Source organism: Lactuca serriola, chromosome 8 (genome assembly GCF_051521515.1).
Source record: "Lactuca serriola cultivar US96UC23 chromosome 8, Lser_US96UC23_V15, whole genome shotgun sequence".
NCBI lineage: Eukaryota > Viridiplantae > Streptophyta > Magnoliopsida > Asterales > Asteraceae > Lactuca > Lactuca serriola.
In genome coordinates, this window is record NC_136415.1 from 136,489,815 (window position 1) to 136,560,431 (window position 70,617).

At 36.4% G+C, this 70,617-nt stretch overlaps 7 protein-coding genes, 2 non-coding genes and 1 pseudogene across 19 annotated transcripts in view; 5 read left to right on the forward strand and 5 right to left on the reverse strand.

Moving 5' to 3' along the window:
* The window catches only part of LOC145069004 (uncharacterized), a 3,909-nt gene extending 3,579 nt beyond the window's left edge, over nt 1–330 (forward strand). Inside the window, exon 5 of the mRNA XM_079015975.1 lies at nt 1–330. This exon is cut by the window's left edge and continues 453 nt beyond it. The gene's annotated coding sequence lies outside the window, so the exon portion shown is untranslated.
* A 3,888-nt stretch (nt 331–4,218) lies between these two features.
* EMB1974 (NHL domain-containing protein) lies at nt 4,219–8,764 on the reverse strand. 5 transcript variants are annotated; one of them, XM_079016629.1, is made up of 18 exons: nt 8,615–8,764; nt 8,425–8,543; nt 8,196–8,337; nt 7,955–8,046; nt 7,721–7,868; nt 7,480–7,618; nt 7,287–7,380; nt 7,042–7,182; nt 6,623–6,723; nt 6,420–6,533; nt 6,109–6,335; nt 5,974–6,032; nt 5,712–5,888; nt 5,509–5,632; nt 5,352–5,410; nt 5,112–5,257; nt 4,885–5,046; nt 4,219–4,669 (listed from the first exon to the last, which is right to left on the reverse strand). In XM_079016629.1, exons 2-18 carry the CDS (start codon nt 8,441–8,443, stop codon nt 4,433–4,435), a joined length of 2,181 nt encoding a protein of 726 aa, XP_078872755.1. In that variant the 5' UTR covers nt 8,444–8,543; nt 8,615–8,764; the 3' UTR covers nt 4,219–4,432. The 5 variants fall into 5 exon arrangements, with proteins under 5 accessions (XP_078872755.1, XP_078872757.1, XP_078872756.1 ...); XM_079016631.1 differs by having other exon boundaries at nt 8,196–8,316; nt 8,615–8,763; XM_079016630.1 differs by having other exon boundaries at nt 8,425–8,546; nt 8,615–8,726.
* Nucleotides 8,765–10,213: 1,449 nt separating this feature from the next.
* Nucleotides 10,214–13,277, reverse strand: LOC145066082 (phosphoglycolate phosphatase). Of its 7 annotated transcripts, none has more exons than XM_079013262.1 (9): nt 13,138–13,277; nt 12,534–12,676; nt 12,151–12,456; nt 11,829–12,054; nt 11,606–11,752; nt 11,261–11,385; nt 10,957–11,161; nt 10,615–10,877; nt 10,214–10,509 (listed from the first exon to the last, which is right to left on the reverse strand). In XM_079013262.1, the coding sequence occupies exons 2-9, from the start codon at nt 12,638–12,640 to the stop codon at nt 10,341–10,343; spliced, it is 1,548 nt and encodes a 515-aa protein (XP_078869388.1). In that variant the 5' UTR covers nt 12,641–12,676; nt 13,138–13,277; the 3' UTR covers nt 10,214–10,340. The 7 variants fall into 7 exon arrangements, with proteins under 7 accessions (XP_078869388.1, XP_078869384.1, XP_078869386.1 ...); XM_079013258.1 differs by having other exon boundaries at nt 12,534–12,996; nt 13,138–13,260; XM_079013260.1 differs by having other exon boundaries at nt 13,031–13,251.
* Nucleotides 13,278–28,971: 15,694 nt separating this feature from the next.
* On the forward strand, nt 28,972–29,055 carry TRNAM-CAU (transfer RNA methionine (anticodon CAU)). Its single transcript is given in 2 exon segments — nt 28,972–29,009; nt 29,020–29,055. It is a non-coding gene; the product is annotated as a tRNA-Met (tRNA).
* A 93-nt stretch (nt 29,056–29,148) lies between these two features.
* On the forward strand, nt 29,149–29,234 carry TRNAM-CAU (transfer RNA methionine (anticodon CAU)). Its single transcript is given in 2 exon segments — nt 29,149–29,186; nt 29,199–29,234. It is a non-coding gene; the product is annotated as a tRNA-Met (tRNA).
* A 31-nt stretch (nt 29,235–29,265) lies between these two features.
* Nucleotides 29,266–32,792, forward strand: LOC145068630 (guanine nucleotide-binding protein-like NSN1). The gene is made up of 9 exons (XM_079015622.1): nt 29,266–29,403; nt 30,066–30,313; nt 30,390–30,498; nt 30,670–30,843; nt 30,939–31,156; nt 31,313–31,589; nt 31,689–31,868; nt 31,972–32,186; nt 32,275–32,792. Exons 1-9 carry the CDS (start codon nt 29,385–29,387, stop codon nt 32,641–32,643), a joined length of 1,809 nt encoding a protein of 602 aa, XP_078871748.1. The 5' UTR covers nt 29,266–29,384; the 3' UTR covers nt 32,644–32,792.
* Nucleotides 32,793–33,972: 1,180 nt separating this feature from the next.
* LOC145071085 (vesicle-associated membrane protein 722-like) lies at nt 33,973–35,935 on the forward strand. The gene is made up of 5 exons (XM_079018007.1): nt 33,973–34,360; nt 35,077–35,218; nt 35,305–35,425; nt 35,490–35,552; nt 35,668–35,935. The coding sequence occupies exons 1-5, from the start codon at nt 34,171–34,173 to the stop codon at nt 35,815–35,817; spliced, it is 666 nt and encodes a 221-aa protein (XP_078874133.1). The 5' UTR covers nt 33,973–34,170; the 3' UTR covers nt 35,818–35,935.
* Nucleotides 35,936–35,984: 49 nt separating this feature from the next.
* Nucleotides 35,985–38,461, reverse strand: PANC (pantoate-beta-alanine ligase). The gene is made up of 4 exons (XM_079018006.1): nt 37,621–38,461; nt 36,940–37,053; nt 36,309–36,428; nt 35,985–36,213 (listed from the first exon to the last, which is right to left on the reverse strand). Exons 1-4 carry the CDS (start codon nt 38,203–38,205, stop codon nt 36,082–36,084), a joined length of 951 nt encoding a protein of 316 aa, XP_078874132.1. The 5' UTR covers nt 38,206–38,461; the 3' UTR covers nt 35,985–36,081.
* A 4,187-nt stretch (nt 38,462–42,648) lies between these two features.
* LOC145067438 (putative disease resistance RPP13-like protein 1) lies at nt 42,649–44,882 on the reverse strand (annotated as a pseudogene).
* A 2,176-nt stretch (nt 44,883–47,058) lies between these two features.
* Nucleotides 47,059–49,959, reverse strand: LOC145071021 (Alba DNA/RNA-binding protein). The gene is made up of 8 exons (XM_079017967.1): nt 49,732–49,959; nt 48,842–48,922; nt 48,658–48,746; nt 48,501–48,575; nt 48,318–48,430; nt 47,924–48,238; nt 47,788–47,850; nt 47,059–47,464 (listed from the first exon to the last, which is right to left on the reverse strand). The coding sequence occupies exons 1-8, from the start codon at nt 49,852–49,854 to the stop codon at nt 47,358–47,360; spliced, it is 966 nt and encodes a 321-aa protein (XP_078874093.1). The 5' UTR covers nt 49,855–49,959; the 3' UTR covers nt 47,059–47,357.
* Nucleotides 49,960–70,617: the final 20,658 nt, after the last annotated feature.

Consider the following 70,617-nt stretch of genomic DNA (forward strand, 5'->3'; position numbering starts at 1 on the left):
TTGTTTTGTTTTGTAGCACGGCTTTTAAGAAATATCTATATGGACCATTTTGTCAAATAATGCCCTCCTTTCACTTGAAAATTGTAACAGTTTTTTGAACTATTTTCAATTGTCTGTTTAGTTGTTATTTTTTGGTGAATTGATTTGGAATGGATTGGATTGGCTGGGCTTGGCAAGATTTCTAATGTTGTTCTTGTGGGGTTTATATTTCACACTTTTAGTGAAAATAGTTTGTTAAATTAAATGTTGTAATTTGAATATAAGAGGACAAAACAAAAGAAGACCTTATGGGCCAACTAGTTCCAACAATGTAACTTTATCCGACGAAGTTAAATACCATATTGTGCTCTAAAGTGTTACTAAATAGAAACAAAAATGTATAATTTATTTGTTACTGTTAGAAAATTGGGGTATGGAAAGACTTGGAAATTCTGAGAATCATGTTAAACACTTTCAGATTAAAGTATTTGGGTGTTACTCCCAACCTTTAATCGGATAAGACTCAGAAGACTTTCTAGAATAGAGAATATGAAGTTATGATTTCGTGATTGTTCTTGTACCAGGAAAATAATGACCAAAGAATGATTATGTATATCATTTGTCTGAAAACTGTCAAGGCAGTTTTCTTTGTCCAAAAACTACTCCAACTGTCAAAACGGTTTATAACAGTCACAAACTATCACTAAAAGCGGATCATTAAAAAGGGTTAAAACGAAGTCAAAAAACCGGGTTCATTTATAGAAAATTCAGATTTCTAAGACATTTTTTATATAGCAATATAACTCATATAAAAAAAAATTCGCGCTGACCTGGCAGCTCGATCCCAGCCAGGGGCTCTGCCCTTCGACCCGCACCTTCCTTACTTGTTTAATATTCATCAAGATTGATTTTTGGTCAACAAGTCAATCTATTACACTTAAATACACATTGATGATGCAAAATCACCAACAGTTACTAACAAATGGTGTCATGTATGTTGCAATATCATCTTAGTTCACGGATACGTCAATAATAACAAAATGAGGAACAAGATCAATGGTGAATGGTGTACTGACCCATGCAAGATCAAGCTCGAGACTTTGAGTTTTTTTAAAACAAAATTCACTGAAACTTGACCTTCTAGACCGAAGCTAATAAGCCCCCTGTTTAAAAAACTTCCTGATTCTGAACTTCATAATCTTAAGGCCCTAATTTCCCTTGATGAAATTAAGGCATCGGTTTGGGCATGTGGCAATGAGAAGGCTCCGGGGCCCAATGGGTTTTCCTTCAAATTCATAAAAACATATTGGGGGGTTCTTTTTGGTGACATCGCAGCGGTGGTAAAATACTTCGAAAGATATGGTCGGCTAGATAAGTCTTGTAACTCGTCCTTCATATCCCTAATCTCAAAGATCAAAGATCCTCAAATGCTAAGTGACTTCAGATCAATCAGCCTTATTGGGTGCATTTATAAAATCATCGCTAAAATCTTGGCTACTAGATTAAAAAAAATTAATGGGGCATTGTATCGATGAAGTGCAGTCAGCTTATGTTGAGGGTAGAAATATCCTAGATGGGCCATTAATTGTTAATGAGATTTGCTCCTGGGCAAAAAAGAGCAAAAAGAAAATACTTCTCTTTAAAGCTGACTTTGACAAGGCATTTGATTCTATTAACTAGGGATTTTTGGACGTTAACCTCATGCAGACGGGTTTCGGAGGCAAATGGAGAATGTGGATCAAAGGGTGCCTTCATTCATCTCATACATCGGTCCTTATTAACGGAAATCCCACAGATGAGTTCAAAATCTCAAAAGGAGTGCGACAGGGAGACCCTCTCTCCCCCTTCCTCTTCATCACGACCATGGAAGGTCACAGTGTCACAATGAGAACAACCTGTCAAGCTGGTGTTTTCCAAGGCATCCAACTGCCTCATAGGGGGCTGCTAATCTCACACCTCCTATATACATACGACGCACTGTTTGTAGGTGAATGGTCCAAACACAACATAAAAAACCTTGCAAGAATCCTACGTTGTTTTCATGTGGCTTCGAGACTTAAAGTCGACTTCAACAAGTCAAAGGTGTTTGGAGTGGGAGCTTGTCCGCAATATGTGTCTCGTTGGGCAACACCCTTAGGGTGTGAACCATCGATATTGGCATTCACATATCTTGGAGTCCCCGTGGGTGCTAACATGAGGCTCACAAAACATTGGTATCCAATTGTTGATAAGTTTCAAAAAAAAATTGTCTTCATGGAAGGCGAAAACTCTCTCATTTGGTGGGCACTTGACACTAATTAAATTTATCCTTGGAAATCTTCCAAATTATTTTCTGTCTCTCTTTGTCGCACATGTTGGTGTACTAGTGAAACTTGAAAAACTTAGAAGGAGGTTTTTATGGGGTGGATCTGGGTGCAACATGATTCATTGGGTCTCATAGGAGAAAGTGATAGCTAACAAGGATGTTGGTGGTCTGGGTGTGGGATCTATAAACTCTCTCAACACATCCTTAATTGTTAAATGGTGGTGTCGGCTTCGAATTAAGCCCTGCTTATTATGGGCCAAAGTCATCTCAAGCATACATAACCTCGCTAATAAACCTGATAATCAATACTCCATGAAATCAATTGCAGGGGCCTGGAACAATATTGCAAGTATCGAAAAGGAACTAGTCAAAATAGGCATCCCTCCCACCAATGTCATAAAGAAGCATGAGGTGTCAAACGGATACTCATGGATCTACAGCCTTACGGATGATGGGAATTACCATGTGCGCGCGTTTAGGAAGGTGCTGGAAGTTAACAATAGTGTAGATGCAAGCAAATTATGGTGGATTAAAGAAGTACCAATCAAAGTGACATGCTTTGTGTAGAGGGCGAAGTTAGGACGAATCCCCACTGCCTCAGCTCTATCCACTCGAGGCATCAGTCTTCCCTCTACATCTTGCTACCAATGTGGACATAATGACGAAACAAACATCCATGCATTGATACAATGCCCATTCGCAAAAACTATTCTGAAATGGGTCTTTCACTGGTGTCAAATTGCATTGGTAGACTTTCAGTAGGTAAATGAGGTTCTAGATTAAGCTTCAAATTGGGGAAATCGCCCAAAAAAGAAGAGGAGACTAATGGCCATCTGCTTTGGGACTTTATGGTCTATATGGAAGGCAATGAATGAAAGAGTATTCAACAACAAAAAGGTGAGTGCTACGAAAGTTATTGATATCATTATATCATCGACTTTCTTATGGTTTAAGCATAGAAATGAAAAAAATGGTGTCATTTAGAAAGGGTGTGTTACCATGTTGAAAAGAATATATATATATATATATATATATATATATATATATATATATATATATATATAAATTCAAAAAATTTACTGTGTGAGAGAGAGAGAGAGAGAGAGAGAGAGAGATGACGATTAATTATATAGTGTCCAAGAGCAAAGAAAAAAGTCACTTGAAGCTCTGCCCTTTGCTTGTGTGTCGTGGAAGATGCCTTTGCTCGGCTCAAACCAAGGCTCGGGTTTTATCCCATTTGTTATCCCTAGAATTATAACATTTTGCCGAGTACTAGATTGAATAAAGCATATGACCATTTGACAATTACATAGTGTTTTTTTTAAGTATTTATATAAAAAACAAAAATGATAATTTCACGCTTCGTCCATTATTTACAATAGTGTAAATCTGATTATTTTTCCAAATTTGTGTCTTAATGGTTAATTTGATGATACTAGTCATAACATTCATACTGTATTAAATATTTATCTTGAAACTGAATAAACAACTGAAATGAGAGTGCACCAAATAGAAGAAATCATAAACATAAAACCATCAAAGCACAACTTCAGCACCAATTTATTATTTGGGTTAATTTCACAAAACCCATTACATTTTTTCGATCTTTTAATCGAAAAAAAAAAAAAAAAAAAAAAAAAAAAAAAAAAAAAAAAAGTCATTACTTTATATTTATTTATTTATTGGAAAAAACATCGACAATTTGAAAATTTTGCAGTTTTGCCATTGACATTTTTTTTGGCAATTCACCCTCCGTAGCTAAACTCTGGAGGGTTAATTTCTAACTAATAATTAAATATCTTTTACATCTTTCAACAACAACAAAATATATATGCTTTCTAATTCCAAAAAAAAAAAGTTACAAAATGGGATTTAAAATGTATAACATAATTATCGACCAATTGCTTTGTAACAAAAATAAAAGAAAAAGGTAATGAGTCAGAATAAATGTAACTAATTTCACTTTTCAAATAACGATTATTAAAGTACAAAATCAATAGCCAAAATTTTCTTTTGATTGCCCGGAACAAGTGATTTGAAAAACATTTCTTACCAGAAGATGAGGTGGCAAGCAAGAAGCATCGATATTAGGCACCACCAGCCTCCCCAAGGGACAAAAAAGTAATTATACAAGAGAAAGAAGTGTAGTTACTTGAGAGAAACATTAACTTGTATAGCAGATTCTGTCAAAATTATGTCTTTTGAGTTGTCTGCTTTTGGGTGGTCAAGTGAATTGATCTTTAACTTGACATGTAATGGCCTCAAAAAGACATTGTTACCCTTCCCACTCGGGTTTAAAGCATCTATCAATCTACCCACCTCCTGCTTTTTCTTAGAATCATCACCGCTTTTATGTCTCAAGTACAATGCAGCATTGATAATAACCTGGAAGAAAATCAAACATTTATTTTTTGAATGCTGGAAATCACAACCTACTTTACTCTTTTTTACCACAATGGACATACTAATAACAATGTACTTATATTTCTTTACCGATAATAGCAACATACATACGTTGCTATTATGGGAAGACAATATAAGTAGGAAGCAAAAAATTGGATATGCTTGAAGAAGAAGAAGAAGAAGAAGAAGAAGAATACCTCACTTGTTCCTGGGCTAGTATTCACAGCACAATCAATGAATACGTTTCCATCTTGCACTCTGGAATCAGACATGTTTTTATCCTCTTCAGCATCCACTTGTTTTTGTGTTAAAGACGCAAGTTCATCTAACTCATCATACCATTGTTGGGCCACACCAACCTGCATTCATTTCAGGGTAATATTTTGAGAAAACGGAAGGGCAAATTTGTAAACTGTAATTCAACCTTTTCTGTGGATTCAGCTTTGTTCTCAGCTCCTAAAGTTTCAGTGGCAGTGCCTCTTGTTTGGCGCCATATACAAGCTTCATCTAGCGGCTCCACAAGCTCTGTCTCTTGAGGGATTTCTACTTTCATCCGTATGTCTATCCTGCCTGTTTGTTTCATAACCTTTTTTTTACTAAACAAAAATAGAAACCATGATCAAGTGAAAGAGCATGTAGATAGAGACGGTTAATTATTAATTACCTGGTAACAAGCTGAAATGTTGAATATGATCCAGGGGAAGTCCCGAGACACCAAAACCACTATCACATTGGTAGAAAAAGGTATACATACATACATGAGTGTCCTAAATGGGTCAGGTCATGGGTTATAGAAATAGAGATAGAATAAGATTACTCACGCAGCATAAGCTGATTCCATAGGGGGGACCAACCAGTATGGCAATCCAAGCATTCCAAAATTTGAGAACTCGAAGCTTGTCATTGAGTCACAAGTTTTGTTGTATTTCAGCACCACCTGACCATCTAATAACCACTCTTGTTTCTTAAGAGGATACTATAGTTCATCAATTAAAAAAAAAAGGAAGAAAACATTTGATTTTACCTGTGTCACAAATTACGATATTGTCCTGAAAAGTTGCCACGGAAGAGAGCAGACCCGCATGTGAAATACCCTCCACCGAGAAATTATTTTGTGGAAGCTGACTAGGCGGTATTTCTTTTACAAGGGATGATTTCTCCTTTATCAACTGTCCGCAGATGTCTATAATATTTGCAGATCCTTCACACCACAAAAACTATTATTGACTAACATGATTAATAAACCTAGAAACATCAAAAGAACATGTAGACATTAAAAGTCAAACCTTTGACCACTTCTTTAATGATACCAGATGACAGATCCATGATCCATAAAGTTTCAAAACTGCATGAAAACCATTATATAGGAGATCAACAGTATATCATGTTGATTAAAATATGACATGTGAAATGTGGATTACCTGCGGTTGAGAATAAAGAGGTCGTTTTCCAATGACTTGAGAAGATGCCAGGGGTAAAAAAGTAATCTAGGATCAACTTCCTCAGAATTTGAAGGAATGTCTTTCGTACTCCAAAGTTTATCAATGATCCAACTCACTAAACCGCTTTTTGTCTCACTGACATTAGGTTTTGGATATAATGTCTCAACTGTCCTGCTCTCCATATCAGCTCTCCTTATAGCATGATTCTTTCATCACATGAAAAGTAAAAACCATAATATGACTATATCGCCTATCAATATATTTGTAATTAATCATTTAAAAAAGAATACCTCTGAGTCAACAAAATAGAGGTAATCATCCTCATTGTGATAAAACAAAGCAGCAGGGCGGATTATTTTAGAAGATTCAAACTCTCCATCTTCAAATCCAGGTGAAGATCCAATCTGAAAAATATATTTATATTATTAGCATAAGCTTTTAGCTGCTCAAAATTGAAATGCTATGTGAGTTACAAATGGAACTCCTTACATACACAATCTAAGATCTTTCCATTGCCATCAAACACAATTATACGGTGGTGATTTGTGTCAGAAAGAAACAACCGTTCATTAACTTCATCAACCTCAATGCAACCTGCAAATTATATTTACCACAACATTAGCTAAGATGTTGGTTCTTTTTTAAGCAAATTGTGGAAAATAGCAATGTACTTTGTAACTATGTTGCTATTATGACTAAAAAGTAAAGTACAATGCAATTACCCACTATTTGCTCTTTCTTTTTGACTGAATGGAGACATGACTTAATCTGGTAAGTTATATATGGGTGTCTCTTTTTGACTTGATGTGGAAACAACGAATTAATACAGAAAGTCAGGGAAAAAAAGGCTTTTTTTTATTTTTAATAAATTTTGCCCTCATTTACTTTTCCTTCTAGTGTTGACTACTGTACCTGGAAAATAAAGAAGTAAATTCTGCAATGGGGAACAGAGATATGGTTCCTTTAAAGCATCAAGTGGCTTTACCCAACTGCCTCTCAGATTATGCAACAATCCTGGTTTTTCTTTCTGTTGCACGATTAACTCCTTAATGGCTGTAGGTTTTTCATCACAACAAAATAAATAAATAAATAAATAAATAGAAAAATAATATGATACAACACAAAAGATAAACAAATGAAAGTGAAAAATAGGGCACCTGTCTCAAGAATTTCAAAATCCACATCCTTGTCATGCAAGAGTAGAGGACCTTCCATACCTTTAAATATCATGTAGCCCATTTTATCAGACATCTACAAACAACAAACAAGGATATAATCATATAAACAATACAACAAAAAACGATTCTTACAAACACTGAAGATTCATCTGGCAATATCTATAAATATTACCTCAGAAAGAGATTTGGTCGAGACTAAAATAGGAAATGTGATGTATTCACTCACGATAGTCTTTGCTAAATGAGAACGAACAACATCACTGCTAACTGATTTGCAGACCTGAAATCCCATAACATTCAGGGAAGGATGCCTGGAATGATAAACATATAGGAAAATGAATATCAATGAGTTTTAAAATTCGATGCAAGTAAAGTAAAGAAGCTAATGATAACTATATAAACTATTTTTAGACCTTTGTTGAAGTGATTTTACTTTTTCAAACATAAAGGTTGAATTGTGGCCTGATTCAAGAAAAGCGCCAGCAACAACTAAGAAGACTCCATTTTTCCCGGTTAAATCCTTGGTAGCAGTGCTTCTATTGAACCAACAATGAGAGGGACCTATGTATTTAAGATAAAATATTTATCAGCCACAAAATTCCATTGCACAAGTATGTATAATCCAAGAAATGAATAAGGAATTATACCTTCGAGCTCGTTAAGACTAGATCTGATGAAGGTAGACAATAGATCGACCTCTGAAGGCGACGTTCTACATGATTCTGGTACAGTTGAAAACCTGAAAGAAGCTGTCGTTGGTGAATTAGGAAAGTAAAGCAACCCCTTTATCAGTGACGCTGAATGATGGAATTTGACTTCAAAGAATCCAAATATATCATAAAAACAGACCGATTGAAGAAAGCTTTAACGGGAAGAAAACAGATTTACCTATGAGTATGTTGTTTATGTATTAATCCACCATCGTTGATTTTCCGGCATGAATATAGAGCAACCGAGTTGACTACCCGTCTGGATGCTTGATACTTCCTTAATATATGATACCATCTACCTAAAACAATTATACCAAAATCTGGAATTCATCAGAATCAATGCCATAATCAAACTTAATGACTGAAGTTTGAATGTGCATAACCAAATTGAGAGGCAAAAACATTACCTACTGATCGCATCACCATAGTCGCACTCGTGTAACAATGTACGACTCTTCTTTCCCCAGGCGTTGAATTTATTAAAAACCCAAATCGAATCTGATTATAAAGTCGAAGCCGAATTTGGCTGCTGCATATAAGTACTTGAATCAAAGCAATTCACAAGGAAAGGGGACTGTAAAAAAAAATTTGAAAAACCTCTGGGAATGATGCCCCTGTTATGCATTTTTTTCCTCTAAACCCCTTTCCTGCTAAACCCTAAAAAATACAAGGAGCAAGGGCATGTTTCAAAACCATTTTTTTTCAATTTCACAAACTTCTATTAAAAGGTGTGTTTGACTTGATTAATCATAGTAGTTTGATGTGAATTCTAAGTTCAAATCGTGCTAATTAAGTTTCTTAGAAGGGACGGAGTAGATTATATTTTATAGTAGGTTTACGGTTACCATTCGCTACATCGTCCCGAACTCGCACGGGGCGGGTTACTTAACCCACTTCTTGTTTCTCTTTTCTTCTTTCGCTATCAAAAGTATTCACCAGTAACCATAAATATAGTGTTTGTCACATCATTATCAGTTTCACTTTGTCACCACACACAACCACTAAAGGTCGATATATCCACCACTTCAAATCACTATATTCATCTTATTTTTTGATCATTAAATAAAAAATATTTTTTTAATTACTTAAAATGTAGAGAACAAAAAAAATTATTGAATGTGTTGGTTGGTCTTTGCGCGACCACTAACCACGAGGTGATGTTCATGGTTAGTGGTTGTTGCCAAATAGACCAAGATGGTGTCCTTAATATCCTTCTTAATAAATGAAGGTTTTTTTTGCCACATGTCAATCTCTTATGAGTTTTGACACTTGTCATTTTGTGGTATTTTTGAGTAAATGTTTTTTCCATTTGTCATTTTCTTATTTTTTTTTATCTTTCTTAATTAACACATCATATTTACACCTTAAGTAATAATTGTCTTAATTGAAAATAACCAATAAATTACAATATTACAACTCATGTAGTATTTAATATGTTTCATTTTAAATTTAAATTTTAAATTTCAAATTTAAATAAATTTTTATTTAAACCTTCATATTTAATTTTTTTTTATCCAACCCGTATAACATACGGGTCTCACAACTAGTGTATTATAGATAGCCTTAACCACTTGTATTATTAACTTTGTACCAAATCTAAAATGTGTAGATTGGGAGGGATGTCAAAAAAAAAATCATTTTCTTATCTACCATTGTCATTTAACAATTTAAGTTTAAATTGTGACAATTAAGTCAATGAAAAATAAAAATATATATTATTAAGTCATTGAAAATAAAAATATATATTATAAGTTTATATATATATATATATATATATATATATATATATATATATATATATATATATATATATATATATATATATATATATATTAAACGTTTTTACAACCTACTCCAAATTCTTTTATAACTCTATTTTATACTTTTTTTTCTTTCTTTATACTTTCTTTGCAATATTTTAAAATACTTTGGATTAAAAAAAGGCCTTATAAAATTGCATTTACTCAAAGCTAGATTAAGGACATATTCGACAAAACTAGTGGATAGCTGGTAAAATTTTGTTAAACGTTACGTGAGATAGCTTTTAAATTGTGAGCGTTTTGTTTAAACTAAACGCTAAAAATATATAGTGTCGAACGAGACTTTTTTATCAAAACGGAGCGTTTTGTCAAACTCTAGAAGCTAAAACACTCGATGTCAAAGAATCCTTAATAGTCCAAACACATTTTCCTTGAATTTTGCATGAAATAAATTGTTATTATACTGTATTCTAATATGCATGAATACATTGATTGTCCATCTAAATCATTACACTGCCAAAAGAATAAACATAAACACCGAGTATAGGGAGGGATATACATCTTTATTTCCACCTCAGCGACTGTCTTATCCCAGTGTAAATGAGACCCAAAGATCTCCCAATCAAACAAACCAAAAAGAAAGACACTGCATCGCTAATTTTTGCAGCAACTGTCCTTACAAAAGGCATTCCAATATCACTCAGCTCAAGGTATAGGCTGAAATAGTACCTCCTACATACACCAAAGTCAAAACAATAATAAATCATTAACATGATCTTTTTGATCTAATGGCCCAGATTTGTTCATAAATAAAAGAGTCAAACACTTAATCCATACCAGCCAACGAGGCCCCGTAATTCTTTGGTGCGCTTCACAGGTACACGAACACAGCTGATTACAGCATAGCATAATAAAGGAGACGCCAATGGTAATGGTGTTGATTTCTTTACACCAATCTTCTTCAACCAATCAAACTTTCCAGAATTGCCCTTGGAGGATTCAAGAACGCGTTGACTTTCAAGGACACAGAGGTCAAACCGATCCTCATACATGGATACAACCGTCTCCATGTTTTGAACAAACCACTGGTTCAGTGACACCTGTAACATCATCAATCATAATTATTTTTTTATTGTTTTAACTTTTAAATCATAATACCAAATTTTACAATTGTTGTACCTCGTTACGTAGTCTTTGAAGTGCTCGGGTCGATAAGGTGCACAGATTCAAACCAAGGTCATTTATGTCATTTGACATGTCACTGTCTACAGAAATTAATTCTAAATAGATGCTCGCGATTCCATCAGATAATGTGATCACCAAATCTTCCAACACAGAAACCCCCCAACAATCAAAAAATTTGTCACTGTAACGGGAATCCTGGCTGTTGGTGAACATTCAAAGAAAATTTAGACTTCAAATTAATGACTTTTTAAATAAATAAAATAATAATACAGAAACTGTAATATTATATATTATATACCTGACAGAATCAAATCTAAGTATGTAAAGTAGTTCAGTATAAAGATCCTCCTTGCCTGATTTTTTAACCATTTGTACAACAGAGTCATCTCCTTTTAACTTTTCAAATAATCGAAGGGGGAGTTCCTGATTCAAGAAAAAAAAAAATCTTAATATGAAACCACTTTTAGCACTTGTATCTGCTTCTTAGATTTCCTTATAGAAAAATTACAGAAAAACCCTTACATTTTAAGTAAGGACTTAATCTTTACTTTTTTCCAATCAAACCATGAAAGTTTCATCATTTTTCCAAATTAACCACTTTGACCTTTTTCTTACAGTATACCATCCTTGTTTTTGAACGTACCTTCATGGATCTCTTGTTTCTTACTAAAAGCTCTTCTTTCAGCCAATTTGTGCATATAGACAATGAAGATCTCTGTAGGATTTCAGAGAAAACCTTCTGCAGGTTTTTCATGTCTGATGTAGAAGTGTTACTATAGATATTGTCCACCTATAATCAAGTAATTGAACTTTTTATTAAGAAAATAAAAAGAGAAGTACAAACCAATATAGGAAAAAGTACCTGCCTCGTTTTTAAGCCAATGAAAGGAAGCCAACATCAACCGGAACCTGGGACCCTCTGCAATGGCAGACAAACTTGAGGATTTGTTGGCAGTTTGTCCTGATTCCATAGTTTCAGTTTCAAGTTTGGTCCCATATTCAATTGCAGTTATGGAATTGATAAGTTTGTTTTCCACAGTGTCCCATGACAACTCTAAGCTAACCTCCTTGCCCTTATCATTCTTTACACCACTGCAGATTTTGAGAGGATCAACAACAGATAGAATATTGATTGAATATATATGAGAAAGATTATATATTATATTTCTTTTCTAGTACCTTGCTTACCTACCAGAAATGGGAGTCCCATCAGGAGCCACATTATCACTAGATTTGTTTCTTCTAGAAGTTGAAAACGGCCCATCAGCAGGTATAACTCCAGCCAAATGTGTAAGAAAAATACTTGACATGAGGAGCACTTGATCAATTACAGGAATCCACACAGAAGGATCACCATTTGTACTTATTAAAGTTCCTAAACAATAGCATTCCATGATTTTCGGCTTCTGCTTGTGATTTACTTTTAGGTTTGTGAAGCAGAATCCACCAGCCTTGTGTTGTGTAGCTCTACCACAGGCAGCATAAGACCTCCTACTGATTAATGGTAGTTCAAATATAATCAGAAGTAAGAAAAACATGAAAACTAAAAGTTATTAAGTTAAGTGTAAGACCTGCGAGTTTGAGCACATAACCCATTTGGCATAAAACTTAGCTCCGTAACAGAATTTCCATAAACGGGAAACTTCATAAATGGCAGGACAGCAACATATTCTGTCATTCGTCTATCTTCCTGCTTTTTCCCTTAGAACATTAACTATAAAAGAAACAAATAACGTCACAAATTGTAGTAGCAGATAACTTCCAGAGCACACATCTATAAGATCAACAGACACCAATGCCCACAGCCAACCGTAACCGAATCGAGGAAAACGTAGATTACCGCAATAGCTCGTGTCATGACTACAAGGTGCAGTATCAAGTATCAACAGTCAAACCGATATGAATTCACTTGCAAACAAAAACCTAAAGTGTTTCCTACATTGTATTCAATCAACTGTGAACTCAATTGGGGCCTCGATCAAAATTTATTTGAGTTCATACCTATAGATCAGGTCAGCGCTGTTAATGTAAGATCTGTTAAGTAGCAGAGAATCAGTAGTGTAGTTACCAGGTGAAATAACGACGTGACCGAGGTGTAGGAACCCTAAATTTTAGGGAACAGAGTTGGAAATCCAAGAGAGTTGAAATTGAAGATTGGATATCGTATGTGCGTACCTGGCTTTTTTGGGTGTGCAAAGTGGTTCTAATCTCTGGATTTCCACTCTATCGAAAGAGCCTCAAGGGCCCATTCATGGGCGAACGGTTTTGTTTGGCACCGTGTCCAGATTTCCAAAGACACACGTTTCGCACACTTCAAAACCTTACAAACACACATATCACACCAAACCCACAAAAACACACACACCACGGGCCACACTACCCACTCCTCTATTCATAATTTGATATAGAAAAGATGTAATGCCGAATTGTATCTGTGTTTGAGTTTGTGTTCATGTTCAAATGACTCGGTGTGGGCAGACGGGTGCCGTTTTTGTCACATAGACACACTTAAACGGCGTTATCACGGGAGGAACACCGTCCTCTTCCCGTTATGTGGTCTTCAGTGGTCATGGCAACGATCTGCAACACCATTTTCCCTTTGATTTCTTTCTTTCTTCGTCGGTTTTTTCTTCACTTCAACGTCGTTCCTTACATGTAACATCACCCCCAAAAAAAAGTGGTGGAGATTAAGAAGCTTTTTGATGCTTACCTAGTCTCACCACCCCGTTGACCATACCCATCGGGCCATCACCCTCATATGCCGCATCATTTCATGTTTGGTACGTTGTGGAAATTTCAACACAAAAAATATGTTGTTATATTGTATCGTATTCAAGTTAACACATGAAACATAGTCAATTTTAAACCTTCTTATCCGTAATATTTTTCAGATTAAATAATACTTTGTAATTCTTTAAAAACTTGAACAATCACATTTAGCTCCTTCGAAAACTAAAAAATCGTCTTATCCAAATTGTCAAATTCCAATGACTCCTTTAAAGTTCATATTCGTTTAGTAGATAGATAGTGGTTCTTCATTTCTTCATGTCTTAACTCCTAGTAATGGTAACATCAAAATGAAACACACGTGTTTAGAATATTGTTTCTCAATCAAGTTGAAGACCTGGTGTACAACCATAGATTTAGGATTTCAATTGTAAACTTAGTATAAATTGCAATCATAAGTATACGTTGCAAACCACTTCAGAATAAAGACAAATACATTGTTCTCTTTATTTACATGGTTACATGATATCAGAGCCACTTAAGAATTTTTTTTTTCCTCTTGTTGTTCATCCATGGCCGCCAATCACATTCTTCTCAATCCTAATAACAATTCCACTCTCAACTTTTAATTTACATCCATCAACATCAAACTAGATCGTGGCAACTACTCTTTATGGCGATCAACCATCATATCAACTCTTGAAACATTTGAGTTAGACGAGTTTACCCTAGCCCCAAATCCACCATCAGAGACAATTATTTCCACCCACCGAAGGTCCACCCACCATGTAACATTCAAGTTTTGATAAATTTCTTTTCTAGCCCTTTATGTTAAATTGTTAACATTTTGGTCCCCTGGTTAGTACGTAGGGCGTACTCAATGAGTACGCTTAGCGTACTAGCCATCCTGATGGTCACATGTTCCACCCACCTACGCAGGGCATACGTGGAGTACACATGGCGTACGCAAGGCTGGGACAAACCCTAATTTTTAGGGTTTGTGCCCTATTTAAACAACTTAAACTCATATCTTGGACATTTTAGACCAGCCTCCACCTCCCCTTTACCATGAAATCGGAACACTAGAGTGATTTGGTTAGTTTTAAGCTTGAAAGAGTGTTTATTGGTGGTTTGTGAAAAAGAAGAAAAAGAGGAACACTTGGAGGAGTAGCTAGGGCTTTTAGATCCATAATCACCTTCTCATTTGCAAGTTTTTGAGGTAAAAATCTCACACCTTGATGATCATGTATGTTAGACTAGTTTATGGTGTATTTTGTGCACTTTTGAGTCTTATGTGTAAAATGTGAGCTTTTTATCTACTCCAAAAGCAATGGATGCTAGATCTTAGCTCCATTCAGTCCCCATGCTCATAAAAATGTCAACTTTATGGAGTATTTTGATCAATGCATGTATTAAGATCTTTATTAAGCTCTTTTTGAGATATTGAGTCCCATTAAGTCATGCATGAGTGTAAAGTTGTCAACTTTATGTGATAAGTCATAGAAAGGGCACACTAGGGAGTATGAAACATCCAAAAGTATGGTCCCAAAAAATTAATTTTAATAATAGATAAAATAGTATTTTTTTCTAATGATATCCAACCATTTAAATAAAACCCAATGTATCATTTTGTCATAAAATCAGAGTAAACATCACAAGCGGAATCTCAACGGTGTGTGAAATGTAGTCATCCCGAGTTCTTCCCTTTACAACCGGAAGTACTTGAAACATGAACTAAAAACGGTAAGCACAAAGCTTACTGATTCTCCCCAAAATACCACATAACAATCATACAGTAAACATATAGTGGGTTCCGCCCTGTCATTGGGCCTCGCTCAACATTAGACCTCCTCCGACATCGGGCCCCGCCCGGCATCGAGTTGAGCTCGGTAAATGAGCCCCACTGAAACATCCCAAAAACACGGTCCAAAATTTTCGTTTTTAATCATTATAAAATCATAGTAATCCAATCATCACATAAAAACATAAGTGGTAATATCTCAAAACATCATGTCAAAACATTGTATCCAAATCATATATCAAAACATAAGAGTAAATCCTCCCAGTCTAAAACATTGTTGTATGTGCAATGCAGTCATCCCGAGCTCTTCCCTTTGCTACCGAAAGTACCTAAAACCAAAACTGAAATTGTAAGCATGAAATTTAGCGAGTCTCGATCCCCAAACTACCACATACCATACACATAATCACATAATCGCATATAACATTCATTGGGCCCCGCCCTACTACCTCTGGCGCTACCTGGCATCAGGCCCCGCCCGGCATAAGACCACATCTGGCATCGAGCTCCGCCCGGCATTGAGCAAAGCTCGACATACATATGAGCATAACTACTAATACACATAACATAGGCATAACTACTTAACTATAACATATACACATTCCTCGAGCCCCACCCGGCATCAGACCGAAATCCGGAAACATGCAAACATTCATCGGGAACTGCCCTGGCATCGGGTCGTAGTGTGGAAACATACAAATACATATACATGCAAGAATCACAAAAGACATCAAGCATATTAACATTCTTCGGGTACGCCCCGGCATCGGACCGTAGTCCGGAAAAACATATACACTTATATCGGGCCCCACCCCGCATCAGACCTTAATCTGTAACATACTATTATACATAAACGGGTCGTCCTTTTGTGCATTCGACCTGTTCCTACTTGAGGAAAACTCACCTCGTAAGCTAGTTGTGAAATCTCACGTGAGGGATCTCCGACGGCTGCTCCAATGACTCCCCGACTATCTTTATCACAATAACACATAGTCAAAATCTGATAATCCTTCTTAGGGTAAAATGATCATTTTACCCTTGGTCAAAGTCAACGTTCTAGGTTGACTCAGCTTGCCGAGTTGACTCATCAACTCGCCGAGTTCTATAGATCAAAAACCCTGAAATCACGATCCAACTCGTCGAGTTCCCTAGCTACTCATAGTCGCGATTTGGTGAATTAACTCGTCGAGTCCCTTCACAGACTCGTCGAGTTCTACCTTAAACGGAATCGGGACATAACGACTCAACTCATCGAGTCCCTCTTTGGACTCGTCGAGTTCCCTGGTATGTTTGGGTCATCTTAAAGGATTAAGCCCATACTCTTCAGATCCAAACTCCATACTTCATCCACCTACTAGAAATGCCCTTTTAAGGGTAAAGTTTCCAAATTTACCCACTAATAGTCCTTCTTAATGGGTTTAGCTAAAACCCTAGTTCTCTAGGACATAGATCTTGCTCCAAAAGTCATAATACTCCAAACTAAAGCATACTAACATAGATCTAGGTCTTAGACACCATTTGAACACGTAAAGCACCTAACTTTCCTTTCATGCATGGCCTTTTGGGGTTAAAAGGCCAAAATAGCACCTTAAAGCTTGCATGGGGCTTCCATGGTCATGAAGTTTGCACCTTTATGCCATGAAACCCCTTCTAGACCCTATATCTGGAAGGTAGATCACTTAAGACGTCCATGTCCCACAGACTAAGCTTCTTGGACCAAAAACCCCATGAAATGATAAGAAGAAGATCCAACAAGCTACTAAGCAAGGTTGAGGCCTGCTTACCGGAAAATGAAGAGGATGAGATGTTGCTTTTGGATCTACAATCTTCTCCTGAAATCCTCTAGCTTCTTCTTCTTTTACGAGCTTCAAACCATACAAAGTTCACTCACAAATGGCTCACAAACTCACATAGGGATCTAGGGTTTCGTGGATTAGGGTTTGGGACTTGGAGGCTGGAAATGAGGCCAACAAGTGGGGATTAAGATGCTTAAATAGGGTGCAAAACCCCGAAATTAGGGTTTCATTTTGACAAACCTACTCGCTGAGTCGAGGCGTCTCAACTCGTCGAGTGGGTGACTTAAAATCCTGCGGCTAATCTCGTTTCTACTCAACGAGTCTGGGGCTCCCAACTTGTCGAGTAGCTCTACAAAAGTGAATAAATTATAAATAAATGTGTACCAGGAACCAGGCGTTACAATTCTCTCACACTTGTCTTAGACTTCGTCCTTGAAGTCTGTTGCGTCGGGAAACAACTCCGGGTAGTGCTCCCTCATCTCCTCATCGGGCTCCCAAGTCCAATATGACCCCTTGTGATGCTGCCACGACACCTTCACTAGCTCAACCCTCTTGTTCCTCAACTCATTTGTCTTCTTGTCGAGAATAGCTACTGGTCCCTCGATGTAATTCAGGCTGTCATCAACCTGAATGTCCTCTAGAGGCAAAACCGTTGAGTCGTTCACTAAGCACTTCTGCAGCTGAGAAATATGGAAAGTGTTGTGGATCTGGCAGAGCTCTGTTGGAAGATCCAATCGATACGCCACCTTGCCCACCCGGGCTATAACCCTGAAAGGGTTGATGTACTTAGGGCCCAACTTGCCCTGCTTCCTGAACCGGATGACACCTTTCCAAGGTGACACCTTTAGGAGGACCATGTCGCCCACCTGAAACTCCAAGTCTGAACGCCGCTTGTCGGCATAGCTCTTCTGTCGACTCTAAATAGTCTAGAGCCTGCTCCGGACCTGCTGGATCCCTTTTGTAGTCTGACACCACCGAGACAAGCACTCCATGTCGTGCCACTATCTCACGCATGTAAATATCAGCCAGCTTCTCAGCCAATATACTCTCCTGGATCGGGATAAAAATGAGCACTCTTAGTCAACTGATCCACGATGAACCATATCGAGTCTACTCCATGTGCAGTACTGGGAAGCCTGGTGATGAAATCCATGGTGATATCCTCCCATTTCCACACGGGAATATCCAACGGCTGCATCTTACCTTGGGGCCTCTGGTGCTTGACCTTGACCTTCCTGCAGGTCAAGAACTTCTCCACATAACACGCTACGTCGCGCTTCATGCAGGGCCGCCAGTAATCAGGGCGAAGATTCGGATACATATTTGTCACCCTGGGATGGATAGAGAACCTTGACTTATGGGCCTCATCCATCAGATCATGCCGTACTTCGCCCCAATACAAATCCTAGACCCTCCCATGCAGGGTCAACAACCTGCGGCTTTCATAATCAAATGAGGCCACATGGCCTATGATCCGCTCGCACTTTCAGCCCTCCTCCTTCAGGCTATCAAGCTGCGCCTCTCTAATTTGCTCCAGCAATGGAGTAATCACTGTCATCCTCATACATATATATCAAATCAGAACCGCCACTGCCTTGCGGCTCAAAACATCAGCCACCACATTGGCCTTACCCGGGTGGTAAAGGATCTCACAGTCGTAATCCTTCACCACATCTAACCACCGATGTTGCCTCATGTTCAGATTCAGCTGATTCATTAGGTACCTAAAACTCTTGTGGTCCGTGTAAATGGTACAACGGACCCCATAGAGGTAATGTCGCCAAATCTTGAGGGCGAAAACCACAGCCCCCAGCTCTAAGTAATGTGTCGGATAGTTAGCCTTGTGAGACTTCAACTGTCTTTAAGCGTAAGCTTTTCACGTGGACTCGTTGCATCAATACCGCTCACATGCCTGTGATCGACACGTCACAGTAAACCACGAAGTCATCGACTCCCTATGGCAAAGTCAAGATCAGTACCTTGCATAACCGCTGTCTGAGAGTCTCGAAGGATGACTGCTGGTCAGGCCCCCATCAGAATGTCACCGACTTCTTGGTCAGTTGGGTCAAAGGAACAATGATCTTGGAGAAATCCTGGATGAATCTCTGGTAATAACCTACTAGACCAAGAAAACTTTGGATCTCAGATGGAGACCTCGGAACCTCCCACTACATCACGACCTCTATCTTGGCTGGATCGACCAAAATACCCTTCTGGTTGACAAGGTGCCCCAAAAACTACACCTCGCACAACCAAGATTCACACTTGGAGAACTTTGCAATAAATCTCTCCCTCTTCAGTGTCTCCAGTACCTCCCTCAGGTGTTCCTCGTGCTGCTCCTGGGTCTTGGAATAAACCAAGATGTCATCAACAAAAACTATCACATACCGGTCCAACATCAGTCTGCACATGCGTTTCATGAGGTCCATGAACGCGGCTGGAGCATTGGTGAGCCTAAACAACATCACTACAAACTCATAGTGACCATAACGAGTCCTAAAAGTTGTCTTTTGCACATCCTTGTCCCTGACTCGTGTCTGGTGATAACCCGATCGTAGATCAATCTTGGAGAACCAAGATGCACCCTGTAGTTGGTCAAACAACTCATCGATCATCGGGAGGGGATAACAGTTCTTCACCGTTACCTTATTCAACACCTGATAGTCTATGCACATCTGATGTGACCCGTCCTTCTTCTTCACAAACAGGATCGGGGCTCCCCATTGCGAACTACTCGGCCTAATAAATCCTTTTTCTAGCTCTTGCAGCTGCGTAGACAAATCCTGCATCTCGGGAGGAGCCAACAGATATGGTGTAGGGTTTTGAGCATTCTAACACTCCTAAGGTGTTCATGCAACCCTAGAAACCTTGGATCTATGTTTGACTAAGATACATGCAAAATTGATTCTCCAAGGTTCATAATCCCATCTAACATACATGGGGAACTTTTAAACATAAAAGTAAGCTATAAAACATACCTTGTAGCTAGTAGTTTGGATTCCTTGAAAACCTTGTGAGGCTAGCACCCCAAGTGTGATGCCTCAAATGTCTCACACAACACCAAATGCTATTGGAATGACTTGAGAGAAATGTATAACACTTCTAAAATCGGCTTGCCCTCTCTTCCTTCTAGTGGCCGATTTTGGTGAGCTTTATGTTGCTTATATAGTGTGTTACAATTAGGGTTACCCATGTAAACCCTAATGTGACATGACTCTTCATTTCCATGATCCATGGGTTTACACCTCTATGGAGCATCCTATGGGTCTTAGCCCAACTTGATAATCCATAGAGCATTTAGCCCACTATACAAGTATGGATGATTTACACAATCAACCCATATATTTAATTAGTCACCTTTTTGATCACTTGATTAATTCTAAATTAATTCTTGATCAATACTAATTAAATAATATTATTAATATATTAGAACTTATAATATATTAATAAACCATGAGTGTTATTTCTCTCATTTTAGTCTATCCAAATGCATGATTCCATGCAACCCAAATGGACCATGCCAAACCGGGTCAAGTACATACCAGAAATATTTATGAACTTAGACACCTTATCCAACAGTCTCCCACTTGGATAAGTATTATAACTATAACTGTAAGTATGACTTCAGGAACCGATCAACAATCATAGCTCTTTCAAGGTCTCTCGGAACTGAGATGATGATGATACGCTATTTAAGATAAGTGATCATATAATCCTCTGTTCTAGATATCATCCGGACAAATACATGGAACAATGTCTTACTTATTATCCAGCAGTTTGTTTCTTAATGTCTGATTTGTTTGACAAAGAACTTAATCGAACACATCAATTTAATTCTGACCGGGCCCGACACATAAGCCAAAAAAAATCATCGAGGGGTATTGTCTTACGACCTGGTATATTGTCAACCAAGTTCCTTTGCAACCAGTCGCGCCTTATACGTGTGTACATTACCATCCATGTCGGTCTTCTTCTTGAAGATCCATTTGCACCCAACTGTCTTACGACCTGGTACATTGTCAACCAAGTTCCATATTTGATTGTCATACATGGATTGTATCTCGCTATCTATTGCCTCTTTCCATTTAGCAGACTCGGGGCCTGTCATGGCTTCCGCATAGTTGTTAGGTTCATCCAGACTTACCAATGTATCATCACTGATAAGTGTCTCGCCTTCCGCAGTAATATGGAAACCATAGTAGTGCTCAGGTGCATTCCTAACCCTTGTGGAACGCCTCATAGGTACATACTCATAGGTACATACTCAAAATATGTGAAAAAGTTGATTACTTTAGTAAAGCTTATAGTTAACAGGGTATCAGGCAGGGAGTTTAAGCTTATGGGTTAGTGTGTACCTCAAGGATAAGTCAAAATAAAGTCTCAAGAAGAAGGATAAAAAGGTAAATGTTGTGAAGGGTATTTTGGTCAGAATGCTTTGAAGAAGGCCTCAAGGTCTGTGACTATGTCTCAGGGACATAATCAAAAGGATTCAGATTGCTTTTAGTGGTAACTGTAAAAGTAAAAGAATAAGAGTAAGCTCACTTAGGTGTAGACACATATATGAAATAGAAAGAGACAGGATCAAGTTTATACACCTAGTAGGTCACCCTCACATTCTGCCCCCAGTAGTTTCATGTCCAAATAGACTATAACTTGTAAGTTATCCAAACAGAATAAGACTTCTGTATCACAGAGAGTGGAAGACAAAAAGAAAAGTTCATAAAAGTTACTGTGTTTCCATTTGTGTGAAGGTATGTAGGATATTGGAATATATATATATATATATATATATATATATATATATATATATATAGAGAGAGAGAGAGGGAGAGAGAGAGAGAGAGAGAGACTTACTCGGTCCTGATCCTTGATAAGCATAAGAAATGAGGAAATTTCAGGGTAGAGGACCGCATCGATCTTCTCTGGTCGTTCAACTATCAAATACTTGACCGCAACAACAACCGTTGCCCTGGTGAATGCAGCAGGACTAGTTGTTCGCTCCTAAAAAAATTATATTAAAAACAATTACATTTTATTAATTAATTTAAAAAATATTAAAGGAGGTTATATATATATATATATATATATATATATATATATATATATATATATGTGTGTGTGTGTATACCTTGAGGTCAGGAACGAGTTTTGAAGGCTTGATGAGGGCAATTTTTCATAACACTTTTGGTCCCTGAATCAACTAAATTTATGAAGATGACCATTTTGCCCTTGTAGACTTTATCGCTTCTGTCTTTCATGGTCATGGTGTATAATTAAACCCCAACATCAATCCATCTCTTTCCTAGAGAAACCCTAACCAAATTCAACCAAATCCTATATAAATCAAACCAACCCAAAATCAAAGTTAAAGATCTAACACCAAAATTCAAAACCAAATCAAAATGTGCCTTTGTTTCGTCATGTCTTAAGAGGCTGCTCAATCTGAACACAACAGCAGAACCTAAAACCAAAGCCATGCTTTTTTAATTTTTGTAACTCCAAAAAAAAAAATAGAAAACTAACCTGTTGCAGTTCCCTAGTTGAAAGCATTTCCAAGAGAAAAAATTGTCAGCAACACTCTCCTCAACTTTACAGAACTCCTAATCTGATATAACCACCACCCAACATAATAAAAAATTAAGTAAACTTTAATCCAATCCTATAGTCACTGAATAACTGCATAATTAAAGTCACATGTAATTACAAAGAACTTGCCTGTTCTGTTGATAAATATACAATGTTTAGCTTATCCCTAAGTTCTGAAACCTAAATTTGCAAAAAGAACAGTAAAGTTAAAATATGGTAAATATAAGAAAGCAGGAAATGCAAAGAATAGTATCTCCTGACCTGTGTACTAAACTGCAACTTATAAGAGTAAACTATGAGTTTAGCTTCCGAACATGGAACTTTCATTGGCTCTAAGAAGATCTGTTACAAAAAAGCAGATATTAAATTTTTAAATTTCGGTCCCCAACTTCACTGACATACTAATGATATAAATCCAGAAGACGGGTATTATGTACTTGTTCACAATTGCCCAAATTATCGGGTTCCTTCACAACCCTAAGAATATATATAAAACGTAAGTTATAGTATAAATAAAAGATGTGGGTATGTAATGTAATGTAGAAATGTAGAATGTAAATACACCTTAATTATTTCGTGTTTCCTTCTGCAGTAGCACCACTTCCATTTAGCAACCGGTATGTCTCTTGTTTATCTTCCTTCTTGAACTTGGCAATAACATAAGTCCCATCAGAAGTTCTCCGCAGCATGGGTCAGAGTACGCATCTTCATATATCAATGCAAGTGAATCATCATGCCAGCTTATTCCTCTGCTGATATTGAAAAAAAATATGACTTTATGCCGAGGGAAAATAAAAAAGAAAAACTTACTCATAGCGAAGATCAAGCATGTGAAAGATGTTTGGGTCTTCTTCACCTCCAGCAGCCTGTGTGTAAACTATGTCACGAGGAGAAACTTCTCCTTTGACATCACCTCCATCTTGTGTCTCCATCAGCAGCGTACCACAAATCAATCTATTTGGGAAATCTTCCACATGGGACAGTAAAAGAGAAGGGTCTATGAAGCGAAGTAAGTAAATCAATCCCTTGTGCAGCTTTGATTTCTTTATGATGAATGTAAGCTCCCTGAATCAAACAACAAACAAACTCATAAAGACTCAACAAAAATAATGAATTTGAAAAACATTTGTCAAATTTAAAATGCCCAAAAAGGTTCAAACATATCCTCACCTTTACTCGGAGTTCCTTCATTGGGTGAAGAGTCAACAATGATCAGATTGTTGTATGAATTGACCCCTGCACATGCACATGCATTCTATTTTAAACAAGAAAATAACGTCATTCGTTCATATATTTATTAATTATAGACGAAAACAGATTGATATAGGAAGACGGTAACATTTATTTGAAGGAGTCGATAATTCTTCCAGCCTTGATCACATGTCAATCGGAGTTGAGGGCTGAAAGAACTGGAATCAGACCATATTTCGTCTGACATTTGTGTGCATAACACTCGAAAATCAGAAACCCTAGATGTATAAACCACGCTTCGTGAACCCCATAGAATCGAACCTATCAGTGTTAGAATCGAACCTATCAGTTGTTGTGGAGGAAATGGGGGGGGGGGGGGAGAACGAACCAGGGTTAGAATCGAACCTATCAATTGTTGGTACCGATTTTAGGGTTTCACATAGAACAAGAAAGAGGTGGTGATGGAGAAGATGGTAGGGCGGCGATGGATGGTAGGAATGGTGGTGATGGTCGATTGTGTTGAGGTTGCAGGTGGTGAGATGTAGTTGCGACAACCATGGTGGTGGTATGGAGCGGAACTGTAGAGAGAGAGAGAGAGAGATGGTGGTGAGTCTGATGAGGTGAGCATTCCCATGGAAGGAGGAGACGCAAGCGGGGTTTTTAATTTTTTGGATTTCATTCCCCCCCAAAAAATGAAAACACGCGCTAATAGACTAAAATTATAAAGCGGCAGGGTAACACGACGCGCTTTTTAGGATAGGTGCCCTCCGTGTTTTTAATTTTTTTTGTTGGACACTAATTTTAGGGCGCTCAAAAAATGCGTGCCCTCTATCCTTCAAATTTTCCAGAGCTGACATTATTTTTTAGGGCACGCACAAATGCGCGTCATTGTTTGCGCGTCATCAACTTTTAGGGAAAATATAGGATTTTCTCGGGATAACTCGGATACTCATAAATGGATTGTTTTTACATGTAACTAACGGATATTCATATTCATTCCATGACTCCTTGGATTGTACATTAGTTGTATGAATCTGAATGTCATGGAAGGAATGGTTTTTCAAACACGCTTTTCATAAGAAAATATAGGATTTTCTTGAGGAACACTTTTCAAAAGGATTCAAGGAAACATTTTCCATTAAAACTAAATGCTTATGAACTCACCAGCTTTATGCTGATATTCTTTCAAAACTGCTTGTATTCTCAGGGATTTAGTAGACAGGTACTTCTAGGACTTTTGGAGAAATCGGCGCGTTAGAGTCACGTTTTTCTATTCTACTTTCGATATGAACAAAACTATGTACTAAGACAATGTAAACCTTATTCATATATGTATTCAATGTTTGGTTTTGTTTACTATGCTTGCTATGATACAACTGTTGTGATACTACGCATGACGTCAACCACCCCTGAATGTTTCCGCCGTTCTGGTTTGGGGGTGTGACATCCACATCCTGTATCAAGGACCCAAGAGTTAGAATAGGGTGAGTTATTAGACAAGATTGTGTAAATACCTGCATGGGTGGGTTTTACTTTCTCGTCCTTTAAGTCTTGCTGGTACTTTGGGCGGTTCCGCTTCTAATGCGACTTTTCATGGCAATAGAAGCATTCAGCCTCTTTTGGGTCAGAAGAAGGAGTGACGAAACCTTTTTTGGTTCCACTTGAGGAGGAGTCATCGAGGGTCTTACCCTTGGTACCCTTCGAAGGGTTCTTCCTCTTTTTCCCTCTACTTTTCCCGATTGCCAGGATAGGGGCGGAGCTTGGAGTAGGAGTAGGAGTGGTAACAACCAACTTGCCTTTAAGACCAGTTTCAGCGGTCTTTAGGAGTCCTTGAAGCTTAATGAGGGTAACTTCCTCCTTGTTCATGTGGTATGTCATGCGGAATTGATCATAACACGATGGTAAGGAGTGCAAAATAATATCTATTGCTAACTCCTCTGGGAAGTTCACATTTAGCTTCACCAACGGTCCACATATCTTTGCATTTTCTGCATCTGGCCTGTGATGGGTTCACTATCCTTCATTCAGTTTGTTATCATAGAGGAGATGATTTCATATCGCTCTTGATGAGCACTCTGATGGTAGCGGTCCATCAAATCTTGGTGCATCTCAAAAGGATAGTAGTCCTCATAGGACTTTTGGAGCTCGGCTGTCATAGTGACCAACATGATGCATGCCACTTTGGTAGCATCTCTTTCATGTGCCTCATATTCAGCAACCTCCTCAGGAGAAGCAAACGGTTCGGGTACCTTAAGCTCCTTGTCGAGGACATATTCCTTGTCCTTATACCGAGTGACCATCCTGATGTTCCCGATCCAATCCATAAAGTTGGATCCATCAAATATGACTCTCGCACAAAGGTTCATGAGAGATAAGGAGTCGGTAGGGTTTGAGTCAGAAGCAACATTGTTGGAAGACATCTGAAAAGAAGAAAGACAAGTTTAGATTAGATATAAAGATAGTCCTTAATAAAACACCCAAATGTAATATTAAGGCTAGGATCCAATCACAATATATTATAACTTAGAAGAGTAATGTTGTAATCTAAGCTATAACATATTTGAAAGGTAGGTGAATGACGATTCACCAATTTCCACCATGAAAAACAAAATATAAATTATTAGGTTTTTAATTGGTTTTTAGAAACACCTAGATTCTTTTGAGATTCATTGAACTTTTTCAATGACATGTTTCAATCTCGAGTGTGCCCTTCATGTTTTGTGACTAGGATGTCGAGGATCACAAAACAAGGTGTGAAGTAACCATGCAAATTACTTGGTACCCTTAATGTTTTTCACTCAATCGATGTGCCGGTTAGCCACACGCGCTCCACCGACCTATGAAAAACCTTAAGTCACCCTTTGTATGCCTTGTTAAGTCCAAGTTAGTGTGTCGGTTAACCACACACGCTCCACTAACGATTTAATCAAAGTGCAAAGTGTAATTTCATGGGTTAACACCTTATTCATATTTTCCTAAAGTAACCAAGATTGGGAATTTATAAAAAACATTTAGTTACTTTATAATAATCATTATACTTTTAATGATAATTTTTAAGTCATTATCCTACCCGTTCGGCTAACGACCCTCCACCGATCAAGGAAGCAGTAGGTGAGAGTGGACACCCATTAAGCTGTCATTTTATAGGCAACAACCTTATATCCCCCTTATAGACCGGCTTAGTGAATGAGGCCTACTAAGATTGGGAATTTATAAAAAACATTTAGTTACTTTATAATAATCATTAAGCTAGTTAAATCTAAGGATCTTCTCAAGATTTGTATGATAGAATGCTAGGAGATATGCCTTTTTATGCCTACTATATGAGATTGTAGACTTGTATGCTAGTACTGATAAGTCAGTGATAGGATGAACTGCTTAGGTTATGCTTGGTTTCGAGTACTCAACACTCGAATGTTGCTTGATTTGTGCTTTTTAGGAATTGTCAATAACTTCACCTAACTAGTAAGCGAATATGTTAAGTTACATCTTACGAAAACTGAATAATTTCAGAAGGTTAGATTTTAACTATTTTGCGCGACTCTTGTTTGAGTCCAACCGTTGTAGTGTGAGACCTTTCATTTGAAGAATTATCTGGTGTTAGTGATATGTAATTGTATTCATAAGTTGGTTAGAGGGTGTTGGTAGGAGTTCCTTCTGCAGCTGATGGCAGAGAATGGTGTGGTGATTGCCCTAGGAAAACATAGGAAGAGATTTAGTGATGGGAGCCTTGTCTTGTGAAGGATTATTTGTGTGGACAATGAGGGACTTGGAGGATTCAAAGCGATCTTTGAGGAACGTACGAATAAATATGGATGATAGTATTGACCCGTACTACTGGAAGCAGTCAAGCAGAGCATCCATACCCGAGTCAATGAGGATTGCGATGAATCCATGTGATTCGTAGTGTAAGCATTGATGAGTTGTTGTGTTAAGGACATATAAATGGGTAAGTGAATCGAAAATGGGGATGTTTTGAGGTGTTTGGATGTTGATCCATTTTTTGAGGTTTGGTGAACGAGAAATATGTGGTATTTTATAGAGAAATTTTTTGTGGTTGTAGTGTGGAAAATGTTTATAAAATAGGTAAATATTTATAAGTAAAGAATAGTTTTTTGTTTTTGTTTTTTTAAGAGTTAATGACGACCATTACTTTTTTCTCTCCGTCATTTACACTCGTAGCTAAGGTTATGCCATATCACAATTACATTGACCCGAACATTTTTCACACATAAGGGAGGCTGATGTAGAGTTGACATGCATAATCAAGATCAATTAATGAATAATCATGAAAAACCCTAAATTAATAAAAAAAAAATACTTACTTGAAGGGATTAACACATTCAATGGTGTTGAGGATGCCATACTTTGATTCTTTTCACTTCACATAATGATGTTTATCATGATGGATGAGATCACACACATGTTAATGGTGTTTATAGAGAGGTGTTGGGAGGAGGAAATGTAGAACCGTTAATATCTCTATAAAACCCATGTACTCTCATATGTATGTGCTTTATTGATCAATTACGTTTTATGAAAAAGTTTTAGAACCACACAAATTTGGTCCCTCAACTTATGGACAAATGTCATATTCATCATACTGTACCTATCATATAAAATCATTATAAAATAGTTCGATAGCCAAACTAACGGATCATTTTTCTAACAGGTGTTACCTTAGCTTTATGCCCGACCTTACTTAACATACCAACAACCTAACCATTTGCAAAAATCAAAGATATTGACTGTACCCAAAAGACAACGTAGCCATTTAAAAAAATCAGGTATATGCTTTTTTGTTTGAAGAAGACCAACTCGGAGAACTTTGGGTTGGTACAAGAACAAAAAATAAAACTAAACAACCCAAAAAAGTTAATATCGATAAACTGCAAGTCAAAGACATCTGGGGTGGTGGCGCAGTTGGCTAGCGCGTAGGTCTCATAGCTAAGAGTTATCCTGAGGTCGAGAGTTCGAGCCTCTCTCACCCCAATGCTCTTTTTCTCACATTTTGTCAATTTTTTTCGCTAAGCTCTTTCCTCCAAGTTAATATAATATAATAATAAAGTCGATAAGCAACACAAAGGGGTGGTGGCGCAGTTGGCTAGCGCGTAGGTCTCATAGCTAAGCGAGTGATCCTGAGGTCGAGAGTTCGAGCCTCTCTCACCCCATAATTTTTCCCCATCCTTGGTTACCTTTTTAATTTTTGAGCTATATTTATTCGGCACCCTTCTTCAAAAACCCTAAATCCCTCTTCTTCAAAAACCCAATCTCCTACCCTAAATCCCTCTGCAACTTCCAAACATCGAACCAACATTATAATGGGGAAACAAAGCAAAAGTAAGCAACTTCAGATTTTTTATCCTTCTATCTGCTCCAATTCGGTTGAACATATGTGTATGTTTAACATATTCGTTTTTATTTCATGTATGTGTTGGTATGTTGGTGTTAGTTATATTCTATGCTGGGTCGACTGTATGCTTCACATATTTTCCTGCTTAGATTCCATTGAATTTATGTGTGCGTGTTTAACAAATTCTGGTTCTGTTGGTTTCTCCTGCTCTAATTCAAATAGGATTTATGTTGCTATGAGGAATCCAATTGAACGTATTTATGCTAGTCTGCGTGTATAACAAGTTTGATTGAATATATATTTATGTTGTAACAAGTCTTCAGCAAATTCGAATAAATGATTGAACGTTTATACATTACATTGTGTGTTTGACAGTTTCTTCTGCTGAAATTTGATTGAATTTTTATGTGGGTGTATTGAACAAATTCTATTGAATGCATGTATGTGGTTCACGAGTTCTATTATGTTCATATGTGGATCTTTTCTATCTGTGTTAACCATTCCTCTGCTCAAATTCATTGAAAGTGAATAAGATGAATCAGATAGTGGATAATTTTTTTTCTTAGGTTCTATTGAATTTGTGAGTGATTCTCTTTGCTTTTCTGCTCAATATATTTACCTGAATGTGATTTTGAATTTGAACATGTAGAGAGCAAGAACAAGAGAGTCACTCTGAAGCAGAAGAACAAGGTGCTAAAGAAGGTAAAGCTGCACCACAAGAAGAAGGCCAAAGAGGCAAAGAAGCTTGGTATGAACAAAAAGCCTAAGGTTGACAAACATGCTGATAACAATGATGAGTCGCCTTTGAATGAAGAAGAACTCAAGGCTCTCGAGGCACGTCGTGCAGCTAAGGCTCTCAATGGAATCGAGCACAAAAAGGCTGCAAGCCAAGAGAGGGTATTTTAATAATTAAAATATTACTGCTATTGCCACAACACTTTGGCCCGAAAACTTACATCAAATGTCTCTTCAGGTTAAAAAAAGGAAGTTGGGACAAATGGATGAAGAAGAAGAATATGATGATGATATCACAAATCTGCCTGAAGCCCGTGATGATTTTACAGTTCCGAGTAAGATAAGGGGTAAGTTACTGTTGATCTCAATCTATTTGTTAGATTTGATTTGATGATAACTTAACTTGTAAATTGTAATAATCTGACCTTTCATAAACTGCCCTTTATAACTCCGGATAAATGTCTCAATGTAAATCTGGTTTTGTTACGTTTTTTCTTAAATTATTCTTGTTTACACAGACAATTCAGAGAGATCTTTCTACAAGGAATTGGCAAAAGTTATCGAAGCATCAGATGTCATCTTGGAAGTTCTTGATGCTCGGGACCCACTTGGTACTCGTGCTGCTGACATGGAAAAGATGGTTATGAGAGCCGGGCCTGAGAAGCATCTCGTTTTGCTGTTAAATAAAATTGGTAATATTTTCGTTTCATTTATCAAAATGAGGCCTTGATTGATCAGACTGTTTTTTGAGAAACTGAAACTTACCAAAATGGAACATGGAAATCAGATCTTGTTCCTCGTGAAGCTGCTGAAAAATGGCTCAAGTATCTTAGAGAGGAGTTGCCTGCAGTTGCTTTTAAGTGCAGTACACAAGAACAGAGGTCAAATCTTGGGTGGAAGTCTTCCAAGTCTGCAAAGAAGACAAGCAATCTTTTACAAACAAGTGACTGTCTTGGAGCAGAAACACTTTTAAAGTTGCTTAAAAATTACTCAAGAAGTCATGAGGTATGCATATCTAGCTGCATTTCAATCTTTTTTCCTTGCTTCTTTCATATAAAATACTAAATGCAATTAATAATATCTTGATTATTAGATAATAATATGGTTAAAAACTAAGATTTTATCTTAGAAAGGATGTATGTTTTGTTTTTGTTGTCACAGATTAAAAAGTCAATCACTGTGGGTGTAGTTGGGCTACCAAACGTTGGTAAGAGCAGTCTAATCAACAGTTTGAAGAGATGCCATGTGGTGAATGTGGGGGCGACACCTGGACTGACAAGAACCATGCAGGAAGTCCAATTAGACAAAAATGTTAAACTTTTGGATTGCCCTGGTGTTGTCATGCTTAAATCCGGATCCGGGGATAATCAAAATGATGCTTCCATTGCACTTCGCAATTGCAAAAGAATTGAAAAGCTAGAAGATCCTGTTGCCCCAGGTCATTTTGAATTTATTTATTTATATATCTTGAAAATAGTTGCGTTGTATTGTAATTTGTATCTGAATGTTTTGTTTTTTTGATGGTGGATTGCTGCAGTGAAGGAGATTCTCAAGTTATGCCCTGAGCAAATGTTGGCAAGGATATACAAACTTTCCGGCTTTGATTCTGTTGATGACTTCCTTTACAAAGTAGCCACCATTAGAGGTAAGCTTAAAAAGGGAGGGATTGTTGATATCAATGCTGCTGCAAGAATCGTGTTGCATGATTGGAATGAAGGTTTGTATCGTATCTTATCGGTTATCACCAATTTGCATTTTCTACTAGTTGTGGGCCCCCTCCCACTCCCACATGACATAACAGGTTGTACTGTCTTTGACAGGTAAAATTCCGTATTACACGATGCCTCCAATTAGGAATGAAGGAGTGGTTATGGAGGCAAATATAGTGTCTGAACTTGGAAAGGAGTTCAATGTGGATGAAGTATATGGCACCGATTCCACCATTATCGGAAGCTTAAAATCCCTAGATGATTTTAACTCTGTTACTCTCCCACCCAATAATCCCATTGCTTTTGACCAGACAATGCTATTTGAGGTTTTTTTTTCTTCCTTCAACATTTTAACACTATTCATTTGCCTTTTTTATAATCATACTGATCATTACTATAAAAACATTTATACAGAAGGATAAACCGTCTGGTGATGAAAACCGAGTAGAAAAAATCAATCATGTGGGTGAGGATGAAGCGATGGGTGAAGATGCTGATGTTGATAGAGTGGACCCAGTGATTAAGAGTTCAAATAGTCGACAGAATGAAAAATTGTATGCTGTTGAAGGTGTTTTAAACACAAAGTTAAGGAAAGCTGAGAAAAAGAGAAGGAAAAAGGCTAACAAATTGGCTTTAATGGAAGGAGATGATGATGAGTCCATGAACGATGTCAAAATTGAATCTGGTAATGGGATGAATGTTGATGAGGGAGATGATGACGTGTCAGTTAAAGAGGTCACCAACAACAGATTTGCATTGGCTGATTTGGACGTGGAGCTCTAAGGTTTAAGGTTTTTTATATTGTCACTTTGAATTTTGCCGGTAGAGAATGTTTTTACTTTTTATCCAGTTTACGAGGTTAATATATATTTTTTGTGATGGTGTAACGAACTTATTTTGGTTTAATTACGAAATTAACACTTTTTTAATTACATCATGTATTCAAAGTTGACAATCTTCACGATATTTTTTTTCCGAATTCTAGAAAGTTGAAATTAATACAGGAAGAATTGGGTGGTCAACTCGACCTATTCTTTGTTATATGTTGGTATATTCAGCCACCAAATTATGAAGACCGTTTTAGCAGCCTTCTTTAATTAAGTTGAAATGTAAAGATTTATTCTGTAGATTATAATATTGTTTCAACACAATAAAGTATATATAAAAAACAAAGCGTGTATCTTTTTTCTAACTTTGAAATGATGATCTTAAAATTATCCAAGATATTTAATTTTGCATTAAATAAGATACTTTAAATAGTTAATAGAAAAGCATAATATTCTTTTAGCATTACTCTAGACAAACATGACCTTTTTTTTTTCAAAAGAGGTTTGTTTTCTATTCTGCATATATGTATTTTAAGTCTTCAAACGGTAATTAGAAATTCTTTTGTTGGTTTAAGTAAAGTAGTAAACCGTTGCAAAGCTTTTTGAGGTGGAAGGATGATTATGTTTGTGTGAAAGTATATGATATCTAATTTGTCATTTTATTTAACAATATTTTTAGTAAAATACCTAAAATCCCCTTTGCAAAACTAAAAAGTATTATAGATGAAAGTCGAGTTTATAAGTATCAGTAATGACATAAAATAAACACATCAATTAATTGAGAACTCTCTCTATGGCTTCATTTGTAAATTGTAAAGCTTGAAACAGGCTATAAGACAATAATCCTGCATGAACAAAATTGTTTCTACTCTCTCTAGCTTCATTTGTAAACTATTGTACTTTTACAAATATTTAAGGAGATTGGTTGCGATAAACAAACTACATAAGAAAGTGTAACCGTAACATTTTACCTCATAACAACATCTAATTAAAAATGTGTGGATTTTGTTATTTTAGGACTTTTGTTCCAGAGTTTGAATGTTTTTTGACTCCGAACCCATTAAATTTTACATAAACGCAAGAACTATTAGTAATTGAAAATGACATGTTGACATTTATTTACACAAAATTTATATTTACAAGGGATTTATTCAAAGGGAACGTCAATGTGGATCTGAAAAATTCAAATACGTATTCAATGAAACACCGCGTGGCATTTCCGTAATTTCCTAGCGCCTACCCAGGCATTTTTATAAACCACTTACCACAACGTCAACAAAACCCCCCTTTTTCATATACGAAAACCCATAGTGTATCCTTTATCCCATTTCACCTCCCACTTTCTCTCTCTTGCATCCTCTCTCTAAGAATTAATCAGCGTCTTCTTCGTCACGCTTCCTCCATTTCGGTGCATCTGTTATCTTCCGGCGGTGGTGCTCGGTGACCGGTTTTATAGTCGTGGGAGACAGAGAAGGAGGTTATTATGGGACAACAGTCGCTGATCTACAGTTTCGTGGCTAGAGGAACGGTGATTCTGTCGGAGTACACGGAATTCACCGGTAATTTCACTAGCATCGCTGCTCAGTGTCTCCAGAAGCTTCCTGCCACCAACAATAAGTTCACCTACAACTGCGACGGCCACACCTTCAACTATCTTGTCGAAGATGGATACAGTGAGTCCGATCTGATCTATTTGTCGTTTTGTTTTTTTCTCGATCTGACCATGCTAATGAGAAATGATAACTTATGATTAGTCGATTTGATTGTTTATTCTTTGTTGTTTCGTATATTGATGCTGTTATTTTTAGATGCGTTTCTCCCCTTAACTATTTCCTATATTTAACAAGGAACGTACATCTTTACTTTCTCTTTAGTATATGCTCGTTTTGAATATGCTATCGGAGATTACTTTTATGGAGTATGAGGATCCTACTAGTTTGATTTGCTTGTTGTTGATGAAATTGATGCCAATGTGCATTTGCTGATTGAATGTGAATCCGAGATGCTTGGTGTTGCAGTTACTTCTGTTATACTTGGGATCTGCTTTAACCAATGATTTCGTTAGCTTGCTTTAGCTTTAAAAGTAAAGTTCCATTGCACTTTGCACGTGTTCCTCGCAGCAGATTAATTGCTATTTAATTAATAATAATAATATATGGATTTGGATGATATGGCAGCGTAAGTTTAATCTTTGTCTTTACAGAGACTAGTAAATATTTGAGATTTGTTGGCTATATAGTTTTTGGATCTTAATCCCTAGACCCTTCAAAACTTGTACATGATTGAAGATAAGTTAGAAGCTGATTTGTAAATGTTACAATTGTATACATGCTATGTGGTTACTAATTGGGTTTTGGATGTTGATTAAGTTTATGTTGTGTGTATGAAGCATACTGTGTGGTTGCGGTTGAAGCCATTGGCAGACAGGTTCCAATTGCTTTCCTGGAGCGCATCAAGGAGGACTTCACCAAGAAATATGGTGGTGGGAAAGCTGCAACAGCTATTGCCAACAGTCTGAACAAAGAATTTGGGTATTCTAATCTCACTCTCCATTTTATTTATTTGTTGTCATCTTCTTTTAGTTTTTTTAATTGGTTGGGTTGGTTTTGATTATCAGCCCGAAGCTGAAGGAACAGATGCAATATTGTGTGGACCATCCAGAAGAGATCAGTAAGCTTTCTAAAGTCAAGGCCCAGGTTTCAGAAGTCAAAGGGGTGATGATGGAAAATATTGAGAAGGTAAGAAGCTTTAATTTACAATCAGCATAACAACCTATTGTCTAATTTTCTTTTATTACTGTAGGTTCTTGACCGTGGAGAGAAGATTGAGATTCTGGTTGATAAAACAGAGAACCTTCGTTCACAGGTCAGTCAGGATTTTAAGATTATTTGAAAATGCTAACATTTTGTATTTTTTAGGAAAACCAAAATTTTACAATTTGGGCCCACAACAAATAATAATATGTAAAATTTGCATGCAGGCACAGGATTTTAGGACGGGAGGTACTCAGTTGAGAAGAAAGATGTGGTTGCAGAACATGAAGATAAAACTGATTGTTCTTGGAATCATTATTGCATTGATTCTGATTATAGTTCTTTCCGTTTGTGGTGGCTTCAACTGTGGCAAGTGAAACATTATTTTGATATCATTCAAAAACCATGCTTCTTTCTTCTTCTTTTTGGTAAACTGATTCTACATAAAAGGAGGTTTATTATACCTTTTATATTGTGAGACCATATTTCATTTCATATCTGTATAGGTTTGTTTCTTTGTTGTATTTTTTGATACACGTCTATCTATCTAGATTTATTTATTCCTTAAGTTATTTGAAATTGTTGACAGATCATAAAACATAAGTCCCCATGTGTTCGTTATAAGCTATCAGCTATATATGTTACAATACATCAATTTCCATGTTGTCGATCAACCTCACCTTCCCAAACCATGCTGCAACACACATAACAACCCCTCCACCTCTTGTAATCTCTTCATCGTTAATGGCTTCTAGGCTTTCTTGATCCACAATCTGAAACAAACATAAATCCACAACTTTACAACCTGATTTCCTTACTTCAAAAAAGAGAAAAAGAAACCAAGTAATCTAGTTTTTAATTGTTCCACCTCAACATAATCAATCTTTCCACCTGCTGCTTCTATGCTTCCAATCACTGATCTTCTCAATTCACTGCAAATGTTTTTCCCCTTCTTGGCTTCAAATAACGACCTACTTATCGACAATGCCTGCAACATTTTGTAACATATTTCTTTACCATTTCCACAATACACACTTTGACAAACTGTAAACACCAATTACATCAATTCTTATAGACAAGTTTGGTTCTTTCAAGATTAATATATTTCCACCTTGCAAACTTACTAAGCATATGGTTTTTGTAGATATCACAAAAGAACAAAACATATTGTATCTGTAAAAATATAGATGCAAAAAAAGGAACCATGATGCATAAAATAGTTCACTCTTGCAAACTACAATGTAATTATGGTTTAGCAATCAAAATCAAGTATGAATATGATAGTTCAAAAACTTCACCATTTGTCCTTTTAGTCATGCAAGAAGAAACTATATCAACATCGCATTCAATTTTAGGTAACTTTCTAGGTTTTGCAGCTCCTTCATTTCTTGTGTACCATCAAATCAACAAATTCAACATCTATTTGAACTTTCTTTTTTATTGCATTTATAAAGAGCACCCACAAAAGCAAAAAAAAAAAAAGTAAATTGGGAGCTGACCTGTTCCCTTTCTTGGGGTGAAAGATGCACGTTACGAGAGCTCATTGCTAAGCCATCTTTGTCTCGTATCATCTCAGAACCAATCACCTTCACTGCAAAATCAAGATCTCGAACCTGGAAGCATATCATAAATCCATCAAGATCAAAAATATCCATGCAAACCAAACTATGAACACACTTCCATGAACAACTTGAAGCAAAGTACTATGATATGAACATAACTCAGGATGATATGAACTCCAAACAAAAAATAAATCATGAATGAGAAAAGAAGTTGCACCTAATCACTCACATGGCAGCACAACTTCTACAATCTACATAATTCACATATGAAATTCCAACAGATAAACCATGGTATCAACATCAACCAACTGATACAACAATTTCAAGCACAGGAACAACATCATTCTCAATTATTCCAACTTCAAAAGCAAGATTCAGATAACTTTGAATCAGAAGGGAACTCACTGGGCACTCAAACAAACATCTCTGAAACAATTTCATGCAAATTATGAGCATAATTAGCTAAGATTTGAAGGAGAATTACGAATCAGAATGGAAACTCACTCACTCGCACTTAAACACACGTTTCTACAACAATCTGAACAAGTATATCAACATAATTCCGGATAATTAAGCTTCAAAAAGATGAAAACAATTACGAATCAGAAAGGAACTCACCATTCGTTGAATGATCCGCCATTGCTGATAATCCTTCTTCCCAAAAACAGCAACATCAGGTTCAATTATATTAAACAATTTAGCCACAACAGTAGCAACACCTCTAAAAAACACAGGCCTACTCTTCCCACACATTCCCTTCTCTAACCCCTCCACCCTAATCCATGTCTCATGTCCGAATCCCCCTCCTCTCTCGTCCTCCAAACAAGACACTACTCCCTCCTCTTTCTCTCTCTTCTTCCCACCTGATCGTTCCCTCTCTTTTCCATAATCATACAGATTATAGGGATTGAAAACAACATCTACGCCGTCTGGAGTCGACTGGAGTTTTTCAATATCGCCTTGGAAATCAGAGGGGTATGTGGACAGATCTTCATTTGCGGAAAATTGACCGGGATTTACGTAGATTGAGACCACGATAAGCTGTGCGTGTTTTCGAGCTTCGGCGATGAGAGAGAGATGGCCTTGATGGAGGTAACCCATTGTTGGAACTAATCCGATTGTTTTACCTTGAGCTCTCATAGATCTTGTCCAATTTCTCATCTGTTCTTTGTTTCTGATGATTTCTGGTTCTCTGGGCGCCATTTTTGGTAGCGTATTGGAGATTAGGGGTAGGCTTCTTTGAGCAGATCTAGGTGGCGGCGGGAGTGAAGAACTTCAAATCGGTAGCGTTCGTTACAAATGGTTGGGACTTGGGATTGGATTGTTCATCGCCGCCGTGAATTTACAACTTTTGATGCAGTGGTTACAACCACGTGAAATCCCTTTATTCACATTTTATTGGTGTTTTGTTTTCTTTGAATATCCGTTATTAGAAAGAGGCTAAATAAAATATTCACGACAACGTTGAAAATAAAATCAATATTATCGTGTGACTTTATTAGAAAAAATAGGTTTCCATAATGGGTTTGAAAAATAATTTTTCCACATATCAGTAAGCTCGCTTTTGATATTAATGTTTTCTGATTTCTATTGTGTCTGGATTAACAAGAAATAATTCGTAAAAATATCTCGTATGCCATGAATAAAATAGAAAAAACGTTCTAAAGTGTATACATATTGTTCAATTTCGTAAGGGAGTTCAGAATATGATGAAATATGAGCATATATACTATCTATTTGAAAAGTTAGATAAAGTTGACGAAGACTGCAATTCTAAAACTTGAAAAAATGTTTTTGAAAAGGGATAATGACTTGAAAGAGTAACGAACTTTCGATTTTTGTCACATTTAGTCACTAAACTTTTTTTCGTTATCTATTTGCCATTGAACTATTGAAACTGTTCATATTTTACCCTTATGACCGGCTGTTACCGGTCATAAGGGTAAAATGAGAACAGTTTCAATAGTTTAGTGGCAAATAGATAACGAAAAAAAGTTTAGTGACTAAATGTGAACAAAATCGAAAGTTCGTTTCCTTCTAAAAAGTTCAATGACTAAATGTGAACAAACTTCTTATTGTATTATGTTTTAGCAAATTATTTATTTTTGTTTAATTGTAGCAACATTTGTTGATGAAGAAATCTATGAAATAAAAAAACATAATGTAACATCCGGATTTCCAGGTATCATAATTTAAGTATTTTTCTTTTGAGTTAGGAAGAGAGACTCGACGAGTTGACGCCTCAACTCGTTGAGTAAGGTCGCGACTGATGACTCAGATTAATGAATGGACTCGATGAGTCGGTGAGGCGACTCGACAAGTCCGCATTGTTGGTAGAAACCCTAAATCTTTGGGCCCGAGCCATATTTAAAGGCACTTATGGCCTTCAATTGCGACTACCTTTCCCATAAGTGAGAACCCTAGCGAGCTTGAGTGTGTAGAGTGAAAGGAAGAGTTATCTTCAGCTTTTTGGTGTGATAGATCTGGACCCTTCTAGGTCCAGAGAGTCGAGAATATGAAGCTTTAGTAGAGTAAACCTTGGGGTTCGAAGTTAGGAAGCATTTATGGGATTTTTATGGTATATATAGTTATCTTCATCTTACACATAGATATGAAGTATTTTATATAAATTACGTGCTATGTGTGCATATTATTTGAATACTTGCTGTCTATGATGGATGAACGATTTTATACATGTTTTAAAAGATTTAAACGGTATATTTATTTTATATCTACAAATATGTTGCGGATGAAACATGGGTAGATGAAATAGTTGGTGTGTGATGAAATAAAATGATGAGAGATAGGTGATGACAGAAAGGTGATGATAATTAGGTAAATAGATGATGATGAATATGTGATGTAGGATGAAAGGAGATACCATAACCTTAACCGACAATGTGGCGATGTAGTCATCTACCAGAGTATAGATGGCGACCATGGACTATTCTAAACAACCCAGTGGAAACACCAGCAGGCCCATAACCTGTAGGTGATGAATTACGAGTTCAGGCGATGTTGTAACTACGTATTCATGCGATGATACTCTAACCCCTTACTATGAATTACAAGTTCAGACGATGTTGTAACTACATATTCATGGGATGTCACAAATTCCGCATGCAAAACTAATGGTCATAATTCACATCAGTGAGAATGGTTCATTTTTTTGTAAAACCAAAATCAGATAAGAAATTTTGATTTTTCATTTTGGAAAATGTCAAACCATTGGTTTTTTATTTCGGTTTTGGTTTTTTATTTTTTTTAAATATATTTTCAGGGTTCTGTTTTTTTTTTTATTTCATAGATTTCTTCATCAACAAATGTTGCTACAATTAAACAAAAATAAATAATTTGCTAAAACATAATACAATAAGAAGTTTGTTCACATTTAGTCATTGAACTTTTTAGAAGGAAACGAACTTTCGATTTTGTTCACATTTAGTCACTAAACTTTTTTTCGTTATCTATTTGCCACTAAACTATTGAAACTGTTCTCATTTTACCCTTATGACCGGTAACAGCCGGTCATAAGGGTAAAATATGAACAGTTTCAATAGTTCAATGGCAAATAGATAACGAAAAAAAGTTTAGTGACTAAATGTGACAAAAGTCGAAAGTTCGTTACCCTTTCAAGTCATTATCCCTTTTTTTAAAAACTATCGAGACATTTTGAGTTGTCATATTGAGACATATCACATGTCAAGGCAACTTGAATTTGCTTTTAGCGGGTCCAAATATGGATGTTTCTCTTGTGACGATGATACTAATATTTTATTTACATATTAACCACTAATACATATCAAAGTTTTATTTTAAACTTTTATATTTTATAATTTTTATTATTAAACCTTACCATTATATTAAAATAATTTATTATAAACTTAATAATTATATATTTCTAAAGATTTTTATTTAGTTTATATTAAAATAAATTATTCTGTAATATCTAAAAAAGTTTTATTTAATGTAATTTAATATTTTGTATTTTAAAATTTAAGAGTTATTATAAAATTTGAAGGTAAACAAGTCGAATGCATATCCAAAACATCCAGTTTGACAAAAAAAATATTTATTGTCGATTATTTAATAAATGAACGAAACTAAACATGATTTTTGTTCGTGTAACTAAACAAGAAAACACGAGTATTTGTTATTGTTTAATGAAATAAATTACGAGTTATGTTCATTTATTATTATTAAGATATTTATGTTTATGTAAATCATATATATTAATATGTATATGTATTAATTAGGCCAGCGATATTCATACAAGCAATGCACCTCAAGATGACCATATTAAAATAAATTACTTCATTAGTGACATGAAATTTTGAAAATGACATGGTAAAAGTTTTAAACAGTAAAAATATTCTAATAAAAAATTATTTCCAGGTATTTAGTTCTCGTGAACAATTAATAGACCGAGTTAAAAAGATGGAGCATCGACTTGGTTAGGTTATTATAATAAAAAGATCAACTGCTAACATAAATATTTATTTTCAATATGATCATAGAGTTGTTTACAAAATTAAAATAATATCCATAAAAATATTGGTAGCAAGACAATAAAATAATAAAAATATACTTCATTATAAAAGGAATGTAGAATATATATTTTTATTAAATACTATTATATTTTCCTTAATGATAAAATAACTTGGTTATATCATGTTTCTAAAAGAATAATTATAAAAAGAAGATTAAATAAACTTACGAACAAACATATAAATTAATTAAAAAACTGAATTCAGTAAACTAAAAGCCACTTTCAAGTTTAAAAAATAGGTTAGTAATTATAAAGAATAGAAAATAAAGGGTTGTAAGTAAAATACTTCAAAATTAAAAGGGATTGAAATAGAAAACAAATTATAAAGTAAAAGAGTAAAGATGGAATTTTATTGTTCTGTCATAAATTTTTAATACTATATTTTAATGGTTTTAATAGTGGTTTAGTAAGAGTGGTTTTTAGGTTTGCAGTGGTTTTGACCTATAATTGGGTGCCGTTATCAATACCCTTCCACATTGACAAACCTACTCATATTAAATCGGTAAGCGTACCATGTTAACAAACAAATACTGAGACACAAATAGAACCTTTGTTGAAATACATGCTTGGATTAAGATAATATTTAAAACATTTGTTTGATCGACAGTTATTTAATTTAATTTTTTTTTGAACGGCAAGCAAACAATAACCATTAACTGAAAAGCTAGCCAGGGGCTACGGGTACAAAAACAAAAAGAAAGAAAAAAAACCCAAACAGAGAATGTTGTGGAAAATACAAGACATAAAACGATAACTAAGAACATGACTACTTAATCCTGTTGTAGCATTCAAGGATTGGGTCACAACACCACTCCCGCCAATTAAAAGTCCCCTTTCGATTCCGTGCATTTATCCATAAATGAGCCAGCGATTTTATTTCGATAGCCAATGCCGAATTAGATTTTGAACCTGTACTTGGAGCATGAAGTGTTTGGTTTCGATAGTTCCATATCACCCAAAGGTACACCAACATTATACATTATGAAACAAAAAGAAGTTAAAATACATAGAGAAGGACGCACCTTCAAATTAAAATATAGTCATCCCTGTAGAGGCGTGTGATTAGAGAGATGACGGGCCAATAGGAGCCTCCTATACTAGTCTTTTTTTTTTTTTTTTTTTTTTTCCAGATTTGGGCATTCACTAATCCCCAAACTCAAAAGTGAAGGCAACAACTTTGCTGGTAGATCCATCATCTTTGGGCACTTGTCAAAGCTGAGATGCTGGAGAGAGGTGAGGTGTTGGAGTCCCATTGAAACTGATTCCAGTTTCTCAAATGTTTATATTCGAAGTGTAGTAAGAGATTAAGGAAAAAGACCGGACAATCGACTAAGGTCAGTCACATCTTCATATGGTCCGCCATATAGATGTAGGTCAAAAAGTGAGGTTGGAAAACTCTGTGGGCCCCGCTCTGACATGGGCTTCTTCAACCCTCCTATGGTAAGGGAACACAGTTTTGGAGGCCAAAGCCCACCAGGAAAGGAAGCATCCATACTTTTACACTTTTTTATTTCCAAATAAATTAACGAGGCAAGATTCGGCAACTCATGGTCAGGTAATGACTCCAGACTTGGACACTCGTCTATTCTGAATGAGGTCAGATGGATGAAGTACTTCAATTCATTCATCGATTTAAGTTTCTTGCAGTCGTAGATGGAAAGTGACTTGAGGTTCTGCCATCTTCCTGTTGGGAAAGACACAGATGTAATTGAATCACAACTATCAATACTCAATAACTCAAGGCTATCTAGACAACTGCAATGCTGTAAGCTTGCACAACCATAGACCGAAAAGAATCTAAGAGATGTTAGGTTGCTCCCACAATTATCCTCCTCTTTCTCTCCTAAACTCGCCAAATTTGAACATTCATATACAACCAACGTCCTTAAATTCGCAAGAACCTTACTCGCCTCTGCTTCTGATTCCCACAAGTATCTTATTTCATTACACCTTTCAGTTGTTACTTCTTCAACTTTCCCAAGATACTTTATAACACCTACCCACAACATATCAGTAAGCCCTAAAATTCCGTGTATGTTCAACTTGGTGACTGATGAAGCTACATGAACCAGGCTTGTCAACACACCATGACCACATCCTTTTACTGTCAGAACTCTGAGTAAAGGTAGTGTTGCAAGTGAGACTTCAACAAGATTAGGACAAAAATAAATATGAAGCTCTTGAAGACATGGAAAGACTGCTGCACCTACAACCCCATTATTATTGGTTGATCATACCTCCCATGTTGGCATACTATCAAAAGTTAGAATTTCAAGGGAAGGGAATGCAACACCTGTTCCAAGCAACTCCTAACCTACAACTTTCACCTTACTCATCTTCCCAATATACAACTCCTTAAGTGATGGTCGCTGCCCAAGTCTAGGTAGAGACATAGATTCATCATAGCCATATATCGATACATGAGTCAACCCAAGGAACGAGGGATCCCCAACCCAATCTGGAAAATCTGTACCCCCATATGACACAGTTTTAAGCTTTTTTAAACTATCATTTTCAGGCTTCAGCACATTAAGGACCTACTTATCGTACTTTAACACACCAAACCTTTTTTGCAATGAGCCATAACCCCAATTCAACTCTAACCCACTAAGCCTCTTTGGAGATAAGTGTGCACCACATGCCTCCATTTCATTTTGCACATTTCCCAGCCCCTAAATGGAAACTTTCCCTTGGAGATTTTGCAAATTCTTAAGCTCGGTTATTGCAAAGCTGTTTTCACCTCCAATTATGATCTTGGAGAGAGTTTGTAGGCCTTTCAAATCACCAATCCCTACGGGCATCTTCTTCAAACATGGGGTATCCCTAACGTCCAAATGCCTCAAGTTTTTAAGCCTTAAGAAGCTGTTCGGCAACTTAGTTAAACTTTCACAGCCAAAAAGGATCAATGTCTGGAGATTATAAAGATTGCAGACATTTTCTGGTAAACGCTTGATATTAGTTTGAGATAAATTCAGATACCGCAAGTGCTTTAGACTGCCAATGAATTCGGGTACCTTGCTTATGCTAACATTACTCAAACTTAGGACCCTTAACAATGGTAACTCCTGAAGTAAGTTCTCCAGGACCTTATTCGATAAGTAGAATCTTTGCCAACTTTTTATCACCCCAACAGATACCGCTAATAATGTTCTCAAACTTTTAGCTCCTTTTAGTGGCTCGAACCTTCCGGAAACATGTATTCCTTACGAACAAATGAGAGATGGCGGTACTTTTCGAATGATTCATTCCTATGCTCTTTCTTAGTACAAAATTGTAAAGCTTTGAATGGGAACCTTGCCCCATTATCTTTATATTGGTGATTTGTTATCATCAATATTATTTAAGTGTAATGAGATTACTTTGTTGACCAAAAGTGATCTTGATAAATATTAAACAAGTAATGAAGGTGTGGGGTACACATTTGTTTAAGTTTGATCAAGTTTCAAAGTACACTGTCGGGCGAAGCCCCTAAACGAACGGGGTCCGGGGGCAGCAGGGTCCAAGGGGCAGAGCCCCTGGCTAGGGTCGAGCTACTAGGTCAGCGTAATTTTTTTTATATAGGGCATGTTACTACATTAAAAATACATCAGAAAATCGGATTTTCAGAGAATTGACCATTGTTTGATCCTTATCCAAATTTCCGTTTTTATGTCAGTTTTTATAGTTTTATGACAGTTTTCAGATAAAGATCATAAAGTTGGTTTTGGTTTCATTTCTGGTACATACGAAACTATCATCAAAACATTTTAAGTTCTTGTCTCTCTGAGTCTTATCCGATTAAAGAATATTGAGAGTACCACCCAAATACTTTAATCTGAAAGTGTTTAACACAATTCTCAGAATTCCAACCTTTTCTATACCCCAATTTCTAACATCCCATATTTCATCATGTTTTGAGATCAAATTTGTTTTATATACAAATATATTCTGTACCATCTAATTTGTATTATATTACAATTCAAATCATTATTTGTCTCTAATGTTAATACAATAAATAAATAAAATTGATATTGAAATCACCGACATGCTTAAGAGGTTAGGGGGTGTTATATTTGTTTTAACTGACTATTTCAAATTTTCAATTATATCAAGTAGTAACAATTGGCTTTTATTACCTATACAAATAAATTTTATTTTTTATTATTTCCTAACTTATAAGGCAAATAATAAGCTCAAGGTAATAGTTTCCTGTAAAATGCAACTCATAAAATCATAAAATTGTTGGTTGTCAAGTCTAACGAGGAATGATAATGGAGATGTTAAATATTCTCTTACTAAATGTTTCCACTTATCATCCTACTAGTAAGATTGTCATAAATGTCAAAATCAAAGGATAAGATGAGAAAAGAAAATTAGTGTTTTACACATGTCAATCGTTGAATGAGTAAGAGGACGAAGTAGAAGGATTAAATAGGAATTAATTTAATTTTCCATAATAATATTAAAGAGCTATTTAACACATACAAATGATATGTAGCATTGGAAATAATGATTGTGTTTGTGTAATAAATAAAACAAGGGATGAGATGTTTTGTAGAACTCTGTTAATGAAATAATACGGTGATCCAAAATAGTGAAATAAAAGACATAGGATCGAGAAGTAATTCAATTTAATTTTGATTTTCAAAACATGGATTAGAATAGTTAAAATTAAATTAAAATCTGATCCAAACCACAAAACTATAATTCGGTTGAATCAATTTTCACTATTCAGTTTTCAAAGTTTTAATACATTCCAAAAAATCATATACCTTTAATATTAATAAGCTTGATTTTTCAACAAACATTCATGTTATTTCGTCTTAGTGAACACGAGTAAATAAACAAAACAAAGAAATGACTTACTTGTGAACTGAATTTTTATATTACTTGAGACATTATTTGGGACATCCTATAATAAAATTCAAAACAATATTAGTAATATATATACACACTATAAATAAATAAATAAATAATTGTTATCCAATTTGTGTGGACTATTCGTTTATCATTTTAGCAACCAAAACCCATTCGAAATCCAAAATAATACGATTTTGAAAAAGATCGATCTAAAAATCCAATTATCCTAACCATATAGTCATATGATCATGGATGGATGAGTATGGTGCAATAGTTTCTCGGGCGTCATCATTTTAGATCGAATTGAGTTTTTTGTATGAATTGACAACACTCATTAGAAACCCTATATTCGATCAAATAAATACTACTCAAATTCTAATTAGATTTGAAATATGAATATACATTGCATTACATACATGAATTTATAAATTTTATGGTCAACCTACATGTAAGTTTGGAAGGTTTGAGGTTATAAATCCTCATCCATAATTAGGGGTGAACATGGTGCAATATTGATCATTATTTCTTCAAACTATGTACCATGCCTACTATTGTTGGTACAAAACTTTTGCAACCAATGTTATAACTTTTTTTTTTGTAGTTTTGTGCAGCTATAGTCCCTTTATTATCAGATAGTGTATTTTTAAAATATACAAGCCAAACCAAAATTGAAAAAAAAAAGATGAATAATAAAAGCAAACCTTTTTTATGGCGATATACAGTGAAAAAAGTAGCTCAGATCAGAATATACCAAAAGCATTCATCCTACCTAGTACTAGTCGAACAAAGAAGACTTGCTCCTTTTGCTATATAACAATATTACCAAAACACCATAGATAATAACAAACCTCGCCCAATACCCAGAAAAAAAAAAGGGAAAAAAAAACATCATTAGATTTTTTTTTTAGATAATAAAATCACTAATTACTGATTAAATAGAGCAAACCAACCAAGCACCACTAGCCGCCTACTGTTGCTGTGGCTCACCACCTTCCCTAGACCGGCCGCCCATCCTCCCCCTACCTCTTCCACCTCCACCTCCCCTGCCACCACCTCCTCTCATGAACCCACCTCCTGTATTTCAATTTAACATCAAATATCAAAAGGATTAAACAAAAAGAGTAAATTACATTTTGGTCCCTGAGTATAGCTGATTTTTGTAACTTTGGTCCCAAAAAGTTCTCTTGCCTTATCATTTGAGGTTCTTGTAACATTTTTGGTCTTTGAGTAATAGTAATACTATAGCTGTTTTTTGTTGAAAATAATCATTTTGTTTTAAATCCAGAAATAAGAACTAGAATTGCAAGAGAACTAACTTTTTGGGACTAAAATATAAAAAATCAGCTATAGTCAGGGACCAAAAATGTAACTTGCATAAAAAATCAAAAATCACTCACCACGGTAGCCTGCATTCCCACCATGGGCACCACCTCGACCACGGTTTACATAACCATTGTTATCTATGAAAAACAATAATCAAAATAAAAATTAAAATTCAATCCTATAAATAAAGTTTATGTAAAATCTAAATACCTTGATAGTTGTTTCCATAGTCACCACCACCACCACCACCACTTTGATAGTTGTTTCCATAATCACCGCCACTTTGATAGTTTCCATACCCCCTGCCGCCTCGATAGTTCCCATACCCCCTGCCACCACCAGCACCACCCTGGTAGTTACCATAACCACCACCACCACCACCACCCTGGTAGTTCCTATACCCATCCCCCCCTTGATACCCATACCCATACCCACCACCCCTGTTCCACCCACGACCCCTCCCTCCTCTTCCCCCACCTTGACCACGACCCCCCCTGTTTCCATGGTAGTTTCCACCATATGGCTCTACAATTAAAAAAAACATTTTTTTTATCAAAAAAATAATAATGGTTTTTTACATGACAATATAATCATGATAAGACACCTTCATTGATCACATTGTAAGCTTGCTGTGTGTTTCTTGGTGGTTGTTGTTGTTGTCTCTGATAATTGTTATACTGTGGCCTTGGCCTCTCAACATAGAATGGAGCTTGGTACCTGACTTTATGTCAATTTTTATTTAATTTTTTGAAAAAAAAAGGTAATAATTATTACAAGCAGAACTCACCCTGGTGAATTCTTGTTTAGCTCCTTGGTTGACAAAGTAATTGATATCATTGACACCTGGCGAGTCATCTCCACACTGCATTTACCAAAAACCATATCTTATCTTTAACAAATTGTTATAAATCTTGAAATGTGGAATAAAATGTTTTGAAACTTACGGGAAAAGACCCTCTTCAATAGGTTCCCAAACGTCAGTTATGCTTATTGAGCTGATTTGAGTATCTTGATACAATCGAGGAATGTTTCTCTGTTTGAAACTTCTTGTTATTTTTACTAATTTGCACATGATAACATTAAAAAGAAAAAAGATAAAATTACAGACAAGTGATTTAAGTAGTAAACCTTGATATATTCTGCAATGGTTACTGTCTTGCTAATTGCCTGTCCCATTGCTTTCAGCACAATTTCTTTCCCACGTCTCTCCTATTAAAAAAAAACAATAATTCTTTTCATAAACATCAAAATGATTTGTTTGATACATAAAACAAGAAGATGAAGCCTAGAGGAACACACAATCAAATCAGGAAAGAAAACAAGAATTGATGTTGCAGGGTACATGTACACTACAGACAAAAAAAAGTTGGTCATGTAAATAAAAGCATACATGATTGCAGCATCAATGAGAATGTGGAGATGGATATATGGCTAAAGACTGAGATATAGGTTACATATAATAGTTAATGTAATAATCACATGAGAGAAGGATCTGTTAAGAAGAATTTGAGGTACCATGGAGATTGTATAGAGCATGATCAAGTAAAAATCGGTGATCAGAAAACAAAAGCACATAAATATGACATGATAAACGGTTTTGTATTTCTAACATTACACTCTTACCAAGCAAAACATACAAGGAGAAACAGACAATGCACAAATCCATGGAGAAAATCAAACAATCGGATATCATATGTTGATAGTTAATACCAACCATCTATCAGCAGATCAGAGCGCCTAGAAAACCACATTGAAATAAAATGTTTGTTGCTGCACTAGAGCGATGCAAAATTAATACGAAAAAACACAAAATAAACAGCAATCGGCGTCGTATTCTATGATCAGACTCTGATCAAACACAAAATGCATGAAGAAGCAAACAATGCCCACATGAACCAAAAGATCAGACACGGATTTCACATTGGCATAAACTGAGCAACAGAACTTACAAAAAGGTAACGAGAAGCACAAAGTAATGCACATTTATTAAATAGACATCGGAATGATAATGGTAATACCTGAAGAAGAGTAGTAGCATAGCTGACGTAGTTACGAACCAAGCCCTGAGAAGTGATTCTGATCTCATTCTCGTTGATAGGTATATCAGGTTTCTTCTGTTCCACCTTCGTGTACCTGTCCATGGCGCTCAAAACCCTAGAGAGAGAAAATAGCCCTAAAACCCTTTTTTCTGATGAGTGAGAAAGATGAAGAAGAAGAAGCAGCCGGAGAGGCTAAAACCCATTAGAAGGAATTTCTTAATCTTAACAACCATATCCGGGTCGGTCAGCTTTTAATGCCCCATTCTACGGGGCTGACCCGATTTTTACTTCAATGGTAAAACCCACGCGCATAACCATGCGAGTGAAGGACACGTGTCGTTTTTATTAGCTACCACGCGGACCCAATCAAATTTTGGTACCACAAACACGCGACAGTGATATGGTACCATGCAATATGGTGGTATAAAAATAAAAGTACAACTGACATGTATCATTATACGTTATGATTAAAGTAACTTACAGTTTGATCCCTCAGGTATGCATATTTTTGTAGGTTTGGTCATATTTTTAAAAATTGATGCTAAATATCCTTATGGTCTTCAAATCCATCAAATATGGTCCCTATCCCGTTTACCATCAGTCATCCGTTAAGTACATATAAAAAGACTAATTTTTCTAATACCATCATTCCTTGTGTTTATACTTATTATTATTATTAAATAAATAGGCCCTACCTACCCTAAAACCCTAACCCCACCTTGAATTTGTCAGTGACACTCCTTTTCCAACATCAATTTTCGTCTCCAACGGACTACCACTGCCATCTCTATAGACCAAAAAAAACACACACACCTCACCCTTTTTTTTTTATCTCCAACGAGCCATCACTACCACATTCCATAAAATAATCAACCATTTTCATCTCCGACGAGCTACCACCACCATAGTCCAAAAAATAATTAACCCACCTCCTCACCCTCTTCATCTCCGGTGATCTACCTCCAACAACCACAAAAAACAACAACAAAATAGTATGGGGGAATGAGAGAAAGAGAAACTGGTAATGTCAAAATAAGGACGGAAGAATGAGGGTATAAGAGAGAGATGTCAAATTTGAATGCAAGATAGAGGGGGATGGGTTAAAAGTCGATGGTAAAGGAGGTAGTTGGCTTTAATGTAGGAGAGAGAGAGAGAGAGAGAGAGAGAGAGAGAGAGAGATAGAGAGAGGGGGGAGAGTGTGTATGTGTGTGCGTCACACACCCGAACAGGAACGGTGGAAACGTTTGGGGGCGAATGACTTCATCTTTTAATATCATAACAAGTGTATATAAATGAAACATATACATCATCACCACCATACATAAAATATGACAACATACATGGTTTACATCATTGTATCCATTCATAAATTACATCCCAAAAATAACAAGTGTATGGTGAAAACAAAAATACAGCAAATTCCAAAAAGTCAAAACTGCTAACATGCTTAATGAGTTCCTGAGAATACAAGTTATTTTGAAAAGCGTCAACATATATAAAATGTTGGTGAGTTCATAAGTATGTTTAAATGAAAACTTTGTATTGGTTTGTAAATTCCAGAAAATCCGATATTTTCTAAAATAAATAGTTTGTGGGTTTTGTTTCAAATCTTGTATAATAGCATGTGTATTTTTGTTGTATCTTGTTTGAAAATGTAAGGAGAATGATCTCCATAAAATCCTGTATTTTCTGTATTATGAAAAAATGTGGTCTTAAACCCTAAGACCGGAGTGATGTGAATAGTATAAGATAATCAACACAATGTTTATACTTTACAAAACTACGTGATATGTATATTCAGCGTAAATCTTATAATAGATTTGTTATTCTCTATGTGAGTCATTATAACCATACTAATACGACAGAGTGCATGTCTTGACGTTCTTCGGACGTCTGTTTCTGAGAAAACATTGGTCACCCTAGACTGACCTGTCTAGCTGTAGCGAGCAACTCAGGTGTGGGGTGTCAACCTTGTATAGATCTATATACAAATTATCGTTCTACATTCAGGAGACTCTGGTTATAACTACAAGACTTACGGTGTACACTAAGATAGATACGGTGAGGGTGCGAATAGTATGTTCCATTATTTAGTGTTAAAATAATGTTACATGTGTATATTTTTTACTATAACTCATAAATAGTAAAATTGTAATCATTTTTATCGAGAGTGTTGGAATAGTTCGTTGTTTCATCGTTGTTATCAAAATAGTCAACTGTTAACGATATGTTCACGAGAGGCCCGATTTACATAAAATTGACACTAATGCCCAATTAACATAAAAGGTGTCATATAATGCCCAATTAGGATAGAAGGGCCATATAAGGCCCAATTTTTGGTCCAAATTGTTATAGGTGACCCATTTTACTAAATAATCCAATTTCGGCCCATTTTATATAAAAATTCATTTTTAGCCCAAATTTGTTAAATAGTTCATTTTCGGCCCATTGTAAATGAAAATGTCATAAAAAGCCCATTTTTATCAAAAATGACCCTTTTAGCCCAAAAATACCGAAACTAACAATAAAAGGCCCATTTTCATCAAAAATGGCCTTTTTGGCCCAAAAATGTCGAAGATAACACAAAGGGCCCATTTTTATCATAAAATGTCCATTTTGGCCCATTAATATCAAAAATGACATAAAAGGCCCATTTTTACCAAGATTGTCAATAAAAGTCCATTTTTATCAAAAATGACACTTTTGGCCCATTAATGCCGAGACCATCAATAGAAGCCCATTTTTATAAAAAATGGCACTCTTGGCCCATAAATTTCGAGAATGTCAAATAAATTCCATTTTTATCTTCATTGTCAAATATGGCCCTTTTGTATACTTTCTTTAGTTTCATAGCAACTTTTAACATGTTTAATCTTTCCAAACATCATAAGGAGTTACATAAAGTGACTTGTTTACTAATAACTTCGAAACTTGGAAGAAATTTCAAGTTCATGTGTGTTTATCATGGTTTCATAACACATAACACAACATATCATGAAAATATACACATGCATGCATAAATACTAAGATTAAACACAAAACCAAGCTTGTATTCCCCCTAAAGATGGAAAATCACAAAACAAAGGGGTCTGAAGCTCACCTTTGGGGTTTGATCAATTTTGAAGAGGAATGTAGAGGTGATTCTCGGCCTAGCTTACTATTTTGAAGAGATTTTTGAACCCAAGTTGGTTTATAGGATCATATCACAAAAAGAGAGTGGTTTTTGAGGAATAATCTTAGTATAAAATGTAAATGGAACACCTTAAGTTTGTTAGAAGCTTACCAAGTTGATAAAAGGCTTGAAGAGAACTTCCTGTGAAGCCCACACAAAACCCACTGTTTTTGGAGCAAGAAGTGAAGGATGAGAAATTTTTCTTGAGGATTGAGAGGGAAATGAGAGAGTTGTAAGTGTGTTTGAAGTGAGAATGAGGGAGGTGATGGTGGTCTCGGCCGAGATAAGGATGAGAGGGGAGAGGAGGGGGTATTTGTGACATCCTCATTTTTACGGCCAGAAAAGACCAATTTCGTTTATGCTTTTTAATAAAAATCAGAGTAACTTCTTAAGAAAAGTGTTGCGGAATTTGTTCCCAAAACAAAATATGATAAGAATTTATCAAAGCATTTCTTAAAGAAATGTATTTTCATTACATTACAAAAACTCGGGATGTCAATCATCGATACAGATCATAAGCATAAACCAAAAACATCATAGGCCACAAAACACAATCTGGCCTCAAAACAACATAGGCCTTACAATATCCCATTTATTTTCTACTGGCCTAAAATCCATAATTTCCCGTCAAGTCATCCAACTATGCTTTTGCCACTACCTGTAATACAAGAAACTAAGTGGGTTAGGCTGGGGAGCCTGGTGAGCATATAGGGTTTTCAACCCACAATAAATAAGTTTATTATTTTCAACAATCATTAAACCCGATTACCCATTCCCGTTATCCTCACCTTACGTCCCTAAAGCATCTATCATAAGGGAACTATCCTAAGGAATTTCATCGGGATGGACACTACTGCTAAGGGGATTCCTCAGCCATAAGTGTCCGTAAGGCAACCATGGGGGGATGGAGTACACTGATGAACACATCGTTCACAAACACCTACAGGTTGCGAGCCTGCTAGCGTTCCACTGGACTTCGTAGAAAAGTTTGTGGTCGTCATCCATACTCCGCTAGATGACCGGATCAATGTCAACATCGAAGCCTCTCATCATTTTATTTCACCACACACCAACTATTTCATCTACCCATGTTTTAACCAACATTTTTGTAGATATAAAATACATACATAGTTTAAATCTGGAAAACAGAGTTTAAATCTTTCATACAACATAGATCTCAAAGTATAAAACATACATATACAGTTTAGATCTGAAAAGTTTAGATCTAAAGTGAGAAAGTCTAGATCTGAAGGAAAAAGTCTTAGATCTAAAAAGAAAAAGTTTAGATCTGAAGGAAAAATCTAGATCTGAAGGAGAAAGTTCAGATATGGAAGAAAATGTTTAGATCTGAAGGAAGAAGTTCAGATCTGAAAAGAAAGAGGTTCAGATCTTTCATCCAGCAAACATCTCAGGTAAATAGACAACATATATTTATACACATAACACATAATTTATATAAAATACTTCATATCTATGTGTAAGATGAAAGCGACTACACACTCACCTGATAAAGAGTGATTCGGACATCACTTCGCTTCTTAAAATAATCTTCTTCGACGAAACCGGGAAGTTTGCTTGAAAACTGGGCTCCATGCGGGCAGAGTATCAAACCGAAAAATTATTTTTCTCAGAGCCTTCGGGGTCTCCGAGGCTGTCTCCTAGATCTAGAAAGGTTTCCTAGGCTTCAGGGTGGATTAGGGTGGCTAGAGAGAGAGAGAGAGAGAGAGAGAGAGAGAGAGAGTAGAGTGAGAATGAAAGGTGTAAGGAATGAAATGGTCGAAGTTGCTATTTATAGGCAATTTTGGGCCCTCTCACGCCGTGAGAATCCATGCTCACGTCGTGAGCTTTTGACCTATCACTCCATAGACTTGCCATCTACATTCTAGGCCTAAAAAGTGACGATTTGACTCCTCACGTCGTGAGAATCTATGCTCACGTCGTGAGTCCTTTCATATTAGGGTTTCTGACACGTGTCGTGCTCTCAGACAGGTGTATCTTTGGAAGGTCATAACTTTTTCATACGAGATCCGTTTTTGACATTCTCTATATCCACGCATAGGCAGGAACATGCTCTACAACTTTTATTTAGACTCCATTGGCTAATTATTGACCGATTTTAAATTTAACAGTATGAGAAAACTACACTGCTAAACGGCCGTGTATAATTCATAACTTCTTCATACGGACTCCGTTTTCAACTGTCTTTTTATCGTTGAACTCCTATTAATGAGATCTTAAATTCTTATTTGGTTTGTGTCGGCTAAAAATCTCTCGCTCTAGAATTCAAACTTCGGGTTGTGCACTGCCGATCCGAAACTTAGAAAAATCATAACTTCCTCATACGAAGTCAGATTTGGGCGTTCTTCTATGCATGCTCTTGGTTTAACGAACACTACGACTTTCGTTTAGATAGATAGGGATAAAAATTCCTCTATCGTAAATTCACTATTTACGTCACGCAGTGTCATGCCGGTTCTGTCGCGAAACTTCGACATGCCATAACTTCTTCGTTATAACTCGGATTTCGGCGTTCTTTATATCTCCGGAATCCTTGTCACGACCACTACAACTTTCTTCATAGATATCAGGTTTATCTAACATTTTTTTACGTTTATTTTTATCCTTTATTTATTATATTATTATAAACATGTAATAAGCACACAAAAAGACATTATTCACATAATATTCAAGCAATTCATCTTTATTACTTTAAAACGAGTTACAATGGTTAACCCTGACTATTACATCACTATACTAATGCTTGGCCCAGAAACACGGGAGTTACAATTGTCTCCCTCTTTGGATGATTCCGTCCCGGAATCATGCATCAACAAGCAAATATGGGTAGCGACTCATCATGTCACTCTCTGTTTCCCAGTTGAGATTCGACCCATTCGAATGTTTCCATCGTACAAGCACTAAGTCGACCATCTTGCGTCGCAACTTCTTAGTCTTACGGTCAACGATTGCGTCGAGCTCTTCGATTAGCCTCTTATTCTCATCCATCCTTAACTCTGAAATTGGAGTTATGTCAGGAACTTCTCCCATAAATTTCCTCAAATAACACACATGGAATGTGTTATGAATACTATCTAGTTCTTCTGGTAGTTCGAGTTTGTAATCTTGGTTCCCAATCCTTTGAAGAACTTTGAATGGTCCAATAAACCTTGGACTCAACTTTCCTCGTTTCCCAGATCTCATAAGTCATTTCCACGGTGAGACTCTGAGCAAAACTGAATCCCCAACTTTGAATGTCACCGGTCGCCTCTTCTTGTCAGCATAGCTCTTTTTACGATCCTGAGCTACTAACATCATTTCCCTAATCACTTTCAGCTTTTCAGCAGTCTGATGGACTATCTCGGGGCCCATAAACTGCTTTTTCCGGCTTCAAGCCAACAAGACGGCGTACGACACTTTTGTCCATATAAGGCTTAATAAGGTGCCATCTTGATGCTCGAATGGTAACTGTTGTTGTAGTAAAATTCTACCAGAGGAAAATGTTCATTCCAGTTACCTTGAAATTCCAGGGTACATGCTTTTAGCATATCCTCCAACGTTTGGATTGTTCTTTCGCTCTGACCATCAGTGTGCGGATGGTAAGCTGTACTTAAACACAATTTCATACCCAATTCCTCTTGTAGACTTCTCCAAAACCTTGACATGAAACAGATATCATGGTCTAATACTATCGTTAAGGAGCACCGTGAAGTCTTACTACTTCCTTACATAAGCATTAGCAAGCTTATCCATAGACCATCTTTCATTGGCTGCTATGAAGTGTGGACTCTTAGTGAATCGATCAACGACCACCCAAATCATGTCGTGACCATCCTTTGTTCTGGGCAGTTTAGTGACAAAGTCCATGGTGATGTCTTCCCATTTACCCATGGGAATAGGTAAAGGTTCTAAACTCCCATACGGTTTCTGATATTGTGCCTTAACTCTCGCACATGTCACACACTCGACCACATACTTCGTAACATCGATCTTCATCGTCGACCACCAGTAGTAGGGTTTCAGATCCCTATACATTTTTGTGCTGCCAGGATGAATCGAGTACATGGTCTTGTCAGCTTATTCCATCATAAATTACAATTTGCACCTTGATGAGACGTTAGTGGAGCGTGTGTGGTTAACCGACACACTAATTTGGGACTAGCAAGGATGGAAGAAGGTAACTCGATGTTTTTCATAGATCAATGGAGCGTGTGTGGTTAACCGGCACATTGATTAGGTGATAGTGACATTGAGGGTACCAAGTATATTTGCATGGTTATTCACACCTTGTTTGTGATCCTCGGCATCCCAGTCACAAACTTGAAGGGCATAATCGAGATTAAACATGCCATTGAAAAGTTCAATGAATCTCAAAAGATCTAGGAGTTTCAATTCATCTAAAAACTATTTTTTTTTTTCGTTTTTCGTGGTGGAAATTTGTAAATCTTCATTTACCTACCTTCAAATATTCTGCAACTGGATTACGGCATCCTTCTTCCTAGTTGTAGAATATTGTGTTGCGTCCTAGCCTTAATATCTCATTTGGGTGTTTTGTTAAGGACTCAATCAACTAACTTGAATTTTCTCCCCTTCTAGATGTCTAGTTATGACAATCATGGTCTTCCCAAATCCTTTGGAAAAAGTTTTCCTCATAAAAGTGGGAGTCCACATAACGATCAAGGTGAAAGATCAATCCCTTGTTTATGGTTAAGTGGAACTTCACTTCCTCCACCTCTTCTAATTATTCTCCCTGACCCACAAGTTCGAAGACTTGAAAAGTTCAAGGTCACTCAAGCCCTATTGGCAAAAAGACATGAAGATGGGAATTCTATATGTGCTCATGTCTTAGATATGAAGTTGCATATTGATAGATTGGGAATGTTGGGTGTGGAAGTCTCTGGGAAGCTGGTTGTTGACTTGGTTCTTCAATCACTTCCTGACTCATATAGTGAGTTCATTAGAGAGTACTATATGATGGACCACGACGTGACCCTCGTTGATTTGACTTATTTGCTTGTTGCTGCTGAATCAACAATGATTTGGCGCACTGGTCAAGCAAATCTGTCTGGTAAATCAATGTCCCCAACTTCCATGGACATTGACAATGGCAACATTGGAAGTCCAAAAAGATTTTCTCTAGTCAAGAGAAAGGCTAAGTCTGAGATTGTCTCGTGTACCGTTCTAAAAGAGTCCATTTGTTTCTATTGCCAAGAAAAGGGGCATTGGATGCGAAGCTTCCAGAGTTACCCGAGAGATCGCAAAGATGGGAGAGTCAAGATGTATGACTCTGCTGCAGGTAAAATCCATTATATAACTTTATTAAGTTTTTTATTTTAGGTTCTTAATACATGATGTGATAAGATTGCATTGTGATGTGTTGTAGGATCGAAGAAAAGAAAGGAAGCTTAAAGGAAGAAGTGAGTTGAGTCTGATTACGAAGAAATGGATTTTGATCGCATGATTCGATGATCGGATTTTTGAGTTTCTACTTAGAGTTATGATAGATTGCTTAGGAATATGTAATAACATAGTTTTCATTTGAATTTGCGTTGTAAGGACAAATTTTCCGCACTTTTTTATAAATAAAATAAATTTTGAGTTTTGTCTTATTTATGTCTCCTTGGAATGTCATTTGTGAAAATTGATGCTTGTGTGTTTCTATTATAAGCAATATATTATGTGGATGTGATTCTTAGTTATGTTATTTATGGTAGTGTCGTAATTTTCTAAGTAAGGAAAGATTCGTATTGCCTAAGTTTCGATTGGATAGAATCTTGGAATCATATGATTTGAGTCATGTGATGTATGGAAATCTTGGTACTTAGGAAATTAAGACTAATTCCTTATTCACATAAGTATGTGAGTCAAGTGAAGAAATAAAGGATCTAGTACGCATTGTTGTGCACTAGGTCAAGTATGCCACAAAGAACAATATGATTATTTGTCATGATTTACTAAAAAGTCTAGTAAATGTGGTTATGCATACAAGATAAGTGTAATTATGAATCATTGAAAAGTTTAATGAATGGCAGAACAAGTAAGAAGAATCAATAAGGCAGAAAGATAAAAAGTTTCTCCAATCTGAAAAGAAGGGAGAGTACTTAAGTATCATGTTTTATGATCATTTGAATGATTATGAAATCATATCACAATTGATCCTCCAAGGATAACTTAGTGCACTAGCATTGCTAAGTAGAGGAATCGGAAATTGTTGAAATGGTTAAATCAAAAAGGTGAATCATACTTCGTTCCAATATCGAGTCTTAGAGTCATACTCCAAGATTGTGACTTGAGTGACATCATCTTAAGAAAGGTTTATAACACTTATCAAATGTAGAGTAAAAGGTTTCTTACTCTTGTACATTTGAAATTGGTAGGTTGTGATGTTTTGGATAAAACAAAGACCAACTAAGACCAATTGTGTGAGGTGTTTATCTTGATAAAAAACCACACTAACTCTTGAATATTTGTTTGACAAGGAATGTTTCTTGACAAAAGAATCTTATATGTCAAGAGGTCAGTGGGAGTCTTAAAGATCTTGAAAACTTTCAAGAACTAATCAAGAGTAAACCTATTGTTAAACACTAGCACATGACTTGAGGTTTGTAACCTATCGCGTTGACATATTCTTATTTCCGTGTCATTCCATTAAGGTTGACTATGCATATGAGTTCTCATTTGATTGCATAAGGCAGAGCACCTTGATCAGTAAGGGGAGCTGGTCAACGACTTGGAAGATATGGTAGGCCCTTATGCTGCCAAGTGGCAAGAAATTAGGATTGAACAACTTTTGTCCATATGAGTTGGATTTGTCACAAACATTGTCTTATGATTATGGTTATGTAAAATGAACATGGATAGGAACACATACACCATAAAATCTAAGTGTCATAAGGTTTCTCTCCTTCATGAAAATGATTGTGAGGAAACGCTTTCACTAAGAGAGATTTTCAGAAGATAGCAATTGTGATATTTACATTCTTAAATTCGATTATGACTACGACATCCTTCTTCATTGTTCGAATTGTGAGATTTGGCAATTAGTTTGAACATTCGAGACTTATTACTATAAGTTTTGAATTAGTTTAGACATACATATAAGTTATCTAAGGAAAGGTGTATGAGTTTGAGAAACTTAGATAAAGGATTATCGAAGCATATCGTATTAGAAATATAAAATTTGGAAGTCAATAACTATTGATTTCTAGATGTCCAACTGTTTTTTGAATACATGTCTAAGCTAGTTGGAACATTAGAGTTATGTTGGTAAGGATATAATTATCATGTTAGTGGGAGCATGATTATTATTTTAAAAGTTGCAAGTTAGCAATATTAATTATAGAAAACAAAAGTTTCACTTTGCAAAGTTGTAGGGGTTGAAAAGTTGTTTTGCTATAATTAAAGGAGAGAATATTATACTTCATTTCAAAATCTAAAAGCTTGGATCGAGAAATTTTAATCAAATTTAGTCAAAGGACATATATGAATGTTATGTTGAAAAGATTTAACATATGGGCATTCTATATATAGCAATATTATAGCAAGAGACTGGGAAAGTACCATGTTTTTACGTAAGACATTATGTATCATATCCCATACGCTTCGGATATAGGATCGATTGCATATGTTGTAATATTCAACCGTTTTGAATTTTCCAAATGCCTAGGGCATTAAGAGGGAAAAAGCACCAGAACCGGAAATGACTGAAATTAATTAAACAACTGTCAAGGACAATTTAAGGTTTGCCAAGGATTGATCTCTTGTGGGCAGTTGGAAGTATAGTATTGGGTGGAGCATATTGACATTATTATTAGAGATATGATTCTATTAAGAATGAGTTGTCATATGGCAGATATGGAAATGTTTCCATAATGGGAGTTAGAGATCAAGAATCTATGTCTAGATTAGAAACTTTTATGCAAGAAGGATGTTCAAAGGAATGTACTTTGAATGTGAGACTTCATATCTATGGAATTACCTTGTAACAATCTCCAATAGAGCAATTTATAATTTCATTGGCAAATTCTTGGTGACTTTAGTGCTATGACATTACGAAAGGATCGTTGCATAAAATGTTAGAATCTAACATATTTTAATAGTGGGAAGAATTTGGTATTCTTACACTAATGATATGGATTAGGAGTTGTGAAATGAGTATCGTCGGAAATGTGTTCAATTGATCTATTTCACAAAGTAAGGACCATAGGTAAACATAGTGTGCATGCTTGGAGCATGGGACAACTATTGTTATAATTCAAGTAATAAGTTGATTATCCGAAACATTATACAATGAATAATGTGTAATCAATATGGTGACTAAATAAAAGGTGTTTTATTTATACTTAAAAGTTTGGCGCCATATTGGATTCAATTATTCTTGTGTTTCATTTCGCATGTTTTGACTTCCAAAATAATAAGATTATTTAAACTATTCACAGTCGATCATACTTTGGAAGTAGGTATGAAAGAAGAATGTCATGAATCCGACTGTAGATTTTCTGAAGCGTTTTAGACATAGAAAAAGTTTGTTGCAGTGTTCATGAGTGCTCCTCAGTGTTGCAAATATCGGCCTAGGCGGCCGATTAATCGGCGTCTAGGCGCTTGGCGGTCCTCGACTGTCGACGTTTATAGCTAATCGGGCTATATAATCGGAGGTGGTCAAAGTCGGTCAAAGACGGGTCTAGGCGGGTCTGGGCGCCCAAATCGGTCAACGAAAGTCAACGCAATTTTTTAAAAAAATAAGGGCAAAATTGTAAAAAATGTAACAAATGCTTCTAGGGTTGCTTCCATTTTCTCATTTGATGCAGTCAAAATAAAATCGATTAAGTATCATTCTCTCTGTCTCTCTGAACCACGAACGAGAATGAACAAAGGGAAATCGATCGCATCTTCTTCCGTTCACCTTCGACAGTCTCACGCCGTCCTTTTTAGCTCTGGCCCCCGGTTCGTCATCTCCTTCAAGCAACGATGCCGCAGTCTCCTTCCAAGCTTCAGTTCACGACTTCAGCTTATCGGTTCCAAAATCAACTCTTGAAGTTTATTGATTCCAAAATCAACTCTTCTTCCGACTTCAGCTCCTCTTGTCAACACTAATTGAGTTATCCAGGTTCATTTTTACTTCTAACTCTTCTTCCGACTTCTCACTTATCGGTAGCATGTTTGTTGACCATGGGTTAAGTCCCAATGGTGAAATCGATTGAGATTAAGAAAATAGAATAGCGATTACATAAAAGCTCGTAATCTCTTATGAAAATGTTGTGCAGGTGATAGCGAATCAAGGTGCACACCAGCTGTTTGATGTTTTGTCACAATGAAATTTGATTCACAATTGTTGGAGGCTACATCGTTCAAGATTGTGTTTTCTATAGTTTGTTCTTTCTTCTGTTCTTTTATCACTTCCTTTCAAATATTTGAGTGGTAAAATCCCTTCTGAAATTTAGGATATGGAGAAATTAGAAGTGATTGATCTTGAAGGTAATTCAATTCACGAGTGTTCGATCAATTGCTTGAGTGAATGTTGATAATTTTGATAAGGTGCCACAACTAGTTGATAAAGTGCAACAACCTGTTCGATCAATTACAAGGACAACTTGCTGGATTTGTTGTTGATGAAGCACATTGTGTAAGGTATAACAATGTCCGATTCTACTTACTCTTATGATTTTACACTATGATATATAAACATACATACTCATTATTGTTTATTCAACAATTGGGGACATGATTTTCATCCAGATTACAAAGTGCTCGGGTGTCTAAAGCATAATTTTCCAAATGTTCCTGTGATGGCATTAAGTGTTACTAAAACAGCTTGGAAAGTTAGCATGAGATCGATTCAAAACCTCATTAAAAGTTGGTTATTAAGATGTATCAAGTGATTGAGAAAAGCAATGTAATATTTAGTTATTTAGATGTGATGTATTAAAAATCAAAGGGGTTTTTTTGTAATCATATTTTCATGTTATAATGTTCTATTTATGTTATATTTAATGTTATATTTAGTGTTATATTCTTAGGATTAATGTTATATTTATTAAAAATTTAATAATTTTTTAATAATTAATGGTCCCCGATTAATCCTCCGATTAATCCCCGCCTAGCCGATTAATCCCTTGATCCCAGTCCACCGTCGAGCCTACGTTGAGCGTTTTCTGCAACCTTGGTGCTCTTAAAATAAGATTTGAGTATTGGATTAAACTCACGCTCACTTGAATCACTTCATGGATTTTATCACGAGTGATTAGTGAGACAATAATATCTTATATTCTTGAAACTGATACGTGTGGGTTGTAGTTTGCAAGTCGGTTGCACATTGATAATATGTAAACGCACCAATAACTTGGTGTTACAAAACATATTGTTGTGTGTGATTTGATGAGTAAATACAAGCAAGCATTTGAGGTGAAGTTTATCCGTTCCTTTTACCCAAATTTAGATAAAATCAATATATGTGGGCCCTTCAATGATTTAGTGATGACACCCTAAGCGCTTGGCCAAGACTAGACTAAGTTGATGTGTTCAATTGTAGTCTGTTGTCAGTCGCCATAAATCGGAAATCGGGAAACAACACATGAATAGAGAGTATGATTAAAATCCATGTCTTAGTTCATACGATATCTAGAATGGAGGAATATATAATCCCTTATCTAAAGGACGCGTTTATGATACGATCAGAGTTGACAGCGGCTTTTGAAAGCTACGATTGCTGATCGGGTTCTGAAGTCGTACTTGCAAAATAGTTATTAGACTTATGCAAGTGAGAGACTGTTGGATTAGGTGTCTAAGCCCATAACTATTTTGGTATGTACTTGAACAAATTATGAGCATGGTCCTTTTGGGTTTCCTTCACCATAGCAACTAATAGGATGAATTATGGAGAAAGTGGATTAATTATGATTTATTATTATATTATGTGAATAATATATTAAAAGAGAAATCATACTGTTTAATTAATATTGATCAAGAATTAATTTATAAATAATTTTGTGATCAAAAGAGATTAATTAAATCAAGGGGACTGATACTGTAATTATAAGATAATTGCAATCGGGATGATGGATCACCTTGGAATAAAGGTTGGACGAATTCTATGGGAAGCTCATACGAAATTCGTCTAAGGGATATTCTAGAAGGAGTCCATGGGTTGCTTAAGGCTTAAGCAGTCATATTAGGGTTTCCACCTAAAAACCCTAGCAGCCACAAGTATAACTAGACCCCTAGCATAAGGATTTCGACTCTATGCTTCTTGATGTTTCCTTAGCCGATTTCATCCCCTCTCCTAAGTCATCTTGTTGCTAGTGGTGTTTGTGACTCCATTAGAGGTGCAACATTTGAGGCACTAAGCTTTCAAAGGTCAAGGATATTCAAGGAGAACTTGTTATTACTACATAACAATAAAAGGTAAGATCTAAACCCTAGTTTATATGTCAATTTGATTGTTATATTCCAGTTCATAGGATCATTGCTTTGGTATTCAATGTTGTTGTGTTCATAGTAGAAAAACCTATATCAAAGCAATTAGGGTTGCATGAACACCATATGATTGATGTTATGCACATAAGCCATCACCTTAGAATCCATAGTGTTTATAACTTTATGAATCCCTTCAGTTCACTTGCTCAAACATGAGAAAAAATAGGACAAGAACCTAGATCTAGCAACGTAAGGCAATAAATTTTGGATCTTGGACACTTACAAAGGTCCAAAATGAGTACAAGATGATGATGATGAGTTTCCCTTGCTATATCCACTATAAGGACACCTTATCATTCCTCTTCTTCTTCTTCTTCTTCTTCAAGCTACCAAGGGCACCAAAAGGCCAAGATTCACCGAGAGAGTTTAGGGTTAGGATTTTATGACGTTTGAGGGTGATGGAGGCTGATAATGGACCCTATATTCAAGATAATGGGGTTTAAATACGAACCTAAAAGATCATGGGCTTGGGTTGCAACATTTCTCACATTGTGACCACTTATGTGTAATATCGTGAGCATTGTCCCGATACACGTTCTTCACTTTTGTCTTGTCACGTCGTGACGAACCTAAGGTCATGTTGTGACACTCAGTTTCCCCTAAAACCTAAGCTTTTGACTCCTTAATTCCCTAAACCAAACCATTCTAGAAAAATGGGTGTTATAGTCTAGCAATCCATAGGAGTTTAGGATATTGCAGGAAAAGTAAGAAGACTCATGAGGATGTTCGTTGTGTGTTTGTGTCCAGATACTTTATATGTGGGCAAGAAGATCAATTGGAGAGGAACAAGTCAATTCTCCTAGAGTAGAGGGAGGATAATATTGAGTTCAATAAGTATGACAACCCGAAATTTCTATCTTGTACAACCATTCAATTCAATCAAAGGCAGACTTTTTTCCGCTTACTTTTAGCATTGTTTAGAGTCTGTTTAAGTGATCTAAGCCTAGTACATTCAAGGTTTGGGTTTAGGAATTAGTCACTTAAGATCATTGGGTTGCATTCGGGCCAAAAACTCCTTCAAGAGGAGTGTACGACCGTACACCCATATTTGGCTGTAAACCCTCACCTATATAAATGATACTTAGTCATTTTTCAACACTTTTCACATTTCCAAGCCAAGAATTCAGATTCTCTCTCAACTATCATCAAGTTTCTCACCTACATCTTCAAAGATGTAAGTGTTTCCTACCTTGATTAGTTGCTTCATTGCTTTACTAGTGAAGAATCCATGTTTCCATTCCATGAATTTCATATTTGGCTAGATCTTCATCGTTCACCAAGAACACACTAGTTCTTGGTGGCCGTGAACCCTCATCAAGCTTCCAAAACGTGAGTAACTACTTCCTATGTTTGTTATCTACTAGAAACACTTGTTATTCATCTTAAAATCGACCATCTTAGCAAGAACATGAAGAGTGTACGGTCGTAAACCCTTATACATCCGTACACACCTCATAGGGCCGTAAACCCTTGTTGATGTTCATAAGTAGCCTTAATCTTTCCTTAAAGCTAAGCATGGGACCAAGAACACTTCCTTGATGCTAGATAGGACCTTAAAACACCTCATTTTCATACTTATTCATGAGTGTACGACCGTACACTCATGGGCCGTATACCCCCATTGGCCATATACACATGGACAGTACACATCTTGAGCGTACACTCCATTGTGTGGCCGTAAACCCCTTAAATGCAATCCTTTGTGATTGTAACACTTCAGTATTGGTGTTTCCTAGTCCCTAAGGCGGTCCTCTATTAGATTAGTTGCTTAAACACTAATTATATCCATATATATGTCATTATATGCTTAATAGGATCTGTGTGTGCTCGAGTCTTCACTTGACACTTAGCATCCTACCATCGATCTTACATTCGAATCACTCACTACAGGTGAGTTCATACCCCTTAATCTACCTTTTAAATGATTTTAAATGCTTTTATGGGGGGGGATACAAGTTGAAAACATTATAGTTATTATATAAATCACATGTGATTAATAACTATCAAACAAGTGTATTTCATATACTTCAAAACTGTTTATCAAACAAACTCTTCAAAACATTTTATAAACTGACATCAAGTCACCTGTTACTATTCAAATGGTTAAAATTACTTTTTATGTTAAACTCTTTTATATGTTGAACTCTTTTAAACTTATATATTGTCAAAATCATGTCTATATAGTTATAGTTATATAAGTAAGGTTGAAAGGGCTTAGGACTGATAACTCACTTCATTTCCTGTTCCTTGTTTGGTTGTGGACTTAGGGCATCCGGTTGTTTGTCCGAGTGTCGTTTTAATCTTAGTTATATATTATGTATATGTGTATAGATATAAAAGCTTTTACCTCAGTTCAACATCTTTGGGTAGCAAAGGTGTTGTAGCATCTGATTCCTGGTACGCCCTTAATTCAAAGAATTTTTATGTTTTTCTTTGGGACTCGACGACTTAGAGGCCCAACTCGTTGAGTCAAGTCGGAACCCGCAGACATTTTAAGTGACCTACTCGACGAGTCGGTAGGTTGACTTGGCAAGTAGGTGTTGTTTGAGTGAAACCCTAATCTAAGGGGGTTGCAGCCTATTTAAGCATCTCATTCAACCTCCCTTCGTCCCTATTGCCCTCAGAACTATCCATATAAAACCCTAATCGTTTGTGTAAAGATCTAAGGCCTTTGTGGTGGTTTTTGGTGATTTTGGAACATAATAAGGAAGAGAAAGGCTTGAGGAATCAAGAGGAGGCCAGAGGAGTTCGAGTTTGTGCACCCTTTGCATTTTATTAAAGGTATAAAGCTGATACCTTGCTCTTTCGTGTGTTAGATCCCTTTTTGGGGGTGATTTAGGGCTTTTAGGAGCCATTCTTGGTGACCAATCATGAGTGCAAACATGGTTGGGGGGTAAGACTTCAGATCCAAGGTCTTTAAGGGGTTACAAGGCAGAAAGGGATTGATTTTGGAGCCTTAGAGAGCCCCATGCATCTTAAGAGTCTCATTTAGGTCCATTTGAGCTCATAGTCCCATGCATGCATGTAAAGTTTGTAACTTTACGTGCTAGATCGATCTTAGAAGCCTAGATTTATCTTTTGGTCAAGTGTTGTACACCAGGAATTGAGAAATGAGACTTGGTCATTCTCGAATCGGCGAGTCGTTCTTGGGACTCGGCGAGTCCATGGCTTGACTTCCCTTTTCTGTAATGGTTCGAAGGAACCCAGTGAGTGTTAGAGTGGTCTTAGAGGGGTCCGGGGGAGTGACCCAATGCATTAGACTTAGCCATAGACCTGAAAATCATAGGACTCGGCGAGTCCAAGGCAATCTCCCAACTTTCGAAGATGAACTCGACGAGTTGCTCATACAACTCGGCGCGTCAAGGGTAGGACTTGTTCTTAGGATGGAGATGAACTCGACGAGTTGTTCATACAACTCGGCGAGTCAGATGAAAGTTCATTCGGGGTTATTTAGAAGGAGAACTCGTCGAGTCGTTGCCAAACTCGACGAGTAGAGGCGTGAAGAAGGACAAATGAGAGTATAGGGACTCGATGAGTTGGCGGCCCAACTCGGTGAGTCGGGTCAACTGGAAGTTGACTTTGACTTGGACTTGGTCAGGGGTGAAATAGTCATTTTACCCTAAGAGTAGATATCAGGTTCTGACTGAGTGTTTTGTGGGGAATTATAGCCGGAGGATTTCCGGAGCAGCCGCAGACAGAGATTTCCTATGCAAATTATCAGCAGCTGCTCGCACGAGGTGAGTTACCTTCCAGTAGCGGTGGGTCTACGACCACAATACCGGCCCACCAGTAGGAGTTGTATGTCAGATGATTGTATTTATGATATTCATCTAGGTTTGCAACTACCTGATATATTATGTGCTAGTATGATATGATGTTATATGCCAGTAGCAGGTATGGGAGATAGTCCCGAAGGTTTCTGGTCGACAGGATTGAAAGGGAGGCCAGCACCCAGATATGCTTGGTAGTATCCGATCGACAGGACCAAAGGGGATGCTAGCACCCAGATATGCTAGGCAGAATCCGATCGACAGGACCGAAGGGGAAGCCAACACCCATATATGCTAGGCAGTACCCGGTTGACAGGACCGAAGGGGTAGGTCGGGCACCCAGATATGCCTGATAGGATATGTATGTTATGTGATTGTATGGTATGTGGTACGATGGGTGAACACACTAAGCTTCGTGCTTACAGCTTATAATTTTGGTTTCAGGTACCTCTCCGGCGAAGGGGAAGGAGCCGGTAGCAGCACATCATACACACACGCATTGGTTTTCCGCACTTGAGATATTCTGGGATTGTACTCTGACATGTTATTACTTTATGATTTGGGTTTTCAGACATGATGTATTGATTTACGAAATGATATATTTTCACGTAGTTTTCTTATGAATGTTTTATAATCAATTAATTAAAATGAAATTTTTGGACTCGAAATTTGGGATGTTACAAGTTGGTATCAGAGCCCTAGTTTGAGGGATTCAGACACACTCTTGGGGTTGTCTGGACTCAAATCGAGGGATTAAAAGATTTTTACAAGGAAATGGTTTTCTAAAAGATAAGTTAAAAGAGTTTTGGAAAAAGAATGAAGTGTGTGATGTGCGTGACTGACCAAGCTCAAGTAAGTATTCCCCAAAGTACCCATACAAGTTTATGTTATGTTTATCAGTTTCAGTAGAACAACATGCTAGAATAGGAATAAGGATCTAGGAATGATACCTTATGTGCTTGCTTTATGTGTTTCAGCTTATGAGAACTGCATGCTAGCATTAAGTAGACGTAAGTAGGATAGCCTGTTTAGGTTATGCCTGATAGTATGAGCTTAGCATTGTATGCTAGTATAGTTTCCTGTTATGAAAATATAATTGCTTGAGATCGTTCCCCACTACTAGAAAAACAGCCTTTTACGACGCTCATTGCGCGTCGTAAAACGCTGAGACGACGCGCAAATGCGCGTCAAGGAAGGCCCTGTCATAAAGAGAGACGATGCACTTTTGCGCGTCGTCTATAGACGACACGCATTTACGACGCACATTTATGACGCGCATTTACGATGCGCGATTATGACACGCAATGTGTATCAAGGAATGCCCTGTCATAAAGGAAGACGACACGCATTTACGTGTCGTAACCTTACGATGCGCGTGTTTATGACACACAATGCGTATCAAGGAAGCCCCTATCAAGATAGGCCATGTCATAAATGAAGACGACACACATTTTTGCGTATCGTAATTTTAATTTTTTTTAAAAAATTGTTTATAGATTTACTGCTTTTCAAATTAAATTTGCATTTCATGTCTCATAATAGAAAATAAAATACCATATACAAAAAATACAATACATTGCACAAAAGTTAGTGCCATACAAATAATCATTCCAATAGTAGACAAATGTAATACATCAAATAATCATTCCAATAGTAGACAAATGTAACATTTCAACATTTTTTTATATAATTAACTAAATTATTAGCCAAATTTCCTAAAATACCAACATACTTTTCTTTGAAGAGCATTAACACTATTCTTTTCCATCAAAAACTTCAAAACCTACATAATTAAATTAATGTGTAATTAATCAGCTACAAGTCAATAAGGTAGGTTTAAACAAAAGAGTTCAATAATAGTAAGATTTTACTTACCACTGTTATTAATGACATTGAAAGAAGCAGCCATGATTTTACTTACCACTGTTGTTAATGACATTGAAAGAAGCAGCCCAACAAACACCCCCTTAGAAGGATTACTACCACATAATTGTTGATATTTGATACTTTATTACTAAATGAAACCAAATACAAAGTTAAAAAGTCAACAAAATCAGAAGGTTTTAGTCAAACATACAGAGGCTATAATTCCAAATATTAATAAATGACATTGATTGGACCACCTGCAGATTTACCATTAATTTTGTCCCTATGAGATTCACTACTGAACACATTCTACAGTTTGTAACCAGTTCATGAATTGAAAAGCAATAGAAAATGATAATAATTACCCTTCATGGTTGTGATTATTTACTTACTTTATTGACACCATCATTCCCTTCTAACATAAGGTATGCATGGTGCTTTACAGTCATTAATGAGTCAGCAACTTTAATAATTAAGTGAGAATAATCATTTACAGTCTCATGTGTGAACACACCGAAGAAAGCCTACAAACATTTGACAACAAAAGAGAACAAGGTTAGTTTCAAAGAGAAACAAGTCACTCAAGGG

What these genes read in the sequence shown, in the direction of transcription:
- EMB1974 (XM_079016629.1), bottom strand. An exon ending in ATGGAAAGATCTTAGATTGT is followed by an intron (nt 6,534 to 6,622) that starts GTATGTAAGGAG and finishes TATATTTTTCAG; the next exon opens with ATTGGATCTTCACCTGGATT. An exon ending in TCTATTTTGTTGACTCAGAG is followed by an intron (nt 6,336 to 6,419) that starts GTATTCTTTTTT and finishes ATGTGATGAAAG; the next exon opens with AATCATGCTATAAGGAGAGC.
- LOC145068630 (XM_079015622.1), top strand. An exon ending in TTTGCTGTTAAATAAAATTG is followed by an intron (nt 30,844 to 30,938) that starts GTAATATTTTCG and finishes CATGGAAATCAG; the next exon opens with ATCTTGTTCCTCGTGAAGCT. An exon ending in GTTGCATGATTGGAATGAAG is followed by an intron (nt 31,869 to 31,971) that starts GTTTGTATCGTA and finishes TGTCTTTGACAG; the next exon opens with GTAAAATTCCGTATTACACG.
- LOC145066082 (XM_079013262.1), bottom strand. Translation starts at nt 12,640, where the DNA reads ATGACAGAATATGTTGCTGTCCTGCCATTTATGAAGTTTCCCGTTTAT. An exon ending in GGGACTCCCATTTCTGGTAG is followed by an intron (nt 12,055 to 12,150) that starts GTAAGCAAGGTA and finishes CAAAATCTGCAG; the next exon opens with TGGTGTAAAGAATGATAAGG. An exon ending in CTTAGATTTGATTCTGTCAG is followed by an intron (nt 11,162 to 11,260) that starts GTATATAATATA and finishes GTTCACCAACAG; the next exon opens with CCAGGATTCCCGTTACAGTG.
- LOC145071021 (XM_079017967.1), bottom strand. Translation starts at nt 49,854, where the DNA reads ATGGACAGGTACACGAAGGTGGAACAGAAGAAACCTGATATACCTATC. An exon ending in ATTGAAGAGGGTCTTTTCCC is followed by an intron (nt 48,576 to 48,657) that starts GTAAGTTTCAAA and finishes TGGTAAATGCAG; the next exon opens with TGTGGAGATGACTCGCCAGG. An exon ending in TTACAATGTGATCAATGAAG is followed by an intron (nt 48,239 to 48,317) that starts GTGTCTTATCAT and finishes TTTTAATTGTAG; the next exon opens with AGCCATATGGTGGAAACTAC.
- PANC (XM_079018006.1), bottom strand. Translation starts at nt 38,205, where the DNA reads ATGGCGCCCAGAGAACCAGAAATCATCAGAAACAAAGAACAGATGAGA. An exon ending in GGCGGATCATTCAACGAATG is followed by an intron (nt 37,054 to 37,620) that starts GTGAGTTCCTTT and finishes ATATGCTTCCAG; the next exon opens with GTTCGAGATCTTGATTTTGC. An exon ending in GAAAGATTGATTATGTTGAG is followed by an intron (nt 36,214 to 36,308) that starts GTGGAACAATTA and finishes TGTTTGTTTCAG; the next exon opens with ATTGTGGATCAAGAAAGCCT.
- LOC145071085 (XM_079018007.1), top strand. Translation starts at nt 34,171, where the DNA reads ATGGGACAACAGTCGCTGATCTACAGTTTCGTGGCTAGAGGAACGGTG. An exon ending in AGTCTGAACAAAGAATTTGG is followed by an intron (nt 35,219 to 35,304) that starts GTATTCTAATCT and finishes TTTGATTATCAG; the next exon opens with CCCGAAGCTGAAGGAACAGA. An exon ending in CAGAGAACCTTCGTTCACAG is followed by an intron (nt 35,553 to 35,667) that starts GTCAGTCAGGAT and finishes ATTTGCATGCAG; the next exon opens with GCACAGGATTTTAGGACGGG.